This window comes from Balaenoptera musculus, chromosome 6, assembly GCF_009873245.2.
Source record: "Balaenoptera musculus isolate JJ_BM4_2016_0621 chromosome 6, mBalMus1.pri.v3, whole genome shotgun sequence".
NCBI classification, from domain to species: Eukaryota; Metazoa; Chordata; class Mammalia; order Artiodactyla; family Balaenopteridae; genus Balaenoptera; species Balaenoptera musculus.
The window spans coordinates 115,247,993-115,315,884 of record NC_045790.1 but is presented as its reverse complement, the minus strand read 5'-3'; the positions used below and the strand labels follow the sequence as shown (position 1 = coordinate 115,315,884).

Genomic DNA, 67,892 nt, shown 5'->3' with positions numbered 1-67,892 from the left:
ATGCATTCCCATTGGGAACGCGAGTGCAGAGGGAAGGGTTGGCAACAGCAGGGGAGGAGGAGCGAAGGAGGGGCCGGGGTCCTGTCAAAGCCCCCTGTTCCAGGCCTGGGTCAGGACTCTGGGTGTGTGGGAGTAGGTGTGGAAGGCTGACTAGGTTGCCCATTCATTCATCAAACGTGGCTGCTGGCCCCAGAACTCAGTCCCGACCAAGTAGGCCCTTTGCTCTCCAACTCAGACCTCAGCCGGGGTGACGGAGCACCATTGCAGGTGGGCAATGACAATCCCCTGTGGCATGGGCCGCGCTGTGGAGGGCCAGATCCCGAGGAGGGGCGCCCACCAGGCTGGGGTCCCAGACAGAAGGAAGAGAATGTGTAAGGCCAAGGCGGGAGGCCGATGAGCCGCCCTCTCCACCCAAGGAATTTCCAGTGGAGGGGCTGGAAGTTGAGCCCACAGATGGGGCAGGGGCGGGGTGGGTGAGCCCTTCCCTTGGGCTGGGGTGGGGCAGCTCCCAGGACTCAACTGCTGGGGAATCCTGGCCCAGGTTCATCAGCATCTCATTTGCATGGCCATTCATCCTCCCCTGCATTCCCAGCCACCCCAGAAGCCCCTTCCTGCCTTGGAGAAAGGGACCGGGCCTGGGTCCCCCTCCCAGTGCTCCCCACACTGCCCCTCTCCAGAGGGAAGGACAATGGTGTAGGGAGGAGGTAGAGGAGGGGGTCTGGCTGGCCAGCCAGGCTGGCGGGAACCATTGTGTGTGGGGCCCTGAGTGTTTGCATAGCAAGTGCCTTGGCTGCTGAATGGGGCACAAGCATCCCAGGAATGCTGCCTGAGCCACCAAGAGGCCACGGTCCCAGCACTTGGCCAGCCAGGCACATCCTTGTCAAGCTTCTGAGTCTTCCTGTCACTCACACCTGTCAGGCAGAGGGTGGACAGGGAGAGACTGGCCAGGTTTAGGCACCAAGTGGGAGTGACCACGGGCTGCCAAGCACAGTGGTTCAGGTTGTGCACTGCACGACACCAGGGTACGCCATTCACCTGGGCAGCCACAACTACCAGCAACCCTGCAGCCTCCCTGTTGACCTTAGTGATCTCAGCAGTAAAATGGTCTCAGCCCAAGGTGGGAAGGGGAGATGGGGCAGAAGGGAAGGGAAGAGGGAAGGAAATCTGCTGAGTCTGTGAGAAGGGAGAGGGCCCTTGTCTGACAGGCTGTGGGCCATGCAGGAGCATGAGGGGCTGCTGTGGGCTGTGTGGGGCCCCGGACGCTGTGGTGAAGTGCCCCCTGCAGATCTGGGGTGATGGTCAGCAGCTCAGAAGTTACCCCTGCCCGCTGTCTGTGAAATGGGGGAGGCAGTAGGGATGGTGTCTCCCAGGGAGCGGGAGGTAAGGGGGTTGGTAAGTATCAGAGAGGCTGCCCAGTATCAGCTCCCCAGAAATCACAGCCGGTCTGATTGGCATCGTTCCCAGAGACAGAGGTCCTGTGCTGTGCTCTCTGGAGAAGGGGGGGGGGGGACGGGGGAGGGTGCACCTGGCAAAGGGAGCCAAGGGCAAAGGCCAGGAGGTGGGAACAGGCCTGGGGTGTGACCAGGTGCAGGGAGGGATGTCGGTGACATCGGTGATCAGGTGGGTCACGGGGGGCGGGGGAGCTGAGGAGGACGAGGGAAGGGGGGCTGCCTTGAGGGGAAATGAGACCAGAGGGGCAGCCGGGAGGCCCAGGGTGCGGCGGTCTGTCCCCTCTCTGCCCCAGCCGAGGGACATGCCATCCCGGAAACAGGTGGTCAGTGGATGCCATAGAGAGCCTGGGGTGTGGCAGGGCCCCGACCAGCCCTGTCCTGGCATCCACGGCCCTGGCAAGGGACGCCGACAGGCAGCAGGCCAGCTGGGGCCAGGAGACGGATCAGGCTGGGCTCCTGGGAGGCCAAAGCTTGGGGAAGGGCAGCCCCTCCGTCCCTTTTCAGTGGGAGGCACTGCCGTCCTATGGTTCCCCTGGGGATTAGACAGGGAGGGAAGGACATTCTCACCTGTTCCAAGGGGACGTGGCCCCGCTCAGCCACACATCTGACCACACATCTGTGTGGTCTTTGGCCAGCGGCTCCCTGCTCCCAGCCGCAGTTTCCCGTCTGTCAAATGGGGATGGCCACTGACCTCACCGGCCAGGGCTCACTGAGGCTCTGACTGGCTCCATGGAGTTGGCCGAGGGGGTTCCTGTTGGCATTGGAACAAGCCAGGAGGGCTCCCTGGTGGAGGCAGCACTGGGAGTGGGAACATGGCCAAAGGCAGGTGGGCCAGGGTCCCCAATGCTGGGAGGGCCAAGTTCTCACCGTGAGGCTGAGGAAAAGGCTCTGGGAGTGGCAGGGGCTTGCCAGGGACGCGGATGGAGGGAGGGAGCGATGGACAGGGCGGGCTCAGGAACCTCTGGGGGAGGACAGAGGACAGAGGAGGGACAACGAGGCCAGGAATGGAAACGGGGGCCTGAAGGTCTGGGCAGTCTAGGGGCATCTGGGGGGCTCACGGCGCGGGCCAAACCTGGGGCAGGCATCAGCGAGCTGGGGCTGGAGGGGCTGGGCTGACGGCCGGCAGCAAGGAGCCTTTCCACCTGCAGACCCGAGAAGCCGCCCCATCGGAAGAGCTTCTCCAGGCCATATAGGGGGCCTGACCCCGGCCAGGGGCCCAGCTGAGCCTGTGTGCCCGCTGCCAACACTCAGGAAGCCGGGCCTCGCCACGGGAGAAAGGCCTCTCCTCCTTCCCGGCCCGGGGATCTCCCCAGCAGCAGACGTCAGCGGCCCAGCGAGGCCGAGAGCGCGTAGCGTGCCCCACCCCGACACGTGTGCGCACACACGCATACACACCCGTGCACGCATGCGCACACTCGTGTGCAAACACACACACGTAGAGCTTGGGACAGTCACGGAGACCTAGCTGGGTGCCCAGAGAGTGCAAGTCAACTCCTCCCTGCCCTAGGAGCCCCCGCCCGTGAAGTGGGAGCCCAGAGGACGCAGTGGCGTGGGGCTGCCCTGACCGGTGGGAGGAGGCAGATGCGCCTTGCAGGGAGGAAGGGCCGTGGGTTGGGTGGGGGTCCCTTGAAGAGGTGGCCCGGAGCTTGAGCGGGAGCCTTGAGGACAGTCTGTGAGAGGCAGAGTTGGGGTGGGGGTGCACGGGGAGGAGGGAAGGGCCCCCCGGCCTGCATCTCAGGGGTTGTAAGCAACTGGGCTGGCTCCCAGCCTCAGATCCACCAGGCCTCCAGTGAGTGGCCGGGACACCGGGTCAGGGCAGGGAGAGGGCACCGCACCCTCGCAGGGGCTAAGGTTGGCCCCACCCTGGGCAGCGGTGCTGGGGGCCTGTCACCTCGTTTCAGGTAGGGTCCGAGTGCCAGGCGGGCCTGCCAGGCAGCGATCCCGGCTCTGGGCCCTGGCATGGGGCCCTGGTTCAGCCCCTGGGCTCTGGCTGAAGGGGAGGCCTGGCTTGGGGTGAGGGGCCGAAGGGACAGGAAGGGCAGGGGCGGGAGCTGTTTACACACAGGGTCAGGCCCAGACTCCGGCCATCGGCGGCCCCGGATGTGGGCGGGAGGGCGGACCAGACAGAGTCGAGAGCGTGGCCCACAAAAGGGCCGCCCCCCGTCCCCCCCCGCCCACCTGCCCCCCAGGCCTGGTCCAGCCTTTTCCTGCCTCCAAGGATGCCCTCGGGGAATACAGACTCTCAGCCCCCAGAACGGACCTCACCTTGCCCCACGCCCGAGGCCTGGGCTTAAGAGGGGGAAACCGGGTCGGAGGGCCTCCTGTGTGTCCACTCTGCAGCTAGGGACCTGGGTTCAACCCCACCCACCACGTGTGCCCTTGACCAAGTCACCTCCCTCCTTGGGCTGAGCTTCCTCACCTGGGAGGGGACAGTGCCAGCGCTCACCTCTGGGGCCAGAGTCGTGCCGGGGGGTAGGCGGCTACCTGGGGGGGGCACCTCCACCCGTTCATGCTTTGGTTTTTTCACTTGAGATGAAATTCACATAACGTAGACGTAGCCACTTTAAGATGCCCCGTTCAGTGGCATCTCATACATCCTCTGTGGTGGGCCACCATCACCACTGTCCAGTTCCAGAACCTCCTTGTCACCCCCAGAGGAGAGCCCTCCCCGTCAGCAGTCACTCCCATGCCGGCCTGCAGCCCTGGCGGCCACTGCTCTACCTGCTGGGTTTACCTCTCGTGAGCACTTCGTATCAACGGTGGCCTGTAGCACGTGCCCTTCCTGTCTTGTTTTCCTCACTGAGCACATCGTGTGTAGACGTGTCAGGACTGCATTCCCCTCCTTCCTTCCTTCCTTCATTCATGCCGAGGGCAAAGCTCAGCCTGTCCCCACGAGGTCCCCAGAAATCTCACGTAGCTGCCCCTGTCACCTCACGGCCCATGAGGCAGGTAGCGCTGCTCCTATTTCCAGGTGAGAAGACTGAGCCCGGGGAGGTTAGCGGGGCTGGCGTTGCTCCCAGAGACTAGGCCCTGGGCTGCGCTTTTAGGAACAGGGAGGGGGTGGTGGGGTGCGCCTGGCAGAGGGAGCTGGGGGCAAAGGCCAGGAGGCGAGAGCAGGACGGTCTGAAGTCAGACCGGGGCTTCCCTGCACGCCCTTGGGGCTGGCTCCCCATTGGTGGGGTGGAGGGAATGAGGGAGCCCCAGGTGCCCACGGGAGTCCAGCCTGGGCCCAACCCAGCCCCGCGCTCCCAGCAGCGGCAGCGAGAGAAGATCAACACCCTCACTCAGCCTGGTAATTACTTGCGTCTTGTGTGAGCATCGAGATGATTAACGGTGAGAAAGCTGCCGTGCCACGCAGGGGTGCATCGGTCACCATGGGTGCGTGGCCTTTCCCAGCCTGCTGGCCTCCCCGTTTTGCTCCTGGGTCACCCCTGAAATTAGGTCTTAAGTAGAAAGAACGGAAAGTATTCTGGGGAGATGTGTGCGGCCCAGCGCCAGCCAGATGGCCGTGGGAGGCTCCTCCCTGGCCAGCCCGGGCCAGCTCCCTGGCTTTTCCCCTCTGCATGGCATGGGGGGCTTGGGGAGCCTGGAGAAGGCTCAGACCCCCTCCCCCAGGAAAACCAGAAGCTCAAAGTCATGCATGAGACTCCAGGGTGTCCTGGGAACTGTGGAGAAACGCTGCGGCCACTGCTAGGTTGATCGGACCCAATCCTGCCTGCCTTCCCCCCCCCCCAACCATGTGACTCAGTTTCCCCACTTTTACATAGGCCTTCCTCAAAGGACGGTCGGATAACACATTAGAGAGAGTAAAAGTGGTGCCCGCTGGGATGAACGTGAGCTACTGCTGTCCGTGGTCTCCCAAGCAAGAGCCCCCAGCCTAACCCCGGCCAGCCGCAGAGCCCAGCGCCTGGGCCCGTGCCTGCCGCCTGTGGAGGTTAGAGGAGACTGGTGCTCACCGTACCAAGGCCAGAGCTGCCGAGGGCCGCCTCCTGACCCTGGCAGGCCCAGCCGCGGGGTCCTGTGCTCCCTGGGACCCACTAACCCTCAAGGGCTCACGTCCTTGTCGCCCCACCCCCCATAAGGAGGCCACGTGCACCCTCCCTCCCAACTCCCCTCTGGAGACCTCCCTGCACCTGCTGAGCTGAAGGCAGACCCTGGGATTCCAGCCCCTGGGGGCCCAGGTGGAAGGTCTCCGAGCCCAGGGTTTTGTAAGAAGGTCCCCACCGTGGACCACGGACCAGAGCAGAACATTTAGGCAGGAACCTAAACCACTGTTTCCCACCACCCGGAACCAGGGCGGATAGGGAGGACACATGAAATTCAAGGCTTTGTTCCGCGTGGCCCGGAGATGCTGTCTGCCACCTCTTCCACCCCCCATCACATAGGAACCATTTCCCACGTTGTTGGAACTTTCCACAGGCATGCCTTCTAACAACTGCACATTATTCAATTAGACAGACACGGATGGTTTTCTTAGCCAGCCTCCCCGTACATCTGGGTTGCTTCCAGGTTCTGGCTGCAGCCAGAGAAGTCTCCAAGCGGCTGGTTTTCTGGGTTTCACATTATTTCCTCAGGTTAAATTCCCAGAAGTAGAATTACTGGGTCAAAAATATGAACGTTTTACGCCTGTCGCTACACACTGACGTCAGAATAAATCTGGGACTCCGTCTGGCACTGAGACAGGACCCTGTGCTGAGCCACCCTCTGGGGCCGGGTTGCCCCCGGAACCGTCCGCTTGGCTGCACATCCCGGAGGGCTGGGAGAGGAGCCTGGGCTTCATCATGGGCGCCGGGCGGGCACCAACCTCAGCCCACGCTGTGGGCTCCCTGAAATTCCGACTTGGGACCCTGGTGGCCTCAGAGCTGGCGCAGCAGCGGGCGGCGGGAGTGAGGGGTGTAGACATTAAGAAGTCATCACTTCCTGCCTATTTCAAATATTTTGTGAAGCCCTATGACCCAGCCCTTCCCTTTCTCGCCGGGCTTCCAGCCCCCCTGGATATTGCTGTTTCCTGCACCCCAGAGGCTGTCCTTGACCCGGCCCCTCTCCTCTGGGGCTGGTTCCCGAAAGGACTGCTCAATTCCATTTTCGGCCTCAGGCCCCCAGGTCCTGGGCAGCCGGGCTGGTCTGGGGGTTGGCACCCTGCAGCCAGGCTGACACCAGGCCACACTGTCTCACACAGCAGAGGAGGGCCCTGCTGCGGGCTCAGGGCCCCAGAGCTGTGACGGGCTGTCCGGCTGCCCATGGCCTGCGAGGCTGTGACCCCTGAAGGCCCAAACGCAGCGCCGGGGCCGTGGGGGGCTTACTGAAGTAGGTTCTCCAAGTGTGACCCCAACCCGGAGCCTCAGAGCCTCAGGCCCACCCCATCCCAACAAACACATTTCCAAATGGTCGGTTTGGTTGGGAGCAGGGTGGTGACCCCCATCTTCCAAACTCCAGGAAGAGCCCAGCCTGGGGAATAGTGTTGGGGGGAGGGGGTCCTAGTGTCGGAGAGACCAGAGTGCCACGGGGAAGGGTCCCATGCAATAGTGTAGACAAACTGTGAAGTGTCAGCCTTGCTTTGTGGATGGTCAAACGCCCAACACACTTTCGGGCTGATGCCTCCCAAGGTGGCATGTGGTCCAGGGCCAGGCAGGTGGCCTGGCTGGAGGAGTCCAAACTCTTCCTAATTCTTCCAGCATTTTCGCCCGCCCCCCAACTCCGTTTTACCTTTTCCAATCTTTGGCCAATCCTATGGGGTGAATAGGGTAGGAAGAAGTATTCGCATTTTCCAGAGGAGAAAAGTAAGGCTCAGAAAAGTGAGGTGACTTGTCCGTGGTCACAAAGCTGGCCTGCTACCATCAGGTGAGGGAGGGGACAGTCCCCAGGGGAACATTTCCTGTCCCCGGTGGTCTGGCCTTCCTGGGGCAGGCCAGGACGCTGGGGTCAGGGGCCCAAAAGACGCCCTGTGGACAGCTGGCTGAAGACCCGAGTGCCAGGTGGGGCCGGGGCCCAGGAGCAGGGCACCCCTCCCAGGTGAGGCCCAGAAGATGCCCCACCTCCTTGGTCTGGCATCAACCTCGGCACCTCCCACTGTAACACGAGTCTGCTCCTCTTTGGCACTGCGTCTGAGCCTCTGGCCACCCCTCTACACCCCCCTCCCCGTGTCTCACTGTGGCTGTCTCTGGGGGGGGGTTGTTGGCCCCATTTTACAGATGGGAAAGTTGATGCAGGAGAGCTGGACCTGCCTGAGGAAGAGTGAGGACCCATGAGCCAGGGGAGAACCCAGCCCCACGGCTCCCACCCGGACACGGGCCCCTCGTGATCCTAGGACAGAAATGAGACTCGCCCAGAGAGGGCCAGGCTGGGCTGGCTGGTTGCTGGGGGACCAGCTCCTGCCGAGGTGGATGGGAACTTCTCCTAAGAGTCAACAGAAACCGTGGCCAAGCTGTGGGGCCTCTGGGGGCCTCTGATTCCCGCTGTGAGGCTCGGAGGTTCTCTGGGCGCCTGGGTGCGGAAACACCTGCTCGCCCCTGGGATGAAGGCGGCAGAGGGCACAGCTCAGCATGAGGGAAAACATCAGGGTCAGGACGCTTCCTGAGCGGAGCCAACACCCTCCCCTCAACAAGCTGCCTGGCCAGGGTTGAAGAAGGAAGTGGGCACAGGGGCGGATGAAGGGCCCGAGGCTGAAGGGAGGGTGCCCATTGCTGGGCCCGGGTGGGAAGGGGCCCTGGCACCCAGGTGGCTAGCGGTGCAGCCCCCGGCCAGGCCGGGCGACCTGGGAAGGAAGTGGGTGGATTCAGTGTCTGCTGTGACAGGCGTTGAGCCAAGGGGTCTGCTCCAAGCCCTGAGGTCGCTGACCACAGGGGCCTCTCAGGCTGACTTGGCAGTGGTACAGAGACCAGAGAGGGCGGGCGGTGGGGGGGGGGGGCGCTGGGTGGGCCTTGGGAGGGTTTCTGGCTGCCGTTGGACAGCCAGGCCTCCCAGCTCTGGCCGGGTACCAGGTCCGCTCAGGAAGCCCTGAGTGGTCATTCTCACACCAGCCCAACAGGCAGGCAGAGCTTGCCCAGCCAGGGGGCTTCTGGAGGGGTCTGAGGAGGGAGACAGGCCTGGACTCTCATCCTGGTTCTGCTTCCAAAGGCTTGTGCCATCCTGAATGCTGTCCTTTTCTCTCGGACCTCAGTGTCCCAACGGTCTTGCAGGCAGGATAGCCTTGCCCAGCCTCCAGCAGGGTCGCTGAAGGTAAAAGGCGAAGATGAATATTTAGTTGCTTTGTAGACAGTAAAGCCCTGGAAGGGTAAATGGGGTTATTAAGAACAGCTTCAGGTAGGGAATTCCCTCATGGTCCAGTGGTTAGGACTCTGCCCTTTCACTGCCATGGGCCCAGGTTCAATCCCTGGTCAGGGAAGTAAGATCCCACAAGCCGCGCAGCACGGCCAGAAAACACAAACAAAAAACCCCAACAGCTTCAGATATGGCTGGATCCCGGGGCTCCAGCAATGCCATCTAGACTTTCTGTCTGTCTCTGGGCTCCTGGGGTCCCACTCCCCACAGAGTGGCAGAGATGGCTCAGGTGCCCCCTGCTCAGCAACTCCTGTGGAAGAGGGACTCTGCATGTGCCCACCCGTGGACCCAGAAGTCCAAACACACAGGCAGATGGTTAGGGGAACAGTAGGTTTCCAAACCACAGCTGTCCACCGAAAGTGCTGACCATGAGCCAGACCCAGAAGCACTGAGCGTCCACTAAGCCCATTTCGTGCCCTCACAAGGCCAGAAGTGAGTCCATCCTACAGATGAGGAGCCAGAGGCTCACAGCAGGAAAGCCACCTGCGTAAGCCTAACCCAGCTTCCAGACTGTGGCCAAGAGATGCGGATCAGGGGGTCCTGGCCCCAAAGTCTAGGATGCAACCCCCAAGCTCTCCCGCGGGCTTTGGGAGCGATCCCGGAAACCTCGGTAGTACAGAAGTCAGTCATCACCCTAGTGCCAGGGCCTGCCCGCCCGGTGCTCCTCCTATTTGGGGTTAACGTTTGAGGTGAAGATCCTCGAACTGGGGCACTTGTGGGGCATAAGAAGAGCCAAGACCCATGGGACAAAGCACAGCCTTTTTATTCTGAGCAGGGTCTTACTTAGGGGCAACTGGAAGATATTGGGGATGCTGTGGGTTCAGTTCCAGACCCTGCAATAAAGCGAGTATCACAATAAAACAAGTACCGCAGTAAAGCCAGTCACACGAATTTTTTGGTCCCGGTGCAACTAAAAGTCATGTTTACGCTATAATGTAGTCTATTAAGTTCGTAATAGCATTATGCCTAAAAATAAACAATGTACAGAACTTAATTAAAAAATACTTTATTGCTAAAAAATGCAGAAGTTGTAGTAGTAACATCAGAGATCACTGACCACAGTCACTATAACAAATGTAATACTGATGAAAAAGTTTGAGGGCTTCCCTGGTGGTACAGTGGTTAAGAATCCGCCTGCCAATGCAGGGGACATGGGTTCGAGCCCTGGTCCGGGAAGATCCCACATGCCGCGGAGCAACTAAGCCCGTGCACCGCAACTACTGAGCTTGCGCTCTAGAGCCACAACTACGGAGCACGCGCGCCTAGAGCCCGTGCTCCGCAACAAGAGAAGCCACCGCAATGAGAAACCTGCGCACCTCAACCAAGAGTTGCTGCAACTAGAGAAAGTCTGCACACAGCAACAAAGACCAAACGCAGCCAAAATAAATAAAGAAAACTTTTTTAAAAATTAAAAAAAAGAAAAAGTTTGAAATATTTCGAGAATTACCAAAATGTGACACAGACACAGGAAGTGAGCAAATGCTGTCGGAAAAATGGCTCAGATAGACCCGCTCAACGCAGGGTGGCCACAAACATTCAACTTGTAAAAAACGTAATATCTGAGAAGTGCAATAAAACGAGGTGTGCCTGAATTCTAAAACAAATGTAAACTCAATTATTATTATTATTTTAAAAATTTATTTATTAATTTTGGCTGCGTTGGGTCTTTGTTGTCGCACATGGGCTTTCTCTAGTTGCAGCGAGCGGGAGCTACTCTTCATTGCGGTGCGTGGGCTTCTCATTGCGGTGGCTTCTCTTGCTGTGGAGCAGGGCTCTAGGCACGCGGGCTTCAGTAGTTGTGGCTCGCGGGCTCTAGAGCGCAGGCTCAGTAGTTGCGGCGCACGGGCTTAGTTGCACTGCGCCACCAGGGAAGCCCCTAAACTCAGTTTTTAAATATGAACACACACACTTGTGCAACAGGACAGCTACAGTGGGCTTTGGCCTGGAGAATGCCCCACTGCCTCTGCTCCCGGCACCCCACGGCACCTCGGGTGAGGCTCTCAGGAGTCTTCCCTCAGCTCCTGGGATGCCAAGTTGCCCGGGAGATGCTGGAAGAGAACACCCAAGGTCCAGGGAAGGGCATGGGGAACATGGGCCTCGGGGTCCCCTCCAGCCCACGACAGCCTCCACTGAGGAAGCAATGTGTCTTGGGCCAGCCCCCAAGGGCATGGCATCCCAGATGAGCTCCACCGTCCAAGGAAAATAGCACCGCTCCCCAACGTGTGCCCTCACTCACCCTGGCCATGGAGACTCTGACCGTGGCCACAGCCAGGCCACAGGGCCCTCCCCCACAGCTGGGTCACAGGATGTCCCCAAGAGACTCAAGGACTTTGGGACACAGGTCATCGTGGTTTTTAGTTCCCTGTTCCATCCAGCCCGCCCAGAACCCAGAGTTTTCCTGACCTCGAGATGCAGAGGACCTGGGCTACAGGGGTGTGACCACAGGTAAGGTGCCGGAGAGCGGACCACGGGGTGGGAGGTGGGGGTCGCCGTGCGCTGGCTCAGAAAGTCCCCAGTTTATACTCGCTCATAGGACTGGCGCTCCGGGATTGAGCATCTACACTGCGTCAGGCCCTGTAGACCCCAGGCAAACGGTCCCACCCAGGCCCTGTCCTCAGGAGCGAGTCCTGATCCAGTGGGTGAAGACTCACAAAAATAACTACGACGTCTAACCATAAAGGTGGGCCCAGAGGTCGGGGTGCGGGGTTGCGGAGGTTCCCAGGAGGGGAACCCCGAGAGTGGAGGGGCCTCCACCCCAAAACAGTCCACGCTGTGGATTCTAACAGAGGCGGAAAGAAGCCCCCAGGTGCATTTAAAACTTGGCTTCCAACATCATAGACCAACTATACTTCAGTAAAAATTAAACAAACAAAACAAAACAAAAACAAAAAAACCCGCGGCCTCTGCTGGGGTTGCCCGCAATGTAATTTCCTTCGCTACGTTTGTTGGTTTTGTCTGAATTTTTGTGACGGGGTGGGGGATGAGGCATTTTCACTTGTGTGAAAAGATGTAACCAGTAAACACAAACATTTTGTTTTTCCTCCATTGGCCTCGAAGTGAAAAAAAAAATGTTGCTTTGCCACGGAGGGAGAGAGGCCCTGGCCACCCGCGACCCGCCTACAAAAGTGGCCCCAGCCTCCGGCTTCTCTGCCTTGGTTTCCCCTCTTGGGAAGCTCAGAGGCCGCCGGCTCAGCTGTGACCAAGAGGAGGATGCCGGGTCAGAAGACCTGGCCGCCCCTGGGCCTCTCCCCGGCTGTGCCCCTCCAGGTCCCTGGGCCCCCGGCCCCGGCCTGTGTGGCTCTCAGGATCACTGCCCTCCCGCCCCTGCCGTGTCTGGACGAGGGTCCCCAGGGGGCTGGGTCGGACCCGGAAGGGGTCCGTGGAGCGAAGCCATTTCCTGGCTCTGGGCTCCAAGGAAATGGGGCCTCCCGCTGGGCGTGGGGTGGGAAGGTTGCCCCCGCCCCCCCCGGGTGCAGCTCCAGCAGAGACTGGCCTCCACGAATCTCACAGCACCTCCCTTCTTGGGGGGCCTCTCGGGACACAGGCCAGGGGTGTCTGTCACCCCAAGGCCCAGTTCAGGACTGAGCAGCACGTGAGGGGGTGGAGGGCAGAAATCAGTGGTGTGGGGTGTTGACAAGGGCCTCGGGGAGACGGGCGCTGGTCCCTACCACCTCCCAGTGGGAAGCTGGTCCAAATCTCAGGCCTGTCCCTCTGTCTCCCAGGGTCCCGCACATGTCCTTGGAGCTGGTGCCTTTCTGGGCCGTGCATGGCAGGCGAGGAGGGCCCCTTCTTCCAGAACCTCCCAGACAGGCCACCCCTGCCCCCCTGCGGGGTCTGCGAGCAGGGGCTGGGCCACTCCACGGGGGTCGCCACCCTGTGGTCCAGAGTCTCCTTTGGAACCCAAATCGCCCACCTTTGCACGAGAAGATGAACTGACTGAGAAAAGGCCAAGATGTGGTCTCAGTCCCCGCTCGTTGGGCTGGGACACTGGGTCTCAGAAGAGCAGGCTGTGTGCCACGCGCACCCAGCTCCCTTACCGCACGTTCAGTTAATTGGAGGAGTCGCACGCAAGGACCGATGTCAGCCGCCTGGGGACCCGAGCAAGGCCCAGAAGATTCGAGAAGCAACCGTTTTCCTCCTTCTGCAGAAACAGGAAGCGTGGCTCCTTTGAGGACCCCTCAGCCGTCTCCCTTGGGAAGAAACACCCAGAAGATAGGACTCAGAGGAGCCTGGAATGCTCCGTCCTCACTTTTCACCTGAGTCACAGGGAACTTGAACCCACCCTGATTTAGTTTCCACTTTAAAGCCAACTTGGGATGTTTGTAACCCACACTAATCCCTCCGGGTTGTTTTGTCCTTTCCTTGGAAACGCTGAGCCCACGGGCTTGGACATACGCAGTGGTGCAAACACAGCACAGTTTGCCAGTCGGAGTCTGCGTCTGGGGACAGAGCAAGTTCAAGTTTCAGCGTCGTTGTCGCATTTTAGCAGAGTGTTCGCACCCTGTGGAGGCGGCGGGTCACCTCCCGGCCTGAGGAGGGATCGGCCCCGCGCCGTGGACCAGCGGACACAGGGCAGAGTCCTTTAGCCACCAGAGAGCCGGGGGGGACCAGAGCAGTGCTCTCCCCGCCAGCTGTGACGAGCCGAGTCCCAGCCCACAGTCTAACAGACAGCAAGGCCTCTCATCATGTTGTTTCATCTAAGGAGGGACCTGCTGTAGCCACGTGCCCGCCAGTGGGCGCGGAGGCAGGTGCGGCACACCTCGCTTTCTCCTTCCCGAGGGAGCGGGACCCCGAGACGCCCCCACTCACCTCGCCGCCATCCCCCCTTTTGCCAACTTCACACAGCCTTGCGCAAAGCTTGAGAAGTTCAAAAACCATTTTTCTCTGCGTTAAAACCCCTTGTGTTAGTCTCCTGGCCAGAAGTCCGAGATCGAGGTGTCGGAGGCTCTAGAAGAGGGTCCTTCCTGCCTCTCCCAGCTCCTGCCGGTGGCTGGCAGTCCTCGGTGTTCCTGGGCTTGTGGCTGCATCACCCTGATCTCTGCATCTGTCTTCACGGGGCCTGCTCCCAGGTCCAAAATTCCCTCTTTTCGGGACACCAGTCACTGGATGGGAGCCCACCATACTCCAGTCTGACCTCATTTTAACTTGATCACATTTGCAAAAACCCTATTTCCAAGTAAGGTCACATCCATGGGTTCCAGGAGGAAACTACCTGATGCATCTTTGGGGGACACAATTCAGCTCATAACACTCACGAGTGGCAAGTGACAAACGAGGAGCTTTTCCCGGCAGGCAGAGCCGAGCACAGTGAGGGAGACGGGGTCGGTGGACGATGCCGGACTTATCCGATCTTATTCCAAAGGCCCACCGTGGGCCGCCAGGCTAAAGGCACAAGCGAGCCCTTGGCACCCGTGGCCGGTCCCCGTGGGAGCAGAGCAGGGTGTGCTGGGGCCACTCTGCCTAGATGTCCCTCACTTCCTGGGGTCTCTACCCAACCCCCCCCTCCCCCCGTCGCCACCTCAGAGAGGCCTCCTGAGCTGACCTCGCCCAGCGGCACCCAGCGCTCGCCTCCCGCCAGCCCCGTCACACAACCGGGAAGGAGTGATGTCCTCTGAGCCCACGAAAGGCCCTCTCACCTCCCCGGCCAGGGCACCCGTCCTGCTCCACACAGAGCCCGAGATCTTCTCAAACCCCAGCTTAACCCCCTGCCATGGCATTCCTATGCTCCGGTCCATTTCTCAGCTGGGGGTCAGCTGGGCCACGGGCCAGGCTCAGCCAGTGGAAGAGGTCGGGGCTCAGGTGGCCTCCTAGCACTGACACCTGGTGCGTAACTGCTGCCTGGGGGTCGCAGCCCCGGCCCGGTGAGGGGTCCAGGCCCAGGGACAGACAGATGGACGGATGGATGGACGGCAGGCCGCTGGGGCCGGTGGCTCGGCACACCGCCTCAGGTCCTCTGGGACCCGCCGGCCCCCTGCAGCCGCCGGGGTCGGGCGTCGGAGTGATAAGGCCTCTCCCTGCCCCCAGCTTTGCCGAGCTCCCAGACTGCGGGGGCAGAGCACGGGGGTCTCCGCGCAGGTGGCGTCTGCTTTGCGTCACGTTTCTCCCGTTGAATTAACCCCCAGCCTTGCTGTTCTAAGTGAGGAGCAGACGTTAGTCCAAGCATACTCAGGACCCCCAGCTCTGGGGAAGGGAGGACGGACACGCCCGCGAGTCAGGGCCCCCAGGGAGGGGGTAAGGCGCCCCCCTCCCCCAGCGCCCTGCACAGCGGGTGGGTGGCCGAGGGAGAACTTCCCCCACACTCCCCCCGGGCACTAGCAGAGCCCTGGGCCCCTGTCGCCCCTTCTCGGCCCTGCCCGCAGGCATGGGAACCAGCTTTCCTTCCACGAGACGCGATGCGTGGGAACCAAAGAGGGAAAAAACCCATGAGGCCCTTCACCCCAGCCTCACGGGTGCCCACGCAGATGCTCAGCACACAGTAGACACCCCGGCAGGTCCCGCACGGAGGTGAGGAGGCGCGGCGGCCCCCCCCAAAGGCCGCGCGCCCCTGGGAACCTGCAGGCTAATCCCATCGCGGCCTGCTGGTTCCCACAATGCTGAAACATGTTTATCCTCTCTGTGCCTGAGTGATAGTCGGTCTGATTTATGCCGTGCAGAGACCCTCCAGCGGCTGCAGGCCCCCGGGGCGGGCTCCGACGGCTGAGCGGTCCTCTCTCCGGCTGGGGCCACGTGAAAGACGGCTTTCCTTGCTGATTTTTGAGAATTATTGCAACGAATGTTTACCCACGAGATGCTGATTCTGACGATAAGGAGGCTGGAGCAAAAGGGACGTGAGAGGGAGATTGCAAAACCCCCCCTGGATCGCAGAAGCTCCCGTCGCAGGCTCGGCCCACTGGCATTTGCCACCAAAGTGCCTGTTTTTATTTAAATGGCCCAGAGCAAGTCTCTGACTAAACTAACATTCCCACGCCAACACTCAGCAGCGCCTCTGGTTTTTGGCAAATTTTTTCCTTAGCTGTCAAGGCAGAAATATAGAAGAATTCTGGTCTTACTTAAGGATTGTTGGGGGTTTTTCCCTTCCCCCTAGAGACACGAAAATAACTCACAGATGTGCCGTACCTGCTAATGCCTGCGCTCCATTTACCTCGGGAACGCGATTCCCTGTGTTCCCTGTAACCCAAACCCTGATTTCCAGGCCCATTTTCTCTGTAACAGGGGGCCGTTGGGGGGGAGTTTGGGGGAGGGGGAAGCCCTAGACATGTTTAAATGTGTCTGGAGCAAATGGGAAGAAGCCCAGGCGGCCCTGAGAAACTTGCTGAGGGGCTGAGGTTCCCCGCGAAGGCCCGCCTGGGGGACAGGGCAGCCGGTGGGTGGGGATGCGGGCGTGGTGTGGAGAGTGCGGGGGACAGACGGTCTGCGGGGACTCCTGGCTTCCCTCCAGCAATTCCCGCTGGGGCAGAAAGAGTTTGCTGTGAGAAGCCTATACCTTCCCTGTAAAAATAAAAATGGACTTTTTTTAGAAGGTAATTTCCAGCTATTTTTAACCCCGGAAAGGAAGAAAGGGAAGGAGGGAAGGAGGGAGGGAGGGAGGACAGAAGGAAGGAAGGAAGGAAAGAAGGAAGGGGAGAGGGAGGAGACGGGGGAGGAGGGAGCCTGGCTGGCTCTTCCCTGGGTGAGTGACTCAGGTCTGCAGAGGCTCCTACTGAAGCCTGAGGGATGGGGCCAAGCAGTTCCCGCCCCCCCCCCCCACCTCCTCGGGGCCCTTTCTCTTTGGAGAAAGTTCTGAGCTGCAGCCAGCAGGGCCAGGCCGGGTGGAAGCTCCCCAGAGCCAGCCCCTCTCCCAGCCGCCTCTGCAGGGGTCCCAGGATCCCCGGGGGTGGGAGGGGGAGACCTAGACCCGGGCTGGGCCCCACAGCCCTCTCGGAGCATCAGTGTGCGTAAAGCGGGCACGGTGACGGCGTCCCTGCTGCAGCCCCTCTGCCAGCCCCTGCCAGGAGAGGTCAGCTCGGAGCCCAGCCCCGCCCCGCCGGTGTCCCTCCGTGATTTCAGCAGGCCCAGCCCGCTCCACACAATGCCCCGGAGTCTGGGCAGGCTCCTCCGAGGCCGGCTGCCCCCCAGGGGCACCCAGAGGTGGGCCACCGAACCCTGAGTGATCCAACCCCAGGCCCAGTTCCGCCCAGGCTCTGTGGGCAGCTGAGGGGGTCGCGGGGCCTGGAGAGGTGGAGGCAGGGCCCCTCCTTCTCAGAGCTGGGACACCAGGCCCAGGGCCCCCTGCCGCTGGGGTCAGCGCCCTGAGCAGTTAGTCCAGGGGCTCCTGGGGAGGAGCAGGTGGTCTCCGCCAGGGCCTGTGCTCCTCTGGCTGCCCCGCAGCCCATCCCTCAAACGACAAGGACCAGGGCCAGTCCTGCGGCCCTCGGAGCCCACACCAGCCGGCCGCATCGGCTCACCTGCTCAGGGCGGCAGCTACCTGTCGGGGACTTGCCCGGGCAACACGCTCCCCAGGCTCTGTGCCCGCCTCTGGGATGCTGACCTTCCTTCCTGGGCTTCGTGGGCAGCAGGGGGGCTCACAGCCAACCTGCGTCCTGGCCCTGAGCTGCCAAGAGGCCTGGGGGCTTGCAAGGAGTGACCACTGTGGGTGACGGGTGGGCAGGACCCTCAGCAGGGCAGGGCCTGGTGCAGGGTCCCGCATTATGGAGCCGTCTGTTAGCCGTGGGTCAGTCTGCGTCCGTTGGAGGGGGCAGGACACACAGTGACAGGTCCCTACATCCGGGACCGTGCACCCCCCAAGGAATACTGTATGATGGTGCAGGAGTTGGGAAGCCCAGGGGCTCTGTGACAGCTTCCCGGAGGAGGTGAAGGCCGATGAGGGTGGGGTCATTTCAGCAGAGGACACGACACGCAGACAGCAGAGCGGGGAACTGACCCACTGCAGGTGGCCTGGGATGCAGGGCACGAGGGGGCCTCCCCCATCAGGCCTGGCAAAGCTGGCCCAGGGGAAATGCCGGCACCTGCAGGTGGCCCCAACCAGCCCACTCCCAGCACATTCGGGCCTGGGCGACAGTGGATCCCTGCTTGGGGGCGAGGGCGGGCAGGAAAGCAAACTCTAGACCCCAGCCTGCCCCTTCCCTTCTCAGGATGAGGGGAAGCCCTCCAACGTCGGCCTGAATCCAACCTTGGGAAAGAACATCGAGGAACTAGCGGAGCTTCCGTGCGCAAGCGCACAGGGACGCCCAGCCCGGGGTCCAGCACAGGGGGCTGGGGAGCCAGCTCTGGCCCGTCCCCCTGAAGCCACGCCACACAGCCACTGAAACCACGTCCGGGAAAAACGCTCAAACCTCTGGAAATGTTCTGGCTTGGTTTCAAGTAGAAAAAGGTAGACAGGACTTTGGAAATCTCTTGATAGTGGAGAAGACTGAGCCCAGGGGACAGTGATGGTCCCTCAGTGGGCCTGCTGGTCAGGGTCTGGCGCCGGGCCTGGGCCTGGCTGTGGTGCGGTAGGAGGCTGGACACGTCTCAGGCCCCTGGGCTCTCTCTGCAAGCAGTTCAGATACGTTTGACAATTAACTTCCAAAGGTGGACGAGCCCTACCCGTGGTGTTCTGGAATCGCCCCACAGCTGCCCTGGCTGGTATGCCCCCAACCCGGTCAGGCTGGTGTGCCCATCACAGGGCCCCCACTCTCAGGCCCGCCCCCGAGCCCTCACCCCTCCTCCCGACACCCCGTCTCCTCTGCCTCAGGGCCACCATCACCCACACCAACCTGCGAGCAGCCCACGAGGGCAGGGCGGGAACAGCCCTTTCGTGGTCACAGACAGCCTGCCACGGGCTCCCGGAGCCCATCTGCCTGCTGAAGAGCCAGGCGGGGACCTGGGTGACCCAGAACCAGTCTTGTCACAGCGTCTTGGAAAAGTCATGCGCAGCACGCTACCCCGCCCCCCCCGGGCTGCGGGGGTCACGGGGGCGCGTCTGAAGTGCCAAGAACAACCGTTGCAGGAAAGAGAGGAGCTGGGGGCCCAGGACCAGGAGTCTCAGCCTGGCTGCACCTTAGAATCGGGGGGAGCTTTAAACATGCTCCCCCACCCACCAAGCAGGCCAAGTCATGCTGGACCCCCTGCAGGAGGGGGCTCGGGTGGGTTTTCTTTGCGGGGCAGGAATGGGCCAATGTCAGCTCAGCCCATCCTGACGTTGGCATCCCTGTATCTCTGGAGGCAAGAGACAGGGGAACTGACCCAGCTCAGCCTGGGGTGTGGAGCGTGAGGGCCTTCTCCCCCTCGGGGCCCGGCAAGCTGGACCCTGGAGAAGAAAGTGGCCGCTGGACACTCACCTCTGGGAGCCGGGCCTGCGGCCTCACCCTCCCTGGTCCCAGGTTCTTCAGACAGCTTGGGGGCTCTTCATTCAGCGGCCTGTGCAGGGGACTTCCCTGCGAACCTGGCCCCAGCGCCCAACGTAAGCCAGGCAGGAAGCCCAAAGTGGTGTCCCATTGCTGTACCCTGATTCCACTTCTGGCCATCCCAGGCCCCACCCTCCCATTGGGCTTTGGAAGCGGCCAGCACCCCAAATTTCCCTCCCCTCCCTGTTTCTCCTTATCTTCCCCAACATCCCCCAACCAGGGCTGCCCCTAGGCTGCCCATCCTGTAAGAGAAGGTCTCCAGGATCTAGGCCATGGGGACCCCCAGTCCTCTCCTCCCTCAAACCCCCTGGCCTGGGAAACTTGATAAAGAGAGGAGAAGGGGAGGCCAGAAATCCCCGGCCTAATTTGTGAACAAAAAAGCTCCGTGCCCACTTGCCAGGGCCTGGAGGGGAGGGAGGCCCAGCCCAGGCCCTGTCCTTGGCCTCACACAAGCCCCTCCCCAGCCCCAGGCACTTCTGGCTTTCCCAGGGTCTCCTCGGGGGCCCCAGTTGCCCATGAGATATCTAAGGAAGCAGGTGGCACAGGGCTTAGAAGCTTGGGAGGCCTAGCTGCGCTGTCTGTACCACGGGCTAAAGAGAGCGCCCAGCTCCTGGGTACTGGGCACAGCCGGGCAGACCCAGGTAAGACTCCCTTCCCCCCGAGCGCCCTCCGCCAGGGCTGTCCCTTGATGGAAGGGTGAGAACTTGCCCCCAAGCCAGGGCTGAGTGGGCCTTCACTTTCGGCCTGGGGCCTATTGGCAGAGATGCTAGCTCTGATGGAGGGCACACAGGCAACGGCCCGGAGGAGCGCCTGGCCTGAGGTCCTCAGTCCATCCCCGGGAGACGAGGGGCCTGTGGTGTGCACAGCCCTGAGACTGTGAGCTGGAGGGAGGCATGGGAGGGACTTCGCAACCCCCCTCTTCCTTCTACGGAAAATCTGCTCCTCCAGGCTGCCGTTCTGTAAACATCTCTGCTGTCTCCAGACGCCTTCTCTCCTGGGCACCGACCCCAAGAGAAGTTACCCCGGGCTCTGAGAAGCGCCGCCAGCTTCTGGGAGGCTGCAGGCCGGGGTGGCTCCAGCGGCAGCTGCCCAGGGGCCTGGACCGCTGTCTCTCCTGTGCTCCCAGCAGCAGCCCAGCTGCCACCAGTGCCCCGCAGCAGGTGTGCCAAGAAGGGCGGGCTGGGGTCAGGTGTGCGATCTGCCCACGACCAGGCAACCCCACTCTGCCCACCTCTCTGGGCCTCCCTGGCAAGCGCTGCTTCTCAGCCAGCCTCTGGGATTTCTGTATTCCTGAGGGTTCTCCTGCCCCGGACCCCTTACCCTGCTAGGTCCCTCTCAGCCTTTAAGGCTCCCCTCTGGTATCACCTACTCCAGGAAGCCCCCACCCCCAACGCAGGGCCGAGTCTGTACCCAGTGCGAGGCTGTAAACTTTGGTTTAGTAGGGTCTATGGCAGGCATTTTGGACGCCCAGCACTTAACCCGGGCTGGCACAGGATGTCCAAATCTGGCATCGTGGTGGAGAAATAAATCATCCGGCAGGAGCACGTGGGAGGGGCCCAGGGCTGCGTGAGTGCTAGCACTAGGTCTGCTCGGCCCACGGGTGCTTTGCCGGGCTCCTTAGGCTGGAGGCGCCCGAGAAGGGGTAGAACAGTGACCAAGGGGCGTCTAGAGGCGGGTCCCTCCCGGGGGAGCTGGTGCGCAGTCCGCCTGGCCAGGCATTGGCCCCAGGATGCTTCCTTGGGGCACCCAGAGCCCCCTTTGCAGAGGCTGCGGCCCTGGTGCCACCATCCCTCAGGGTCAAGTGCCCCGAACTTCACAGCCACGGGTGTCTGGGCTCGATCTCTCAGAGGCTTAAAGTTGCGACCACGGGCTCCTGAGATTGGAGCCCCGGGCCAGGGGTGCACCCAGAACTGCCGAGGGCGCGACTTCGCCCAGGGCGCGACTTCGCCCAGAGCCCGCCTCCCAGGGTCCCCCAAACGGGGCTTCGGCAGCTCCTCCCCACCTGCCGGGGCCCAGCTCCTCGCGGGGCACGGCCTCCCGCAGGTTCCCCTTTCCCCACTCGCCCCGCGCCTCCTCCGCTATTGAGATGCAAATCGTTGTCAATTGTCGCCAAGCGCGGCTGAGGACAGAGCCGGATCCTTCCGCAGTCACGGACCAAACTTTTGGCTTCCGAAAACTTTCGAACGAGAAGTAGTCCCTAGGGCCGGGCCCCGACCCCGCTCCGCACCGCCGCGGCCCCCATCCCCGGAGGACCCGGGTTCGGGACGCGCGCCCCACACCAAGGAGGCGCAGGGCTGGTCCAGGCGCGCGGAGGGGCGCGGCCAGCGAGGGGGCGACGGCTGCGGAGGGATCAGCGGGGGCGGGACCCGGGGGCGGGGCCGGCGGGGCGGGGGCGGAGCGCACGGCGGCCCAGCGCCTCACTAGTGCCTCGGCCGTGGGAGGGAGCGCAGGGGTGCGGGGTGCGGGGCGCGGGGCGCGGGCGCGGGCGCAGCGGAGGAACGATCGTGGGCGCGGAGACGGGCCGGCGAGGTCGCGAGAGCGCAGCGTCGCCCTCCAGCCAGGAAGGAGAGGGCAGTAGCGGGCCGCCACCGCCCGTGGGACAGTCCGGCGCGCGCGTGTGCGCCCGAGCCCCGCCGGCCGGGCGCAGGAGGCCGCCACCGGACGCGGCGGGCAGCCGGCGGGCAGGCATGCCGCGTCTCCTGGCGCCCCTGCTCTGCCTGGCGCTGCTGCCCGCGCTCGCCGCACGAGGTAGGCGACCGCCCGCCGCGAGCCCGCAACTTTCCGCGCCTTCGGAAACTTTTGGCGGCGCCCTAGGTGCGCGCCCCGGGTGGCTGGGAGCGGGCGGCCAGGGTGTGGAGGGGGACCGGGCGACCTGGGACAGGGTAGGGGCCGGAGTCCCGGGCTCGGGAAGAAGGACTGACCCTCCCCCGCTCCGCCTGCCCCATCGGGGCGGACTCAGGCGGCTCGCGCCTGGAACCGAGTTTGGGGCCGGGTTTGAAGTCGGGTTTGAAGCCGGGCGTGGGCCTCTGGGGGCCCGGGAGACCCTGTCCTGGGCTCGCCCTTCGCCAGCCGCGCGTGGGGCTCGCCGCCGGGGCGGACGGACGAGCTGCCTACTACTTTTCGATTTGAATCGAGTCGGTTTTGGTTTCCTGTTGCTTTGGGGCCATTTATCTTTTTTCTTCGCCTCTTGCCCGCGCTGGGGGCGGATGTTGGGGCGTGGAGCGTGGAGCGTGGGGTCCGGGGCGCCGCGCTGGTCTTTACGGAGCCGCACTGCCGGATCCGGCCGCCGGGCGTGGTGGGCAGAGGGGAGTTGGGCGGGCCCGGCGGGCCCGACCTCCTTCCCGAGTAAGAGAGTTTGCGCAGGGCCGGGGCGAGGGGCGCGGACCCAGGCGTCCCCGGGCTCCTGGCCGCCCCGCCCGCGGTGTCCCCTCCCCACGCCGGGTCGCTGCCCCCATCCCGGCTCACAATTTGGGGGGGGGTGTGTGTGTGTGCGGAAGACAGCTGCTACTTGTGGGACTTTCACTTTGTGGAGTTCAAGTTTGGAAACCTTGCGGGGGGCGGCGGGGGGGGGGGGTGTCGGTCATTCCTCTCTCCACTTCACATCAAGAGGATCTCCGAGGAATCGGATGGTGATTAATTTTTCTCTTCTCCTAAAAGTTGGAGGGAGTATTAGCTCCTAGGTTCCTGAAGATAGGGTTCCGTGTCACACCCCGCCCCGGCCCCCATGGGGGGCTTAATTTACATAGCCCTGGTAAGAGGGAGAGGGAGGGGCTTGATTAGTTGACCCCTTCCAGGGAATGGGGTCGAATTCCTTCCAAATGAAGCGTCTTCATCCCCCTCCCCTGGGTGTGTGTGTGGGGGGGGGGCTGCCACTGAAGATGCCCGCCCTGGGGAGCTGGTATTGGGTGTCGGTGGGGGCGTGGAGGCGCGGCCCGGTCCCCGGGGTGCAGTCCCGGTGCCCCAGGAGGCGGCCCTGGCGCGACAATGGGCCGCTCTGATTCCTCCGGCCGGCGCTTTGTTGGCGGGAGGGGCAGCGGGCCTTGCAGCTGTCGCATTTTCCCACGAGCGGAGGAGCTGAGTGTGGCCAGGGCTGCCCACCCCCCCACTCAGCGCCGCCCCCTCGAAGAACTTGTTTGAACAGCAAGACAGTCCTGGTGGTTGGATAGGGGCCCCAGCCCAGCCAGGGTCCGCAGTGAAGACGGGGCGGGGAGTGAGAACTTTGGGAGCGTGGCCCGGGGTCATCCCAGCTTTCCTCCACTGCTGTCCCCGAGGCGTCTCAGGCCACCCCGCCTCCACTTTGAGCGTGACCTAGCACCCGCCACCCACCACACCACCTCCCTCCATTGCTGACCCCAGAACTCTGGGCGGAATGTTGAATCCCCTTGGGGTTCATGCCAAGCTTCCTGGGGCCCCCGGCCCCCCAGCAACCCTATGACAGGAGGTGAGGGGTGGGCAGTGCCCCTTGGGGTGCTGGCCAGGCTGACGTCTCCCTTTGCCTCTCCCCAGGCCTGCGATGTTCCCAGCCCAGCGAGAGCTGCTTGAATGGCGGGAAGTGTGAAGTGTTCCCCAACGGCACTGAGGCCTGTGTGTGAGTATGCGCCCCTGCAGGGACCTGTTGCTTTGTCGGGAGCAGAGCCCCTGCCTTCTGCAGCGGGCCAGCAGGGACAGAACACTAGGCCATTGTCTTCTGGAGATGGCCCAGAAGGCTGGGCGCGGTCACGTGCTAGTTTTATTGGACAAAGTCTGGCAATTACTTAATCACCAGCAATTATGCTGCGTGTGGAGCTGGCCTGGCCCATGGAGGTTGGAGCGCTCCTTTGTGGGCCACCTCAGGCTCCCGGGGAGCTAGGTGGGAATCGCTGGTACCCCATTTCTTTCCGAAGTCCCTGAGAAAAAAGTTGACCTGCCAGGGAGGCCCTGGAGCATCTGTAGAGACGCCCGGCCCTCACCGCCCTGCCAACCGGGGAGTACCTCTTCGGGGCAGGTGAGCGCCTCCTGCGCAGGTGATGCCTCACAGCAAGAAACTGACTATTTCAAAGCCAAACCCACCCTTCCCAGCCCTCTGCCCCCCCCCCGCCTACTTCTCTCTGGCCTCAGGTGAGGTTGGGGAAGGGAAGTTGGAACTCGTCTTGTTGGCTGTGCCCACCTCCGTTGGGTGTGGGGCTGGGAGTGCCTGCTAGAAACTTGGTTTCTGTCCTGGCATCTGCAGCTCTGGCCTCCTAACCGGCTGGCCCTTCACCTTCCCAGCCTTGGGTCCTCAGCTGTGAACTGAGGTCTGTGGTCGGGTAATCTGGTTAGAATCTACTGTCTGGCCGCCTGCCTCTGAGTACCAGTCAGCCTGAGGGAAGTTTTTCTGCTGTGGCTGACGCCCTTCAACTTGAGTTCGTCCCTGATGGGAATAATGAGGAGGTGCTTGGTGGCTGGAGAAACGCCCCCCTCCCCAGGCTGCCCAAGTGGCTGCCGAGTTGGCGCGCCCTCATTCCAACTGCTGAGGACCCATTCCCTTGACAACCCCCAGCCCGGGCTCACTGCCTGCCCAGCCAGTGGGCAAGCAGCCCCCTCCTTCCACTGCCTCCCACCCTCCCCAGACTGAAGCCAATTAAGCAGGTCTGTGAGCAGTTTAATGGACAAAGCGCATTGTGTCTTTGTCAGACACTAATGAATGCGCACTACTTTTTTTTTTTTTGCTTTTTGGGGGCCTTTTTCTCCTGCAGAAGCCTCACCGACGCTTGATGCCCTAAATCTTGTTTCCTTTCATTCAGAGACCGACAGCTGGGATTCAGTGGAAGTGCAGTGGCTATTGTTGGGGAGGTGGATTAATGCTGGGTGATTAATTATGCGTGGCTTCCCAGAATGCAGACTCCTTCCCTGCCGCCCCTCGAGCTCCTGCTACAGCTTGGCCGCTCAGCTCACTGGGGTGTGTGTGTGTCTACGTGTAGGGGCGGGGGGCAGCCTCCGCGTTTCTGCAGAGGGCTTTGGGAGGGTGGGGGGGAGTGCTGTGCTGGGGAAAGTGGGAGCAGTCTCTTCTTGTGTGACCGGGGAGCCGGGACAGCCCGGGGCCTCCCGGGGCCAAAGCTCCAGCCGAGTGTTGCCTGGGCGGGGAAGGGGGTGCCTTGGGGTACAGGCTGCTGCAGCGTACTCACTGGCCTCAGGTGAGGCACTTCAGGGGGACGGGGGCGTGCTCTCCCGCTCTCCAAGCCTGGGCACTTTGGGAGTCCTGCCCCCCAAGACGGCCAGGGATCAGGGCTGTGGTGCCAGCCTTTCTCCTCCCTTGGGCCCGGCGCCCCGCCCCCGCCTTGGCGGGAAGCCCGCCTGTCTGGCCTGGCACCCGGCCGGGCTCGGCACACAGAGACCCCATTGTGCACACCCCACAGAGCCACTTGGAAGATGAACGGAAGCGCCGTCCTCAGAGGCCGCACCACTGGGCACCCCGGGTGGGAGGCAAGGGTATCAGAGCCGCGACCGGCAGGCCGGTCCCGGCTCTGGAGAGGCAGGGGTCCAGGCTCACCGGGCAGTTCGGGGGGCGCTGCGGCCACCCCGGGGCCTGTGCCTTCCCGCTCTCGCCCATCACCCAGCGTGGCGCGGAGGCCCCGGGCGGTCTGCTCGTGGGCGAGGCCCTGCTCTCCCAGCTGACGGGGAGCCACTTTCTTGCCTCAAAGGTGTCAGGGTGCGGGCTTCCGGAGCCCTGCTGACCTGGCTGTGCGTCCCAGCTCGGCAGCATCCAGCCAGGACCCTCAGAAAGTTCCTTGACTTTCTTGTTGATGTGCTGGCTCCCGCATGGCCAGGGCGTGGGAAACGGTGGTGTCGTTGTGCCAGGCGCGTTAATAGCAGGTGACTCATCTGTTTCCACCCGAAAGAGAAGGAGCCTTCCCCAGAAGCTGCCAGTCAGGTGTCTACAGGGCTCAGGATGGGAAAAAGAGGTTCATGTTGGTGCGAAGGCCCCCCCGGGAAGTCACAGAGAGCCAGTGCCCGGCTGGCCAGTGGCCGCGGCGGGAAGGCTGCGTGTCCCCAGGGGCGGAGTGCTGTCTCTGGACAGTGGCTGCGTGTGGTGGCCCGGGGGCGCAGGCTAAGGCGGGTCTTCGCGACCCTCTGCGCGTCTCCAGCCTCCATGCCGCCCCATCAGTGCTGAGGAGATACCGAAGTGGGCGCCCCCTCTTTCCTTTTGATTGGGGTGGCAGTGTGGGAAGGCCTCTGGGGGCTGCCATCTGTGGGGTGAGCGTGCGTTTTCCGTCGGAAAGGCTTGTTGGTGGGGGGGGTGCTGCCCGGTGCTGGGCTGGGAGCTGAGGCCCCAGGATGGCTCAGACGCTCCCCCTGCCTGCGAGAAAGTCAGAATTTTACCAGGGCGTCTTCCAGGTGATTGCAGAAGTGGGGTGCACCGTCGTCGCACCCAGAGTACCTGGGAGGGAAGTCCGGCCAGCCAGCGTGTGGTGGCCCTCAGCTTTGGACGATCCTGTATTTGAGGCCTGGCTCTGCCACCCAGTGGCTTCGTGACCTCAGGTCATTGGGTCACCTGAATCCAGACCCCTCCCTCCCCCAGTCTGTCCTTCGGGGCTGACCCACGGTTGATCTCTCGGTGATGTGTAAGGTTGCGTAAGAGGGGCGTGCAGCAGGCACAGGGCAAGGGCCCGTTTCCTCCCTGTCTTCTCCTTTTGACTTGATGCCACTGGTTTCAGGATCCTCATTTGAGAGTGTTTAGTTGGCTAACGAGTTAATTCAGAGAACCCGAAAGGTGCAGCCTGCTGGGTCTGAGCTGGCGTGCTGCCTGGGAGGGGCTGGCCAATTTGGAGGACTTCATCGCCCACGATGGCTCCCATCGGTGCCTTCCTTGTTTGCTTCTGCGGTTCTGCGCGCCTGTCGTGTGCTGGGCTCTGCTCTGGACTTGGGCACCGTGGGCTCAGGGCAGACACAGTCCCTGCCCTCATGGAGTCCACTTTCCGCTGTGGGGGCAGGAGAGGCAGCATGAACACGTGACGTGTCAGGTGGAGGTGAGCACGGTGGGTGGGGCTCGGAGCAACCCCGTAACCACGGGAATCAGGCATGTAACGGAGCACAGAGAAGTTGGCACTTGGCCCCAGCATCTCACAGCGCAGAGCAGAGCCCAGCCCTAACTCTTTCTCCAGAGCGTGTGTCCCTAACCACTGCCGCATCCTGCCTGCACTGCCCCGGGCCCTCGCTGGCCATTCTGTGAGGAAGCAGGGCGGGGACGACAACTTCCTTAAAAGAGGCGGTTCAGAGGGTCGGGTGGAAGTGACTCGGCTGCCCGGCTGCAGAGGGATGATGGAACGTTTTGCGTCTCTGTCACCTGGTCTGTCTGTTTCCAGTGAGTCACCTGAGAGCCTTGGGCGAGGCGTGGGGTGGGGGGGGGGAGGAACAGGTTAATTCTCATCCTCACTCCTAGGCTGAGAGCGAACAAGGTCTGTACAGGACTTCCTCTGTTTATGCAGCGCCCGGGCTCCAAGGACGTAGGGTTAGAAAAACACACGGTAAACGCACAGCGTCAGCTAGAAAGCTTCACCTCCTGCCTCTGACTGCAGAGGGACATCAAGGAACACGCGATCTCTGCAGGAAGGTGCCTTCTGGGGCCTGGCCCTGCCTCTGTACAGCAGCCAACGTTTTTTCCATTGAGAAAATAATAGTGACGTGTTTTAACAAAGAGAAAAAAAGAAAACTGTGCCCTTAGCTGGAAGAGAGTGGGGCAGGGCAAATAGCTGATGGAGGAGAAGCTCTTCATCAGGACAGCTGAGCGGGGTCTGGGCGGCGGGGGGCGTGGGCTGGGTGCTGGGACCCCAGGAAGCCGGAGTGGAGGGGTGGGGGGCAGGTCCAGAGGGCGTCACGGCTCCCCTCCCCGAGTGCTGGGTGGCAGTCTGAAGGTCCCATGAGAGCTGGGACTGTCTCTGTTCCTCATTGACTGTGACTCTGAGGGGTGGCCATGGCTGTTGCTGGCAGGTGGGGCCCACTGGGCAGTGCCGGGCTGGGCTGAGGGGTTGCGCCCTCCTGGGGTGGGGAGGGTACCTTTCCTGCTTCGTGTCTTGTCTATAAATAGTGAAAGCTGTGGCTTTGCAGAGTTGATTGAGTATCCTGATTGCTTTCCTCAATAATGTAACGATAATGCTTCCACACACAGACAGCTGCTTTTATCCGGCCTCATAAAACCCCTGGCAGACTTTTCTTCACCAGGCTCATACCCCCTTGGGGTGGTGGCCAGCTCTGCTTTTTTCTAAACCCCCAGTTTCCTCAGGTGGGGAAAACTGAGGCTGAGAGATGAAGAGGCTGGGAAAGGGGGTGGGGATCTGAGGCCAGCTTGCATCAGCTTTTGCCTTCATGTATGGGCATATCCAGAACTTTTCAGACTCTTTCCAGAGGCTTTAATGAGTGGCTGGCTTCGGGGCATCACGACTGTGGGTCAGGATGTGTTTGACGGTCCTGAAGCTCCCAGCGGGGCTGTCTCTGGTGGGCCCCACCTCATGCCCCGCCGCAGGCAATCTAGCAGATACAGAGCCAGCTGGCTCTGGTTTGCTGTGCCCCCTGAGACTCGCGTCTCCTTTCTGGGCCCCAGGTTCCTCCTCTGTATGTGAGGGTGTGGGGTTAGGTGGCCCCTGGAGCTCCCTTCCAACTGCATCCCAGCAGGACCCTGGGATGGGCCTGTAGATGCCCGGATGGTGGCAGTGGGCAGCAGCGTGGTGGGAGAGAGGTGGAGAGGTGGAGTGGAGAGGTGCCCAGGAGTCAGACCTGGCTGTGCAGCAGGGCAGCTTCTGCCGGTCTGGGGCCAGCTCTGGGCTCTGGTGTTCTTAACCGCCTGGCCCGCTGGGCTGGGGACACACCCACTAGAGAGGGAGCAGTGATTGACAGGTACTGCAGAGGAGGGGCTGGCGGGCAGAGGAAGGCCCTTTGCCAGAGTGGCTTCTGTTGGCTTCTCCCCTGGCATCTCCTTTCTCGAGGCCTTGCCACCCTCCCCGACTCTGCTCGTTGAGAACCCAGGAAGCTGACGACTAGATTGGGGGGAGATCGATATTTGCTTTTTGGTGGTCAGTTTGCACATATCCTAAGTTTTATGATTTTAGCCGTTTAAAGTGTACATTTCAGTGGCATTTAGTACATTCACAAGGTTGTGGAACCATCGCCTCTACCTAGTTCCAGAGCTTTTTCATCACCCGGAACAAAATCCCATACCCATTAAACAGGCACTCCCCTTTCTCCTCCCCGCCAGCCCCTGGCGAGCACTCATCTACTGTCTGTCTCTGGCGTTCCCTGTCCTGGACGTTTCACACGCGTGGAATCATGCCTCTCCTCTCTCTTACCCGGCTTCTTTCACTCAGTGCGCATGTCTGTGCCTCGCTCCTCTGGGCGCTGGACTTGACCTGCCTGAGACTGTCAGGGATTGGCTGGCGGTGGCACCAGCTTCCTAGTCCTTATGCGGTCTTGGACAGAAGTCCAGAGGAGGTGGGTGTTGGGGGTGGTAGATGTGTGGAAGGCTTCCTGGAGGAGTTGGTGCTCATTTCTGTGCCTGTGTGGCCGTCCGCCTGGCAGCCACGGAGCCCCCTCGAGTGGGGCCTGGCACATATTGGGTGTATTCGTTAGGATGGCCCAGCATGCCCGCGGTCCCAGCCTGCTCAGGGCTCCACGTCAGCTTGCGGCCTCGGCTCCTGCCCCTGGGCCTTGGCTGGCACCGGCCGAGCGCCAACAGGCCCAGAGGAGGGGCACACGGGGCTCCAGGGCCAGCGCCCCACCTGCCCGGCGTCAGGAATGCGAGGGGAAAGCGGACTTTTATTGAGCACGTACTAGGTGCCGGGGCTGGGTCTGGGCGGGCAAGGCAGACACAGGCCCGGCCTGTGCAGGAGAAGGGGGCTCGTTGTTTCAGAGCCAGACTTCAGGGCAGACGCCTTCACCGCCTGCGGTGCGAGGCCGGTGCTGTGGGCACCCCTCGCCCGGGTGCCCCAGGCCTGCCGCGACCTTGGAGTGAGTCCACCGTGGAGGCAGCGGGCAGAGGGGCTGGGACAGGTCAGCAGGCAGTGCAGCTGCAGGCAGGAGGAGCAGCTAGGGGCAGCGGTGGGCGGTAAGGCTTTGGACGTGTTGGGGAGCGAGGCTGAGACCCTCGGCCCCTGCCCACGCCATCTGCCCGCTTCCCGGCCTTTCCCTGGCGTGGGAGCACATCCTTTCCTGGACCCTCAGGGTCAGCTCAGAGTTACTGGGTGTACCCCTGGCAGGAGGCACTCAGCCTTGTGTGACAGGAGAGAGGGCCAGGGGCCTGGGCCTTCGCTCTGAGCCACAGATGGGTCCCCTCCAAGTGGCCCTCGGGGCTCAGGGAGGCTCCGTGTTTCCTACAGGGCACCAGAGGGGCCCGCGGGCCCTTGAGAAAGTGGCCCGCCTACGGCGTTAGCATCTGGATACCTGCTCGGCCCCAGTGGGGAGGGTCGAGCTGGTCCCCGCATCACAGGTGGGGGTAGCTCTCTGTGCAACTCTGGGACGCATGGAACTACGGGAACAGAACCCCTTCCCAGGGTTTCACCACTGAGTGGTCCCTTCTTGCTGAGGGTCTCCTCCCCACCCGCACCCTCTGCCCCTGCGATGGAAGCATTCTGGGAAAGGGGGCCCTCGACCTCACCGTCCACTCCCCCAGGCTTGGGGGCAGGGGTCATCATCCTGTCGTCCACACTTTGGAGTGTATTAGGTTAAGCATTGCCTGCTCCCCGCTCCCTTCCTGCCACCAAGCTGCTGCCTTGAGTGGGCACCCATCAGGTGGGGTGTGGACACCTCCAGAGGGTCCGGCCTCTCCTGCGGCTCAGGCCTCCCGGGGCCCCCTGCCACGTGCTGCACTGTGGCGCCTTGGGCTCTCCCGGGCTGGGGCTGGGGGCCGTCTTTGGAGGTCTGACCTGGAGCCTCTCTCCGCCTGAGCGATGGCGGCAGCCCTCTGGGGCCCTCACGGTTTCCTGGAAGGAGTGCCCGGGGTCCTGGCTCCCAGCGGGCCTTGATGGGGGCGGGGGATGCCCTGGAGAGGCCTCACCTCCAACGCCTACACGGCGGTTCCCAAACCTGCGAGTCGCTCGGGCAGGCCCCCAGCCCCCGCCAGCCTCGATCTGGGAGTCCTCGTGGGGCAGGTGCCAGGCCTAAATGCTGCTCGAGAACCTGCACTCACAGAGCTCACCCCCACCCCCACGGCTGCCCGGAGACAGGTGGGCGCCGGGTGGGAGCCGCTCTCACCGGCAGTAGGCCAGGCCCAGGGCCAGCTCTGTTGTCGGGATTTTCGCCAAAGAAACGGCCGCGTTGTGACCCTGCCGCACGCAGTCTGGCCTGGCTCCGTGAGTGTGGGAGCCTCGTCCCCGCCTGTCCCTCCTGCTCCGTCTGTCACCGGGCTGGGTGTCAGTCGTGTGTCTCTGAAGGGCTTGAATTGGTTGCTCTTCTCAGCTGGGTAAACGGTCCCTTGTCCCTCTGTTGACACTGTGATTTGCTGAACAAACTCTCGCCGCACAGGTGGCACGAAAGGCCAGCCTCACCCAGCCCAGCAGAGGCCTCGTGCAGGCAGGTCCCGCGTCGTCACATGGGCCTTAGTGTGAGGGCGGTGGGCCTGGGAGAGGGGCTGAGGGTCTGAGACACGCTGGATGGGGGACAGGCAGCTGGAGGCTGGGAAGAGCCCCGGCTCTGGGCCTGGTGCCAAGGTGCCGCTTGGGCCCAGGGCCGTCCCCTTCTCCGGGGATCCCTCCCGGCCTCCCGCCTCCTTCACCCCACGATCGTGGGCCAGCACGCGTCACAGCTGAGCGGCGGCCCCTCTGCCGGGCCCCGGGGAGGCCCCCTGCCCCGTTTCAGCATCGGCCAGCCGATGCTGGGCCCCAGAAGCTGCTGGGAGGTTGTGGCGCTGCCCTGGACCCTGGCCGCCCCGGCAGATCGTCGAGGGCCCGCGGGGGGACGCGTGTGCGAGGAGGTGGGCGGCAGCCTCTGGGAAGATCTGTCAGCACCCCAGCAGCAGGGCCTGGGGCACGGGGACCTGCCTCCCACCATTTCCTCTCTGTTTCGGTTGTTGATAAGCGGAAACTGCACAGTTACTGGAAATGAGAGGTTTGGGGGAGAAGCCAGAGTTTTGAGTGTGTGTGTTTTTCCCTGAGAGCTTTTCAGTAAGAGCGATGCTGAGCTAAAGGCCGGGCTAAGGCGGGGACAGGCGGGGGCCTGGCCACACTTCCGCCCCTTGGGGCCTCCGTCTCCCGTCCGTCCAGAGGGCTGGGGGAGGTGACTACCTCTGGGCCTTCTGGGTCAGCCGAGGGTCTCATTACCCCGCTCCCCAGGCCGGGACCGGCTCCTAGGGGGCGGCCCCACAGGGCGGGGCTCCCCTCACTTCCTCCTCCGGGGTCAGGATGAGGGTGGCCCCAGGCCTGTCTGGTTGAGAGCCAGACGGGGGAGGCCAGGCAGGGCTGTGTGTCCCGGCATCCACCATGGCAGGGGCCCAGACCATGGTGGCGTCCTCCCGGGTGGTCCAGGGTCCAGGGCCGGCACAGCATAGGCCCTCGGCAGGTATGTGGCGTGCGCGCCTGGTTGGGGGCTGGAGCCATGGGCACGGAGCAGGGAGTGGAGGCAGGTGGGCAGATGCAGGTTTCGGGAAGGCCCGGCTTGCAGGACGCAGGGAGGCTCGGTCCGAGCCGGTTGCCTGGCGCTGGGCTTCCCCCGTTCCAGCACGCTGCTCCCGCCCGGCCGCGCTGGGATGGTGCGGCCGTCCACAGCACGGCCTGGGCGGGGCTGTGTGACCTTGGGCTGCTCACTCACCTCTCTGAGCGCCCCTATGAGAAGTATCACAGATCGGTCCCATGTGGTGGTCCCGTGGATTGATCCCGATGGGACGTGTCGGCTTAGCTTTACTCCACACTGGAGCTTGTTCCTAATACTCCAAGGCCTCGTCCAGAAAGCTCTCCCAGAGACCAGCCGAGCTCAGGATTTGGGCGAGGTCACGCAAGGGCAGAAGGTCATGCCCCACCCAAGAACCTACTGCTTTCCCCACAGGGAAGAGCCCCCCAGATGGCCCTAGACCCACACCAACTGGCCCAGGATGCCCGGGTGGCCCCAGGGTGTGACAGTGCAGGCCTGTCCCACGCAGGCCTGGGTGCAGCTGGCAGGATTCTGTCTTCTGGTGTTTGCTGTGCCCCCCGGTGCCTTGGGGACTGTGCTGGGCCTGGGGTGAGAGCAAGGGCTATAAGTGGATGGCCAGGGCTACCATGGGCCCGTGTGCAAGCCTGGGGGTCACGGGATCCTGGGGGGGCACGGGAGCCTGGTGGTCTGCCTTGGGTGGGGTGGGTGGCGGTGTGCAGGTGGCCTGCCTGAGCTGGGAGAAGGGTCCAGAGAGAGGGTCGCTGGTGGTGGGCCCTGGGATCCCCCGGAAGCCTGCGCCCTGTGCTGCGGCTTAGTCAGGGGCCGGCTCTCCTTTGGCCTGGCCTGGGGATGGCTGGCTGTGGCCTCCGTTCCCTCCGTCCCCAAAGCCAGACAAGACAAGAAGGAAGGCCACACAGGCACTGTGGGTGAGGGTGGTGACAGGTGTCCGGCACTGGTGGGACCCTCCTGCTGCCCGGAAGGGGTGCGGGGAAGCCAGGGCCCAGAGCAGTCCCACCCACCGGCTGGGAGCTCCCCAATTCCCAGGCATCTCACCCAGACACCACCCCCCCAATCTGGGGTTTTGAGTTTCAGCTGATTTGTGGGGTTGTAAGAATGCATTGTTTGCTCCGGCCCTCCCGGTCTGGGGAGAGCAGGCGGTCAGGCAAGAAATCCAGGCTGCTAGGGGCAGGGGGCGGGGGACAGCTGGGGTGCAGGGGACCCACACATTCCTCCTCTACCCAGGGAGCGCCTTCTGGCCCTTTAGCTGCCTCTAGGGGGACGGCCGTGCTCTGACTGCGCCCTGGTGGCCGGCGTCGGGCCACCATTGGGGGCAGGAGAGGTTAAGAGCTGCATTCAAATCCAGGTGGTGCCGTGGGCATAACCTGGCTGAGCCCTGGTTTTCTCATCTGTAAAATGGGCCCAGTGTGTCCTTGCAGGACCGTTTCAAGAGTAAGACGAGATACAGCTGGCAGAGTCCAAGGAGGTCCGGGAGTTGGGGAGGGGCGTCCACAGTTTCTTCATTCTGGGACCCATGTCACGGAGTCCTTGGTGTCCTCCCCCTGCATTCTTGACCAGACTCTGGACACAAGCGGGGCTGCCCCCAGCGTCTGCCCTGGTCAGCGGGAGAGGACAGGAGCGCCGCCGGGCCACCCTTCCTTCTTCCCGAACCCCCGGGATGGCATCTGCTCCTGAGAGCAGAGGCGGGGAGTTGCAGAATGGTTTCTGGCTTTGATGCGGAGCTCGGTCTGCAGTCGCGGACTTCATTAATCGAGTTTTGGATTAAGCCCTCCCCGTGGCGCCAGGCTGCGTGCGCATCCATCCCTTCACTGCATCCGAGCGTCTGGGGACGCAGGTCTGGCTCCGTCCTGCTTGGAAGCAGAGGCCCCGGCAGCTGTGGGGATCCCTGGCAGTAGGGGGCAGCAGGCTCGTCCACGTGGGTCTCGGGGGGCCGTTGGGGTGAGCCCAGGGAAGGACGCCCATTCCAGCCTTTCTCCAGCTTCAGGCTCCATCTTTTGGGGGTGGTTGGTAAATTCCCCCAGCAGAGTGGGGGCGTGGGGGCCAGCAGGCTCTTCTCACACGCCCAACAGCCCCCAGGGGCTCTCTCGGGACAGCCCGTTCCCAGGACACCCTGGCCCCGTTGGCTGTGCCTTTTGCAGTGTTGCAGTGTCCGGGGGATGGGGGGGGGGGCTGGCCAAGCAGCGGCCGTCCCTGCCCCATGGGTGGGTCTGGGTTGCCTCTGCCCGCTGCAGCTGGGCCATCTCCGGGAAGCCGCTTGACCTCTGCACCGGCCCTTCCGTCCCTTCAGACGGGCAAGCCACTTCCCACGTCAAGGGTGGGGCAGCTCTGAGCGCCGCGGGGGGCCGTGAGCCGCGGGTGGGCATTGTTTTCCCTGCAGTGGGAAAGGTGGCTTCCCGGGAGGACGGCTTCCGTCCCACACACAAAGGGTTTCCCCGTGCTCCGGCACTTCCTATTTCCAGCATATTTTAAACCATCCAAAGATGCAACTTGGGAGAAAGATTCAAGACAAAGAGCGGAGAGTGCTGGGAGCAGCTGCTGGGGCCGAGCGGCTCCACACCCCACCCCGCCGGGGACCAGGGTTCTTCCTCTGCCCGCTGCTGCCATTCTGGGCTGAGGGTCACTGTTGTTCGGGGTTGGGGTCTGTCTGCATCAGACCTGGCTGGTCCCTTTCCAGGGTCCCCCGTCCCTCTGCAGCCTTGACTGCCCTTTTCCTCCTTCCTGAGGCCCTGGGAGCCAGGGCAGGGACCCCCACCCCACGCGGCTCTGAGCTGCCCCAGCCCAGCGGCTGCACAGGCTGGAGGGAGACCACAGCTCAGCCAGGTGCTGGCCGGCCCCCCTGCAGTCACTTCCTGGGGCAGTGGGGCGGCAGGTCGGGCAAGGGGGCAGCAGTCCCACACTGTAGCCTCCAGACCCATGGAGGACCGACCACGCTCCGGGCTGACCCAGGCACACCCCCACCTGACCCATGCCCTGGGTGGGTGGGTACCCCCTGAAGCAGAAAGTGGCAGAGATGAGGGGAGTGCAGAGGCCCGTCTTCCAGGTGCCCCTCGGGCACAGCAGCGTCACAGCTGGGACCCAGCCTGTCCCTCAGACAGGTATCTGGACAAAGGATCCTGCAGGCTTGAAAGAAACCTGGGGACTTGGCCTGCCGTGGCTCTTCGTCCTGGGGGCTTTGGGGAGGTGAGGACAAGGGGCCGTCGGAGGCACCGGGCGCCCTCTCACCCTGGCGCTCATGTCTCCCCGGGGGGCTCTGTTCCCCAGAGCTGAGCTGTCCTGGCTGTTCCCAGTGAGGAAGGACCCCAGGACCCCGGGTGGGCGCAGTGGGGGGCGGCCAGCAGATGTCACCGAGCGCGCGCCCACACCTGCCGTGAGCACATCATCCATTAGCAGCTGGTGCCTCCTGGAAGGTGTGACCCCTCAACTGGGGTCTGGGGGGCCTTGGACTGGCCTCTGCCCAGAGGAGCCCAGGACCGCCCCCCCACGCCTTGGCCAAGAACACAGTTGGGTTCCTTGACCCCGCCCCCTCTGGGGGAGGAGCTGGGGACCCAGAGTCTGGCGCCCCCTGTCCTGCTCTCTCCTGGCCTCAGTCTCCCTGTTCAGTCTGCAGGTGGCCCCAGTCGCCTGGGCTGGGGCAGGGGTCTCAGAACCTCCTGGCCAAGCTGCCCAGGGGTGGGCGGGCCTGCCTGCCTGGCGGCGGGCCTCAGTGTTCTTTGTTCAGCACCACGGACCACCTCTGGGGAGGAGCACGGGTACCAAGGTGAGCCAGCCGTGCTCCCTGGCCCCCGTCATCAGGGGCCCTGGTGACACTGTGTGTTGGAGGGTCCTGGGCGGAAAGACTGTGAGAGGAGGCTGTGCTGGTGTGAGGAGAGGGCTTCTTGCCGGAACCCGCTGCAGGCGGAGCCGGGCCAGGCTATGGGGTGGGAGGGGTCTTTGGCTGTGGGACCCCCAGCTTGGGGGCGGGACCCCAGGCCCTGACTCGGCCTCCCTGGGAGCAGGCGGCTTGGTGGCCCCCAGCTTGGGGGCGGGTGTTTGGGAAGGGTAACCCCCCCACCCACCCGCTTTGTTGCTTGTGAGTAACCATGCTGCGCTCCGCGGCCAGAGGAGACTTTGGACTTCGGAGGTGGCGGGAAGATGGGCTGGAACGGACGCTGGTGGAGGGGCCGTCCCAGGGGCGGGCGGGGGGAGTCTGCCGTCCCTGCTACTCCGGGGCCAGGTGGAGCCAGGTGAGAACAGGACGGCTGCAGTCAGCCAGGGGCTGCTTACCCCTGGGGCTCGGGACGCAGGCTGCCTGGGGGGGGGGGCGGCCAGGGCCCAGGGACCTGCAGAGCTGCCCCTTTCTGGGTTGGGTGGCGCGGCCCCCGCCCACCTTTGGGGTGCAGGCTCCGGGCCCTGCAGATGTGGCCTCCGGCCCGGGTTACAAGCTTGTCCTGCACGTCCTGGCCCCCAGGCAGCGTGGGGTGGGGCGGGGCCCTCTGTGCCTGGGGAGCCCTTGTGTCCCTCACGGCTTTCCTTAAACAGGCGCACCTCCCCCGGTGCAGCAAACATGTTCCCAGGGACACGTCGGTGAATTGCGTGCAGATCAAATCCAGCAGCGCTGGCTAGAGCGAGAGTCTCCTCTGCCCACGTGGCCAGGTTGCCTCTGCGTGGGGCCTTCTATGAGCCCACGCAGTCCCCTCGACCCCCTCCCCGCACAGGAAACCGAGGCCCAGGCAGGCGGGGCACACCGCAGAGCCGGGGCTGGCAGAGCGGGAGGAGGCCCCTCTCGCCCCCCAAAGTCCCTTTGACCGAACTGTGTCTCACCCATCCATTGGGGGAGCCCCCAGGACGCCCCTCCCTGGGGCACCTCTGTCCCTCCTGCAGAAGGAAGGAGGGCAGCAGCACATCACGGATCCCCTGGCCCCCCCCTCCACCGCTCCCGGCCAGGGTGCAGGGCCCGTGCTCACCCCTGGCTCTGCCCCACTGGACCGTAAACTCCTTGAGGGCAGAACTGAGTAAATCCCTCCTCAGTACTGAGTCCCTCCCCCTTGGAACTGAGGGGAGGAGGGAGCTGTCATCTGTCCCCTGGGGGCAGCAGATGGCCTGCTTAACTTAGAAAGGAAAACAGCACAATTTAGAATTAGTCCCGGGTGAAAGGGTGAAAGGTCGAGGCAACAGCTGCCTCCGGATGCTGCTTTCTGGGGTTGCATTTCTATGGAGCAGCGCTGGGGGGGGTGTGGCAGGGAGGGCCCAGCGGGCACGGTGGAAACTTTGAGGCGGGCCGCAGCCATTAGGTGCTCCTCCTGGCGGGGGGTGGGGGGGAGCCGGCCCCTCTGCGGCCCTTCTCCTGGGGCCTTCAGCCCCACCTGTCACTCACCTGCCGCTGGCCAGGGTGGACCAGGACGGGTCACCCCGCCCAGGCGGCCAGGCCGTGTGTGGCTGGGAGAGAAGGCCAGTGGAGGAGCAGGTGCTGGGGTGACCTCTCTCAGGAGGGGAGCAAGGAACGGGGAGCCATCATGGGCCCCGGGGTGCCAGGGGCTGGGCCGCGTGGTGAGTGGGGTGGTTCTCATCCAGCCTGCATGAGGCTCTTGCCTCCCATCTCGGGTTCTCCACACGGCCCCCGACGGCCCCTGGTCTGGAATCGCACAGCAGGTATTGGGTGTGACTTCCCTCTCCAAGCCCGGGCACGTGTCCCCGCCGGGCACTTACACTGACCTGCCAGGACAGGTGTCGAGGACAGAATGGCCGTGAGGGGCTCGCTCACGGGTGCTGGTGGCCCTGGCCATGTCTGAGCAGCCTCACGGGCCCTCCGCCTTCTTAGGGAAGGGCGGGTGCCGTGGGTGCCTCTCCAGGAAGCCCAGCACTACAGCCAGGGTAGGAGAGAGGTGCAGACAGGTCCAGGGGACAGAGGGGGCATGGCTGGAGGCTGGCCAGAGCAGGGACAGAACTCGGGGGTGGGAGGTGCTGGGGAGTGGCCTCCGGGACTGGCCGAAAGCTGCTCCGCCGCCCCCCACCCGCCCAGGCCCAGACCCTGCCCGCCTGGCTCAGGGCTTCCTCCCTCCCAGCTGAGGCTCCTGGCCAGACCCTGGTCGTACCTCACACCCCACGAAGCACCTGCCTCGGCAGTCCCACCCTCCGGCCCTGCCCATCCCCTGGCTGGGGTGCTGGTGGACGGCGGCCAGGCCCAGGCCCAGCCCCGGAGCCGGCCCGGATGGGCAGCGTGCCTTCACGGCAGGGTCCACCAGGCCTGGGCGGGAGTGGGGAGGACAATGGACCCCCTCAGCTGCCGCCTTCCCCCACAGAGGGGCCTCCCTGGCTCCTGCCCCGCCCACTGGGGTTGGCGGCCGCCGCGCCCGGGCCGGCGGCAGCTGCTGCCCGCGTACCCAGCCACAGGCACACCTGCTCCCCAGCCGCCCTTTGTCCGCGCTGCCGACGCCTGATTTACTGGGTGCGTTTTCCCTCTTGCCGGCCCAGCGTGATACAGCCTCGTTGGCCGGGACGCTCCCGGTCCAGACGGATTCTCCCACAGTCGTCCACGTGAGGCTCCCATTCAGGATGGGACGGAGGGGGGTTGGTTCAGGGGCACACCGCCCCATGGCTGGAGGGTCTAGGGTTGTGCATCCGAGTGGGCCCTTCTGGTCCACTTGGGAGCACGGCTGAGCAGGGGGCTGCTCTAGTGGTGGCAGGCCCCCCACCCCGCCACCCCCGGGACCAATGATGGAGGCCTAGCCTACAAGAAGGACGGTGCTGGGCAGCCTTGTGTGGATTCCCCTCAAAGCCGTGGGGCGGGCCCGCCTCATCTTGCCCATGCGGGTGGGCTTCCCTCCCCTTGGAGCTGGCGGGATGGGGGCAGGGCCCAGAGGCGAGAGGGAGGCGTGGACAGGACTGGCTCCCATCCCGCTTTGATGACCAAGCACCCTCTGTCCAGCACCCACCGCCTGCCTGCTCCGTCAGTAGCTGGGGAAGAAAAAAGAGCCTTTTCTCCAAGTGGGAGCCGCGGCCAGCTCCTGCCTGACAATGGAGGGCATTGAGAGGTGGCGGAGGTGCTGCCTCTTGGGTCTCCCCCCTCCCACCCCCAGGGCTCTGGGCTCCCAGTGCCACTCGGGCCGGGACCAGGCGGCCTGTAACTGGATCCACGCACAGTGGGGGTCACACCGCCTTCCCCAGGCTCCGGAGTGTGGCCTTGCAGGAGCCAAGGTGCCAGGGCGCCAGCGGCACAGGGGCCGCGTGCTGGGGTCTGTGCCCCTCGCGAGGAGCCAGCCAGCCCCCACTCCCTGAGCGGGCTGGCTCAGGCCTGAGTTACCTCCCCTGGACCCCTCCCAGAGGGCAGCTGGTTTTCTTTAAGCCAGTTGGTTTGGGACTTTTGGCTTCTGGCAACAGATGGTGGGCCGGAGTGGCCATTTTGCGTCCTCCGCGCCTGCCCTACCCAAGCCCCAGCCCCAGATAAAAGGCTTCAGGGAGATAGATGCCTCCCAGGCCACGGGGCCGGGGGGCAGCCCAGCTGCTGAGAAACGCAGACCCCGGCCCCCCCACACTGCCACCGCCAACCCTGGGGAAGGGCCTCGCCAGGGGCCGCCCCTCCCCTTCTTCCCGGTGCAGCTTTGATTTTAGCCCCCAGGGCAGGCAGGAGGGGAGGGGGTGGGGGGCTGGCATTTGTTGGGGGCAGGGGTTCTGGTGGGCTCTGGGAGGTGGGATGGTCCGGGCTCAGGAGGGCCCTCTCTTCATCCAGGGGACCCCAGGCTCCCGGCAGCGCCCCCTGCTGCCCCGCCAGGTGGGAGGAGGCCCCGCCCACAGGTGCCCAGAGCTGTGGGCCCAGCGTTGGGGCCGCCTTCTCAGGCTGCTGCAGGCTGGGGGCCAGGCCAGGGGCGTTCCACCTCAGAGACTTGGCCGCTGGGAAGAGTGATGCCTGGCTGGTCCCAGAGCCTTTCCTGAGATTTTTCCTCGAGTGCAAGGCCGCGAGGTGACCTTGCGGGGGCAGTTTATGGCCCAGCCCCCAGAAGCCGAGGCGACAGGTGGCTAAGGGGGGCCCTGGGGTGGGGATGGCAGGCGCTGAGCCCTTCCCTGCAGGGAATGCGTGGCACCAGGCCTGGGGGCAGGGGAGGCAGGTCGCCGCCCTCCTGGCTCACCTGCTCCAGTCGCAGCCTGGGCAGTGAGTACCTGGGTGAGCGTGCCGGCCTGCCAGAGCGGCGGTCCTCCTGGACCCTGGCTTCTCCAGCTGGGCAGCGGGTGTTTCTGCTCCTGGCTGACGTCGTGTGGACATCTGTCGTGAAGCCTTGACCGCACAACGGAAAAGCCGTGTCTGGGTGCCACGTGTGGGTGGGGATGGGTGCCGACCAGCACGGTCCCCAGCGCATCAGACCCCTGACAAAGAACTCCACGTCGCGAAGAAAATGGGAAGCCAGGCCACGTCGTGTTGGCAGTCCTTTCCACGTTTGCTATCCTATCGATGTTGAAAGAAAAAAAGCTGTGAGCTCTTTTATTAACCAAATAACGCACATTCATTACCGAAAAGCTAAAGAGGAGAAAAAGCAGGCAGGCCCCCGAAACTAAAGATTTTACGGAGCACCGTTCCCCTCGGCAGGGAACGGCCGTGTCTGCCCGCGTGGTCGGTCCCCTTCTCGGTGGCTTGCCAGGGCGCAGACAGATGCCTCGTGAGTTCTGAAACCTACTCCGGGGCCCACCGAACACTCTGGTCTCTAGTTTCTCCAATTAACGTAATCGCTTTTCTTTACGGAGGTGAAATTCGCTTAATATAAAATTAACCACTTAAAAGCGTACAGTTCAGTGGCGTTTGGCACACTAGTGATATTGGGCAACCACCACCCCCTCTGGTCCCAGAACTTCCCCTCACTCCTCGAGGGGCCGCTCCCGGCCGTGCCCGCTGCCTGGGGTGGGGCCCCACCGACGCCGGGGTTGGTGGCGGGTGGCTGGCTGGGGGGCGGGCACTCACCGCCCCGGTCTGTCTCCCGCAGCTGCAGCGGGGCCTTTGCGGGCCAGCGATGCCAGGCGCCCAACCCCTGCCTCAGCGCCCCCTGCAAGAACGGCGGGACGTGCCACACGGTGGAGCGCGACGGCCTGGTGGACTACGCCTGCCGCTGCCGCCTGGGCTTCTCGGGGCCGCTGTGCCTGACGCCCCGCGACCACGCCTGCCTCGCCAGCCCCTGCCTCAACGGTGGCACCTGTGACCTGCTCACTCTCACCGAGTACAAGTGCCTCTGCCCCCCGGGCTGGTCAGGTGAGGACGCCGGCGGGGGACGGGGCTGTGGCGCTCGAGAGGGGTGGGCAGGCCCCGGCCTTCCCCCAGCTGCCCGCACAGCAGATGCCGGCCCCGTCTGTGTGGCCGGGGAGGGCTTTGCTCGGCTGTTGGGGTCCGTGATCCAGAAGTGGCGCAGAGCACCCCCCCGGAGGGTCCCCACGCCCCTCTCCAGCCCTGGAGGGCCCCACCCCTGCCCGCCTCTGTGAGCAAAGGGGAGACTCCCACCTCCCTCCTGCCAGGAGCGCAGGCCCCCCTGCAGGAGCCGTGGTGTCACTGCGGGCACCAGAGTTTAAGAACACGGGCTCTGGAGGGGCGCCTGCCGCCGTGCATCCTGCCACGGTCACTCAGCCCCTAAGCTGTCGGGGTCCTGAGGTGTCAGGAGCCGACACCGTGGGGTCCATCCCCGGCTGGCACCTCCTCCGTGGTGCCTGGAGGCTGCCCCCGGCTCTTGGGGCGGCCCGGCGTGGGGAGCAGGGAGGCCGGCTGACCCCCTTCGCTCCTGCCCCCCCAGGGAAGACATGCCAGCAGGCCGACCCCTGCGCCTCCAACCCCTGTGCCAACGGTGGCCAGTGCCTGCCCTTCGAGGCCTCGTACATCTGCGGCTGCCCACCCGGCTTCCACGGCCCCACCTGCAGGCAGGACGTCAACGAGTGCAGCCAGAACCCCGGGCTCTGCCACCACGGTGGCACCTGCCACAACGAGGTCGGCTCCTACCGCTGCGCCTGCCGCGCCAGCCACACCGGCCCCCACTGCGAGCTGCCCTACGTGCCCTGCAGCCCTTCCCCCTGCCAGAACGGGGGCACCTGCCGCCCCACGGGGGACACCGCCCACGAGTGCGCCTGCCTGCCAGGTACCGCTCGTTGGCCCCTGCTGGGGGTGCCCAGGGCAGAGGGAGCACAGGGCTGGAGCAGGGCATGCTGGGCCTGGGGGTGGCCGTCCACTGAGCGCGGGCGATTGGAAGGCAGCCTTGGGTGTGGTGTAGGGGCGGGTCTGGAATGGGGGCCACCCATTAGGCACCTGCCCACCCACTTCTGCCCGAGGACGGGTCCGTTGTGACCAGACAGCTGGGCCCGTGACCCCTGATGCTCCTCCCCTGCCGCCAGCCTTCTCCAGGCCACTCAGGAACCCCCGAATCTTGAGCTCCCTGGGCCCACGTGCACGTTACAGAGCTCTCCACGGCAGCAGGGAGTATCCTCGCTCGTGCGGCCCCCGGGCTTCCCCTGTTTCCCCAAGGTGGGGACAGTGAGGCTGGGGCTTATGCGTCACTTGCCCCAGTGGTGGCCCTTCCTCCTGGCCCCGCTGGTCTCCCACCGGTGGGGCGACAGTGACGGGCACAGCCCCCCCCAGCAGCTCCACTCTCCCTGTTGTGTGTCCCAGACTTGCCACTGTAGTTTTCATTTGAGTCAGTGTTGCTGCTGGTGATCTAAAAATACTAGTAACGACAAAGAGGTCTGAAGATCTCGCGTCTGTCAGCTGCGCACTGGCGGTTAGGCGGTTAGGCAGGAACGAGGAAGGGAAGGGTGTTTCAGGAGGGGGGCGGGATGAGGAGGTGGGGCTGGGGTTTGGGTGCTGGAGGGGAGCCCAGGGTCTGGCTGACCCAGGGGTGAGCCGAGGGTCGTCCCAGCCCCCGTGCTGCCGCGGCCCAGCTCGGCCCCTGCAAAGAGGAAGTGCTCTGCCCGCCCACTGTCCATGAGCCCCGGGCCTTGTCACTGCAGCGGCCGTCTCTGCGTGCAGACGCCGGGCGCATGCATTTCCTGCATGTCACTGGCGCTCCCCTCGCCGCCTGCCCGCTGCGGCGCTGCTGGCCGCCCAGCTGGGCTGCTCAGCTGTCTACAGGGGGCTGGGCCAGGCGTGCCCCCCGGTTCTGGGTTCAAGTGCCTTCTTGGTGGTTGTGGGACCCCAGGCCTGGGACCTTGTGTCTGGCCGCGTGGGTCAAGTGGGGCCGTGGAGGTGGGCGGAGTGGGGGGCCAGCCAGAGGATGCTGCATGCCTGGGGTGGGTGAGGTGAGACCCTTCCTGCTTTACAGCTCACCCTCCGAAGCCAGGGAGAAGCAGCACTTGGGGCCCACCGCATACAAGTGGGTCTGGAGTGAGGGCGCCAGCCTCCCGTGCGGGGGCCTCAGAGGGAGGGGCAGGAGGGAGTCCAAAGGCACCCCGGGAGGAGCATTAATCAGTAACTGGCTGCAGGTTTGGCTATCGCCAGACGCACCTTTCTGGGTTGATTATTGAACCAGCGGGAGTTGAATGGATTAATAGCTAACTGGCTGGCCGCGGAGTTGGTGCTTCGGAGGTGGGCCCGGCCTGCGGGAGGAGGTGGGCCCTGCCCGCGCCTCTGTTGCTGGGAAGCCAAGGGCCACACCTGCAATCCCCCCAGGACTGCCCACCTGGGTCCCACTGTCGCCCCGCTCCGGTTCCCCGCTTGGGGGGCCCCCGGGCCCAGTGCAGCCCCTGCAAGGCGGGGTATCTGTGGCCGCACACAGGGGTGTTGCAGAGAACCCCCAGCGTGGGGCGAGCCGGCAGGCAGTGTCCAGTCACTGGAGCCACTGCACAGAAGGTCTTCTGCAGCAGAACCTCTAGAACCTGTAATCCTGAGTTCCTGTCTGATCAGCTGGCTCTTTACAAAATGATTCCTTAGAGGGGACTGTGCCGCCCGTCCTGGTCACAGGAGTGGGAGGGGTGGGGCGTGGACCCTGAGGGCTGTGAGGCTGCGGGCATCACGGGGTAGGCCATGGAGGGACAGCTCTCTGCCCAGAGTAGGGTGTCGTGGGCGCAGCCAGGAAGATACCAGAGCCCAGACTGAGCGTGGCAGGGACGGTGAGGGCAGCGACGCGCGCTGCCCAGCCCTGTAGGGAGGCTTGACCGGGCCCCTGGCTCCCCCCTGCCACACAGGCTTCACCGGCCAGAACTGCGAGGCAAACATTGACGACTGTCCAGGAAACAACTGCAAGAACGGAGGCGCCTGCGTGGACGGCGTGAACACTTACAACTGCCGCTGCCCCCCGGAGTGGACAGGTGCGTGCACGGAGAGGCCTGGGTGGGCACCGCCGCTGCTGGAGCACGTGCACGGGGCGGGCCAGGGGGGGCGAGAACCTGGTCCAGGCCGGGAGGGATTCCGGAGTGACCTGGGGCTGCCCCGCCGCCGGGCTCTGAGGCCTCCGCCCCAGCAGTCAGCACAGATGTGGCATCAGCTGGTCTGTGCGGGCCATTTGCAGCCTGGCCCTGGGCAGCCCTGAGCCAGAATCAGGTTCCCAGTTTGAGCCCGGCTGCTGGGCAGGACCCGGGGACGCTGGCCGGTAGGACGCCGGCCCCACCCACAGACGAGCGTGGACCCCAGTGCACCTGTGCCTGCACAGCAGCCAGATGAGAGCCCCCTGTGGCGCCAGGGGTGCAGGGGAAGGAGTGATTCAGGCTGGTGGCAGGCGGAGGAGTCATGAGGGAAGGCTTCCCGGTGGAGGGGGCCCTGCGCCCCGAGGGGGAGGGTCTCGGCTGTGGTTGAGGGTCTGGAGGCGCCGCCCGGCCCGACGGTCCCGGCCCCCGCAGGTCAGCACTGCACCGAGGACGTGGACGAGTGCCAGCTCATGCCTAACGCCTGCCAGAACGGCGGGACCTGCCACAATGCCCACGGCGGCTACAGCTGCGTGTGCGTCAACGGCTGGACGGGCGAGGACTGCAGCGAGAACATCGACGACTGCGCCAGTGCCTCCTGCTTCCACGGCGCCACCTGCCACGACCGCGTGGCCTCCTTCTACTGCGAGTGTCCCCACGGCCGCACGGGTGAGCGCCGACGAGGCGGGTTCTCACTGCCCTCGCCCGGCGGTGGGCCCCCTCGGGTCAGGGCTCGCGTGCGCGCCCTTGCGCAGACACACGGGCTGCAGCTTTGCGGGGCCTGTGAGGGTGACCCCAAAAGGGGCCTTTCTGGGGTGAAGGGGCTGGCGGGGCTGGGGCGTTGCCTGCCGTCAGGGCCGCTGGCAGTGAACCTCCCGGAGTGACTCGGGCGTCGTGGGACGCTCCACGGGGTCACTAGCAGTGGCACAGTGGGTGGGGGGGGGGTTGTCCCTCCCTGGGTAGCCGGGCGGGGGTGGACCCCGGCTGCGGGCAGCCCGCGTTCCCAGGCCAGGGGGCAGTGCCTCGGCTGACCACCACCATGCCATCCAGGTCTGCTGTGCCACCTCAATGACGCCTGTATCAGCAACCCCTGCAATGAGGGCTCCAACTGCGACACCAACCCCGTCAACGGCAAGGCCATCTGCACCTGCCCCTCGGGCTACACGGGGCCGGCCTGCAGCCAGGATGTGGACGAGTGCTCGCTGGGTACGGGCAGCCAGGGCGCTGGGAACCTGGTGGAAATAGTCTGATGGGGGAGGCGGGCACACCCCAGAGGGTTCTGGAGGCCAGGGTTCCCGGAGCCGCCCCTCACCGTGCCGTGCCCGCCCACCCGCAGGCGCCAACCCCTGTGAGCACGCGGGCAAGTGCATCAACACGCTGGGCTCCTTCGAGTGCCGGTGTCTGCAGGGCTACACCGGCCCGCGCTGCGAGATCGACGTCAACGAGTGTGTGTCGAACCCGTGTCAGAACGACGCCACCTGCCTGGACCAGATTGGGGAGTTCCAGTGCATCTGCATGCCCGGTACGTGGCCGGCCTCCCGCCCGACCGTCAGGGGCACCGCCGGGCAAGCGGGGGTAGGGAAGCCGCGTCAAGGCCGACAGACCCCGGGGAGCACCCCGGCCGCACCTCCTCTGCCCCCGGCCTCTGTGCCCACCCAGGCCGCGGCCCCAGCGGGTATCTGGGGAGACCGAGCCAGGCCCGTGGGGCACAGCAGAGAGCAGGCCAGAGCTGGGCAGCTGGGTCACCCCGGGGAGCAGGTGTGGAGGGGGCAGCCCTCGGCTGTGGTGAGGGCCGCCGAGGTGGGTCACGGGGTCCTGCCCCCCCTTGACCGCCCCCTCCCCGTAGGCTACGAGGGCGTGCACTGCGAGGTGAACACGGACGAGTGTGCCAGCAGCCCGTGCCTCCAGAATGGCCGCTGCCTGGACAAGATCAACGAGTTCGTGTGCGAGTGTCCCACAGGTGAGGCCTGGCCCCAGCTGCGCCCCCCGCGGGAGCGCCCCGCTGTCCCTGCGGGCTGCCGGGTTGGGTCCCCCAGGGGCTGGGTGGGAGACTGCCGACTTTCACCTCGGGAGTGGGCGGGGTGTTTTCAGGCTTCCCCCAGTGGGCAAGGCTGGGTTGGGCAGGGGGTCCTGGCCCCCAACCTTGCTGGGGAGCCCGGGACCCAGAGACCCTCCTCCTGCTGGCGGGTCCCTGGGAGCAGCGGTGTGTTCGCCAAGCCCGGAGGGACCTCGACGGGAGGAGGTCTAGCCTGCCCTGGCCTCCCGTCTCCGCCAGCCTGCAGTGCACACGATGCCCGGGAGGGCCTAAGGAGCCTTTGGGCGCCTGAGTCTGTCCCAGGGGAGGGCTGGGGTCTGGGGGACGCCGGGCCCGGGGAGGTGTTGTGGGTCAGAGCCTTGGCTCTCCCGAGATGCAAATCAGCTGTTCCAGACACCGAGCCGGGAACCCGATTCTCAGCCCGACGAGGCTGTAGCCATAGCAACCGGAGTCAGTCTGGGGCAGAGGCCCCTGTGTGAGGGAGCGGGAGGCGTGTGACCCGAAAGGCGGGAGCTGAAAGGGGACGAGAAGAGAATGGGGGGTTTGCCCAGCCCCGGCCAAAGCACTCTCAAGGGGCCCCCCCAGGCTCTCCCTGCCCTTGGCTGGCTGTGGGGCCACTGCGCCCATTGTGTCTGACCGCCGTCCCTCTCCCCGGCTACAGGCTTCACTGGGCACCTGTGCCAGTACGACGTGGACGAGTGTGCAAGCACGCCCTGCAGGAATGGCGCCAAGTGCCTGGACGGGCCCAACACCTACACCTGCGTGTGCACGGAAGGTGCGGGGCCGCCCAACTGCCAGGCTGAGCGGGGGGGAGGAAAAGCAGGCGTGTAGGGTCCAGGGAAGGGGAACAGCCGGGAGCTGAGGCTGGGAAGGCGACCCCTCATTCTGGGGCCTCTGGTCCAGGGGCCAAGAGCAAGGTGAGGCTTTGACCCGGGCAGTGGGGGACGTCCCCAGACATCCCTCCCCAGTCTCCCCCGGCGGGAGCGCAAGTGACCCTGGGTTGGTTGGTGGCGTCCTGGGATGGGACGGCCGCGTGCCCGGGGAGCAGCCCCACTGAGCCTCTCAGCCCCCGCCCTGCAGGCTACACAGGGCCCCACTGTGAGGTGGACGTTGACGAGTGCGACCCCGACCCCTGCCACTACGGGTCCTGCAAGGACGGCGTTGCCACCTTCACCTGCCTGTGCCGGCCGGGCTACACGGGCCACCACTGCGAGACCAACATCAACGAATGCCACAGCCAGCCCTGCCGCCATGGGGGCACCTGCCAGGACCGCGACAATGCCTACCTCTGCTTCTGCCTCAAGGGGACCACAGGTGCCTGGCCGGGGCTGTGACTGGGGGGCTGGGGGCGGGAGCGGGAACCGACCGCCTCTGGTCTCCCACCGCCAGGACCCAACTGTGAGATCAACCTGGACGACTGTGCCAGCAACCCCTGTGACTCGGGCACGTGTCTGGACAAGATTGACGGCTACGAGTGTGTGTGTGCGCCGGGCTACACAGGTGAGCCGCCCAGGGCTCGGGGACCCGCAGGGCTCTGTCCCCCCGCCCTCGTCACGGCCTTGCCTCGGGGGCCCGGGCTGTGCTCACACGTCAGGGTCTCCGGGATGGGCCAGGTCTGAGGACCGTGGGGGCAGGATGGTGCAGGCCGCCCACCGCCCAGGGCCCAGCTGTCAGACCACCAGCTTTGGCAACGGTGGCAGAGACCACGGAAGGATCGGGGCTCCGGCCGGCACCGGACGGGCATCCCTGAGGCTCTCGTTCCTGGTCAAAGCCGGCCCAGCAGGCCCAGAGCAGAGCCAGGCTCCCGGCACACGTGCTGCCCTGCACGGCCCTCCGCCCTGAGCGTGTCCGGGGCCTCCTGAGCCTCAGCCCTCACCGGCCAGCTCGGCCCCTGGGCCGCAGGAGGGGAGTTTGTGTCGGTGGGAGTCTGCGCCTCGGAAGGACCTGGGGAGGGGGTTCCACGGAGGGGGAGACTGAGGCCCCGAGGGCTGGGACCCCTCCCACTCTCCCTCCTGGGGGGGTGGGCGTGGGTGTCTGAGCCGCCACCCCGTGCCACCGCCCGCAGGGAGCATGTGCCACATCAACATCGACGAGTGCGCGGACAACCCCTGTCACAACGGCGGCACCTGCGAGGACGGCGTCAACGGCTTCACCTGCCGCTGCCCCGAGGGCTACCACGACCCCACCTGCCTGTCCGAGGTCAACGAGTGCAGCAGCAACCCCTGCATCCATGGGGCCTGCCGGGACAGCCTCAACGGGTACGGGGCCGCCCCGCACCCTGCGTCCTCGGGAGCCCTGCCCCAGGGAGGCGGCCTGCTCGGGGGCTGGCGGCTGGCGGGCCGGGGCGGGGCAGTCGCGAAGCCCCGGACTGGCCAGCGGTGGGCCCCGGGCTGAGTGGGTGGGTGCCCCTCAAGGACGGATCTGCCGTTGGCGCCCTGAAACGTGCCGTCGGGCGCTCGCTCCGCTCCTGGTCTGTGCCCAGCGCTGCCCTGGGCTCTGTGTGCTCACGGGCCACAGTGTGCGCTCAGGACACACATTGGTGCCGTGGCCGCAGGCAGGGTTTCTGTGGCACCGCGGCGCGATGAGATGATTGTTCTGGTCTTTGTCCTGGTTCCTGCAATCACTCAGATCTGTAGAAGTGGAAGGAGTATCTTTTGTTATCTGTCGAAGCCCCTTTCAAGCACACCTGAGGATGAGGCTGGGTGCCGGGGAACCCGTGTGAGGAGGGGGTTGGGTCTCTGAGCCCCACCCTGACCTCCAAGGAGGGGAGGGGGGCCGCAGGGTGAGTTAATCACCAACAGCCGGTGATCGAAATTGGTCACGCCTGTGTGAGGAACCCTCCATAAAAATGCAAAGCGCAGGAGTTCAGAGAGCTTCCGTGTCGGCGAACAGGTGCTGGGGTGGCGGGAGCAGCTCTGAGCCCTTCCCCGTACCTGGCCCTGAGCATCTCTTCCATCGGGCTGTTCCTGAGTTTCACCTTTTATAATAGACCACTAACCTTGTAAGTAAACTGTTTTCCTGAGTTTGTGAGCCATTCTAGCAACAAGGAAGGCGTCTGATTCATAGCTGTTCGCTCAGAAGTACAGGTGACAACCTGGGACTTCAGGTTAGTGTCTGACTTGGGGCCGGTCTCGTGGGACCGAGCCCTGGGTGTGGGGTCTGCGCTGACTCCAGGTAGTTAGTGCCAGAAATGAATTGTGGGATACTCAGCTGGTGTCCCCGGAGCTGGAGGATTGCGTGGTGTGGGAAACCCCCTACACGTGTGACGTCAATATTAGAGTGTAGAGAAGCTTACTTTTAGTTTCTGACACCCATTACGTGCCCGGCACTGCTCTGTCTAGATGGGGCCGTTGACATGGGCAGGGACCCCATGCCCCTGTTTGGCACAGAGAGGGTAAGCACACTGTTCAGGGCCACACAGCGAGTGAATGGTGGAGGGCCTTCTGACCACTGCCCTGAACTGGGCACTATCCCCCATCTAGTTTAACAAACCCTCACCACCTTCTTGGGCAAGGTGGGCTATTTAAAGGTGTTTAAAGGACTCCGAGGGTCAGAGCGGACCGGCGCCTCCGTCCAATCAGATCATAGGAAGGTGGCAGAGCGGGGAGGGCCCCCAGCCTAGGCCCTCCCCTCTTGGGCCACACCTGAGATGCCTGTGTGGTCATATCTACAGGTACAAATGTGACTGTGACCCCGGGTGGAGTGGGGCAAACTGTGACATCAACAACAACGAGTGTGAGTCGAACCCCTGTGTCAACGGGGGCACCTGCAAGGACATGACCAGCGGCTACGTGTGCGCGTGCCGGGAAGGCTTCAGTGGTGAGTGGGGCGGGGCTCCTGGTGCAGAGCGGGCCCCCCAGGGCGGCAGCGCGGAGCCAGGACACAGGTCCAGCCACCGCGACCCGTGGCGGCTCCCTCCCTGGGGGGGTGCGGACCTGCTGGGGTCGACTCCAGGCCCCAGGCTCAGCGCAGGGCCCTTCCTCCACACCAGGTGGGACCTGGCCACGGCACCAAGGGTGACGGCCACACTGACTGCTGTCCCTCCCTCTCCAGGCCCCAACTGCCAGACCAACATCAACGAGTGTGCGTCCAACCCGTGTCTGAACCAGGGCACGTGTATCGATGATGTGGCTGGGTACAAGTGCAACTGCCTCCTGCCCTACACAGGTGAGGGCGGGGCCTGGAGGCGGGGGCGGGGCCTGGAGGCGGGGGGCAGGGCCTGGGCCGCCCATGGGAGTGGTGCCTGAGGGGTACGCGGCGGCTTTCCGGGGCTGGCCTTGTCTGCATTGCTCGGCGGGCATCCCGAAGGCTCTGCTCTGTACTCGGAGCCTTGGGCCTGGCCACATTAGGGCCTCGCCCTGCAGGTGTCATTGCCAGATGAGCCCACAAAATACCGGGTGCCTGGGAGGAAGTTTTAGTATAAGTAGGTCCCAAGTATTTTATCTGGTGAGGTGGCCCCCTTGGTGGCAGAGCTGGGAGCTGGGCCTGGGCTGTTGTTGGCCTCCACGGCCCAACGTCCATGCTGCCTTGGGCCCCCGGGGGCCAGGCCGCCCTCCCCATCCGCTGGCCGGGCCTGAGGGATTCCTTTGATGGCGGGCCCTCTTTGTGTGGGGAAACAAGGAGCCCTCTGTTCCCGCTGAGAGCGGCGGGAGACTTGTCCCCGGGCGTCTCAGCCTCTGCCACTGGCCTGGCCAAGGGGATCGCGAGATATGGTCCCCTCCTTGGAAGAGATTTGCCAAGCGTTAAAAAATAAAAGTCCACAACGACTAGGGCCACCAGCCCCACGGGGAGTGGGCAGAGGGTGCTGCCACTGGGGACAGTTGTGGCCCCCAGCGGTCCTGAGAGGGCCCCGGCGGGCGGGGTGGGGCCCATGACTGTGGTTCTCGTGACATCGGGCGGCCCATGGCCAGAGCAGTGTTTTCTTTGACCAAAGCTGGGGAGCTGGACTTTCTCTCTTGTACCGGTGAGGAAACTCTCCCCTGGTGGCCGCCCAGGGGCTTCCGCACCCAGGGCGCACCCGAGTCCCCTTCGGACACGTTGACGTCGGGGGCCGGAGGGCCGGCGGGGAGGAGGCGGCCTGTGCTGACCTGCTTCCCGTCTGCCCGCTTCCTGCTTCCCTCTGCACAATTGTCGGAAACTCTAGCGAATTTCCTGCCTGCCCGGGTCGCTGTGGAAACCGATAGAAAGAAAGGCCCTGGACAATCACACCCGAGGGCCGGGGAGATAATGGACCACAGGGAAGATAACGCTTCCTCGCGGCCTCAGGACTCAGTCCCGCGGGCTGTAAACAGGAAGCCCTGCATAGGGCTTTCAGGGAGGAAAAGTCCCCCAGTGTGCCCGGGGGTCTAGCCAGACTCCCGTCCCCGTCCTGGGGGTCCTGACACCTCACCCGCTGCTGCCCTGATAAGTAGCCCGTGCTCGGGGCTGAGGCTGGCACGTCTCCGGCAGCGAGGGCTCGTCCCGTGCTGTCGCAGCCTTTGTTCAGTGGTCTCCTGCGTTGGGCACTTGCTGCCCTTGACACAGAGCCCCTGGATTAGCTCCCAGGCCGCCGGCTCAGTGCAGGGCCCTCCGCTACCAGGAGGTGAGGAGGGGGCGTGAGGCTGGGAGCAGGTCCAAGGCCCCTGTGACGTTGTGGGGGGCGTCAGTCCCAGCCCAGCCCTTGCTGCTGGCGCTTTCGGTGGGGTGAGGCCCAGGCCGTGCCCCGCAGCCCGTTGGGGGGCAGGGGATCATCTGGTTTGTGTTCGGGTCCCGACTCAGCCAGGCGCTCACGGGGGTTCCAGTGCCACGCCGTATGCCCCCCTGCGGGGCAACCAAATGTGCTTTGGTGGTAGGACCAGCCGCAGGCGGTGGCCGCAGTGGTCTCTGTCAGGTGGTGCCACGGGGCGTTGACCCTCCGGGCCGGGGCTCCCCGCCTGTGCCTCTTCCCCTCAGGAGCCACGTGCGAGGTGGTGCTGGCCCCATGTGCCCCCGGCCCCTGCAGAAACGGCGGCGAGTGCAAGGAGTCCAAGGACTACGAGAGCTTCTCCTGCGCCTGCCCCGTGGGCTGGCAGGGTGAGCCAGCGGGCCCAGGAGGCGCGGGGCAGGGAGGCTGGGCGCGCCGGGGAGCTTGGGCGTCTGTAGAGCAAGAGGTCGTGAGCTCCCCGTCCTTGGAGATGAGCCAGCGGGCTGCAGAGCCCTCCCGGCCTTGGACGTCTGCATCCTGCTCGGCCCCACGTTGGGGGACAGCAAGTCGGAGAGCCCCTCCTTCCCGGGACGCCCCCAGAGGGCCATCCCGCGGCTGCGGAGGCCCCGCTCCTGGGGGGCAGGGGAGAGTCCTGTGGGGCGGGGGCTGAGCTGACAGATCCCTCTCCGCCTCCCCCAGGGCAGACCTGCGAGATTGACATCAACGAGTGCGTGAAGAGCCCGTGCCGCGCGGGAGCCTCCTGCCAGAACACCAACGGTGGCTACCTCTGCCACTGCCAGGCCGGCTACACGGGGCGTAACTGCGAGACGGACGTCGATGACTGCCGGCCCAGTGAGTGGCCGGCCAGCCCCGTCCACCTCTGAGATGCTCAGGGCAGGGAGCTCGTCGGGGTCGGATGGGAGAGTGGACGGGGCAGCACCCGGGTGCAGGGTTGGCGCTGGCAGCCCCCTTGGTCCAGCTGGACCCGCCAGGAGGGCGCCCGATCGGGGGCCGGAGGAGTGCTGGGGGGGTGGCTGCTGTTGACGGAGCGCTGTTGACCAGCGAGGTGGTCCCACGTGGTCCTGGAGGCTCTGGCGCCAGGTTGCCAGGCTTCAAGCCCATCCTCGCATCTCCCCACCAGACTCCAGGGCTCCTCCCCCACGGCCTTGCCTGCCCCGGTCCGGCGTGGCTCTTATTCTTGTCGTGACCCCTGTCGTGAGGAGCGGGGCTGTCAGACCCCTGGTTCACATGACCTTGGCGTCCAGAGAAGCCGAGTATCTCATCTGGCCTCACTGGCGAGCAGGGAAGACTGACTGCAGCCTTGCTTGGTCTCACTGTTAAGCCCGGGCGTTCTCCCCGCCCTTGTGGCCTGGGGACCGGGAACACGTGGAGGGGTGTAGACCCCAAGCCCGTGATGCAGCCTGCTGGGCCGGGGCTCCTGGCCGGACACCGTGGGGGCAGTGCCGGGGTCGCCGCAGCTTCCGTTGCCCTGGCAGCGGGGGTGGTGCCCGCCCATCAGGCCTGCCCTCCCTTCCCCTCCCAGACCCATGCCACAACGGGGGCTCCTGCACAGACGGCATCAACACGGCCTTCTGCGACTGCCTGCCCGGCTTCCAGGGCGCCTTCTGCGAGGAGGACATCAACGAGTGCGCCAGCAACCCCTGCCGCAATGGCGCCAACTGCACCGACTGCGTGGACAGCTACACCTGCACCTGCCCCGCGGGCTTCAGTGGGATCCACTGTGAGAACAACACGCCTGACTGCACGGAGAGGTGCGTGGGGGCCACGGCCACCGGTATGGGCGCCGTGCAGGGCGGTCCCGGGCCTTAGGCTGACGTGGGGAGGCAGATGGGCCGCAGGGCCACGCAGTGTCTGGCAACCTGCGCACCGAGCAGGTGTCGGCCTGGTGGGCACACGGTGCCAGTCGGGTTGACTCAGATGCTGTTCCTCCTAAAAGAGCTGTTGTCCATTGACCCGTGTGACTTAGAAGCAGGAACCCTGGTGGTTTATTCTGTAGAACTGGTGTTCCTCCTTCTATCAGACCAAGGACCTTGTAACCCATCTTGTTTCCTTATTTGCCTTGGCTGCCAGGAAGCTCAGTGTTGAACGTTATTCTCATCCCTGGTTTCTGACATGACTATCTCCCGTGTTGTCTGTGCAGTTCTGGTTTCTGCCTATTTTTATCTTAACCGCTATATACCATGTGTGTAATGAAGCTCCTCTCAGCGTGAGTTATAAAGAAGGCAAAGGAAGGGAGTATGACATGGTGTGAGAATCTGAGGTCCCTGGTCCTGTGTTGGTGACCTCCTGGGACTCCTGTTGGCTGACCTCAGGGAGGCTGTTCCTGGCCTGTCCTGGCACTCAGCCCCTTTGGCCACACTGATTCGAGGGGGAGACGCCAGCGTGGAGGTACCTGCTTCGGCAGGGTCCTGCTGCCCCCACCCCCGCTCACCACCGCCCTCCCTGCTGCCCACCCACCTCCAGCTCCTGCTTCAACGGCGGTACCTGCGTGGATGGCATCAACTCCTTTACCTGCCTGTGTCCGCCAGGCTTCACGGGCAGCTACTGCCAGCACGACGTCAATGAGTGCGACTCTCGGCCCTGCCTGCACGGTGGCACCTGCCACGACAGCTATGGCACCTACAAGTGCACCTGCCCGCAGGGCTACACTGGCCTCAACTGCCAGGTGAGTCAGGGCCGCAGGGGTGCCCGCCACTCAGCGTCACAGCCACACCACTGGGTCCCCCTCGCCTCAGCTCCAGCTGGCTTCACCACCCTGGGGTACGGGTGAGAGGGCCAGGCTCAGAGGGCGGGGGTGGCTCCTGGAGATCTGGGCTGCCAGCCTGGGGCCCAGCCCTGGGCTGAGCTGCTAGATAAGGAGTCAGAGGTGAACTTGAACTCAGGTAGCAGAGGTTTATGGAGCGCGAATGAGGACCACCTGATCTGGGGGAAGACAGCTAAAAGCCAGTGTTTTCATAGGAAATATGTAAAGGTATTAAAGATTTATATTCATCGAAGATTTTCACATAAAACATCAGTTACAAGAGAGCTGTTTACTTCTTAAGAAAAATCTTCCTTCAAGGAAAGGCAGCTGGGAATTCCCTGGCTGTCCAGTGGTTAGGACTCCACGCTTTCACTGCCAGGGGCGCGAGTTCAATCCCCAGTCGGGGAACTAAGATCCCGTAAGGTGCGTGGTGTGCCCCCTCCCCCCTCCAAAAAAAAGGAAAGGCAGCTGGTGGTCCGGATTCACCGAGGGCCCAGAGCAAGAGAGAGACCCCCACCCCAGCCCCTGGCGGTTCCTGAGCAGGGGGGCCCATGGGCCTCGGGGTCCATTTCTGTAGGATGGGGTCACGAGCCACCTTGGGTGAGAGGTTCTCTGGCGCGTGTGTGTTCCCCTGCCGGGTGGGCTGGGCCCCTTGGGGGTGGCGGGTGGGGCGCTGTGAGCGAGGCCGCCCCCTGCCGCCCCCAGAGCCTCGTGCGCTGGTGTGACTCCTCGCCCTGCAAGAATGGCGGCAGGTGCTGGCAGACCAACGCCTTGTACCGCTGCGAGTGCCACAGTGGCTGGACTGGCCTCTACTGCGACGTGCCCAGCGTCTCCTGTGAGGTGGCCGCATGGCAGCAAGGTAACCGGCCGTGTCCCGGCCTGGCCCGGGCTTCCCCACAACCACCGGGCGTCTGTCCTCTGAGGTCAGGAGGTTTGCTGTCAGGAGGGGAGCCCAGGCCTCACGCTCCGTCCACCTTGTCCCCTGCAGGCATCAATGTTACCCACCTGTGCCGGAACGGAGGGCTCTGCATGAATGTGGGCAACACGCACCACTGCCACTGCCAAGCGGGCTACACGGGCAGCTACTGCGAGGACCAGGTAGACGAGTGCTCGCCCAGCCCCTGCCAGAACGGGGCCACTTGCACCGACTACCCTGGTGGCTACTCCTGCGAGGTGGGGACCCGTCCCTGGTGAGGGTGCGCGTGTCTGGTATGAGTGTCGTCGAGGGCTGGGCCCTGGGCTGGGAGCCGGTGCAGCAGGGAAGACCAAGCCCATAGACGTGTACAACTTTCAGTCTTATTAGGGGAGGGCTCAGTAATCAGGAAAGACTGCCTGGAGGAGTTGTCCTCTGGGGGAGGGCACCTGGAAGAGGAAATGGGACGGGGTGTCCCCTCCCCCAGATTTGCCCCAAGGCCCCCACCTCTATGCTAGGGAACCGGGTCTAACACTCACCTTGGGCAGTAAACTGCAGCTTACTGGGGCCCTTCCCGGGGTCTCCATCTGGGTCCGCCAAGTGGGAGGAACCCCCAGCTTCGCTGGGCAAGAGGGCAGCTCATGGGCCCCATCAGCCTGCACAGGGGGTGAGGGGGCCACGCCCCGGCTGCCCACAGAGCCTCAGGCCCGCCCCTCGCTGTCCCCCTGCAGTGCGTGGCTGGCTACCACGGGGTGAACTGCTCCGAGGAGGTCAACGAGTGTCTGTCCCAGCCGTGCCGGAACGGGGGCACCTGCATCGACCTCACCAACACCTACAAGTGCTCCTGCCCCCGGGGCACACAGGGTAGGCAAGCCCCAACCCGGGGAGGGAGCGTGCGGGCCCGTGGCCGGCGTCCATTTCCTGGGCGTCCGGGCTCCCGGGTCCTGACCGCTGGCCGAGGGGCGCACCCGGGGGAGGAGCGGGGCCAGCGAGTTGCCGCACGGGCTCTGACGGCGCCTGGGCCTGCAGGCGTGCACTGCGAGGTCAACGTGGACGACTGCAACCCCCCCGTCGACCCCGTGTCCCGGGGCCCCAAGTGCTTTAACAACGGCACCTGCGTGGACCAGGTGGGCGGCTACAGCTGCACCTGCCCGCCCGGCTTCGTGGGCGAGCGCTGTGAGGGTGATGTCAACGAGTGCCTGTCCAACCCGTGCGACGCCCGCGGCACCCAGAACTGCGTGCAGCGCGTCAACGCCTTCCACTGCGAGTGCCGCGCCGGCCACACCGGTGGGTGCCGCCGGCCGGGGGCAGGGAGCGGTGCCGGGGTCGGGGTCAGCCCCTCACACCTGCTCTCGTCCCCAGGGCGCCGCTGTGAGTCGGTCATCAACGGCTGCAAGGACAGGCCCTGCAAGAACGGGGGCAGCTGTGCCGTGGCTTCCAACACCGCCCGCGGGTTCATCTGCAAATGCCCAGCGGTAGGTACAGCCGGGCAGGCGGTGGGAAGGGCCCTGTGCGGCCAGGAGGGCTCGCTGGCCTGAAGGCGACAGGAGGACGCGCCCGCTTGGCGCACCTGGGGCACTGAGGTGGCCAGAGAACCCCGCCTCCCCCCAGCCCACACACGGGCCGGAGGACAAAGGGTGGCTTGAGTGTCTGGACTCCAGCCTCCTCGTTCCCCTCGAGACCGTGTGTTTTGTGTCAATAAACTTTATGTTTAGAGCACTTTTATAGAAAAATCGTGCAGAAGGAGGGTTCCCACGTACCCCCTCCCTCTACACACCTAGTTTCCCAGTTGTTAGCAACTTGCCCTCATGTGGAACATTGTTACCACTTACCACGGGCGTTAATACATTGTTAAATGATCAACACTGATACACTGTTAAGTCAAGTCTGCTCTCCTGTGGTGTTTGGGTCTGACACACGTGTAGTGTCACATGTGCACTGTTGCAGGATCACGTGGGTTTGTCGGTGCCCTAAAACCACCCCACACTCCCCTCTGTGCTCCCTCTTCCCTCACTCGCAGCCCCTGGGAACCCCCGAGCGTTTTATGTTGACTTTCTTTAAGGGGTCCGGCTGCCCGGGGAAAGGGGGATGGGGGATGCAGAGGCACGGCCAGGCCTGGGCGGGTCCCTGGGCGTCTGGGGAGCCGGCCCACCCCGACACCCCCTGTGTGGCCCCTTCCCGGCAGGGCTTCGAGGGTGCCACGTGTGAGAACGACGCACGCAGCTGCGGCAGCCTGCGATGCCTCAACGGCGGCACCTGCATCTCGGGCCCGCGCAGCCCCGCCTGCCTGTGCCTGGGCCCCTTCACCGGCCCCGAGTGCCAGTTCCCTGTCAGCAGCCCCTGCCTGGGTGGCAACCCCTGCTACAACCAGGGCAGCTGCGAGCCCACGTCCGAGAGCCCCTTCTACCGCTGCCTGTGCCCCGCCAAGTTCAACGGGCTCCTGTGCCATATCCTGGACTACAGCTTCGGCGGAGGCGTGGGCCTCGACATCCCCCCGCCGCAGATCGAGGAGGCCTGCGAGCTCCCCGGCTGCCGCGAGGAGGCCGGCAACAAGGTCTGCAGCCTTCAGTGCAACAACCACGCCTGCGGCTGGGACGGCGGCGACTGCTCCCTCAACTTCAACGACCCCTGGCAGAACTGCACGCAGGCCCTGCGGTGCTGGAAGTACTTCAGCAACGGCCGCTGCGACAGCCAGTGCAACTCGGCCGGCTGCCTCTTCGACGGCTTCGACTGCCAGCGCGCAGAAGGCCAGTGCAAGTAAGGCCCGCGGGGACGGCCGCTCTGCGCCGCGGTGGCCCCGGGGCTCGCGGGGCAGCACGAGGGAGCCGTCCGCTCACGCGCAGGGGGAGGGCAAGGGGCGCGGGCGGAGGAAGGGCCCCGAGCTCGCGGGCGGGGCGGCGGGGAGGGGGGGGCAGGTGCTGGCCGAGGGGGCCCGGCGTGGAGGGAGCCCTGAGCGCGCCCTGTGCCCACAGCCCCCTGTACGACCAGTACTGCAAGGACCACTTCAGGGACGGGCACTGCGACCAGGGCTGCAACAGCGCCGAGTGCGAGTGGGACGGGCTGGACTGCGCGGGGCACGTGCCCGAGCGGCTGGCGGCCGGCACGCTGGTGCTGGTGGTGCTGATGCCACCCGAGCAGCTGCGCAACCACTCCCTGCACTTCCTGCGCGAGCTCAGCCGCCTGCTGCACACGAACGTGGTCTTCAAGCGCGACGCCAGCGGCCAGCAGATGATCTTCCCCTACTACGGCCGCGAGGAGGAGCTGCACAAGCACCCCATCAGGCGCTCTGTGGCCGGCGGGGCCTCGCTGCTCCCGGGCGGCGGGGGCGGGCGCCGGCGCAGGGAGCTGGACCCCATGGACATCCGCGGGTGGGTGCGCTCCCGCGGGGCCCCTCCCACCCGCGCGGGCCAGGCCCTCCTTGGCCATCAGGGCCGCCCCCCCCCCCCCGAGCATCAGCGCTCTTCTCACTACGTGGTGAAGGAGACCCAGGACTTACGGGTCCTGGGAGGGGTGAGGGGCAGAGACGGCATTCCCCCGGGACTCTTCACCCCATGGCCCGCGCCCTGGAGCCTGGGGTTGGCGCTCGGGGGAGGGTCAGGCTCTCGACGTGGTTTTCCTTCCGAGACGAGGAACAGGGGCGCCCGTGGCCCTCGAGGGAGCCCCGGGGCCGGGGGTGGGGCGGGCGCACTCTGAGGGGTGTCTGGGATGGGCAGCCACGTGTGCCCTGCTGGGGCGCACGTGGTGTCCACCTCCAGGGTCGTTCCTGTCCTGACCCAGCTCCCCGCCGCCCCAGGCTGCCCCCTCGGGTTCTGGGAGTGCCTCTGCCCGCGCCCATCAGGGTGATGCCACAGGGCCCAGAGCTGGTCCCTGGGGGCAGCGGGCCGGGTGGGCACGGGGGAGGCTGGGACCCGAGCCCCCTGACCCCGGTGCGCCCCCAGGTCCATCGTCTACCTGGAGATCGACAACCGGCAGTGCGTGCAGTCGTCCTCCCAGTGCTTCCAGAGCGCCACGGACGTGGCCGCCTTCCTGGGCGCGCTCGCCTCGCTGGGCAGCCTCAACATCCCCTACAAGATCGAGGCCGTGCAGAGTGAGTGGCCCGCCCTGCTCGCCCAGCCGCGCTCCCTCGGGAGCTGTTGCGTGCACTGGGAGGGGTCCGCCTGGGAGGGGCTGTCTCCCAGCTCCCCTCCAAGACGCTCACGTTCTCCGTGCCATTCGCCACCCACGGGGGTGTCACGCCATCCAGAGTTTCGGGAGTGCTTTGCTGGCGTTTTCCGCCCCGCACTCTCTCCCTCCCACAGTGACAGCTGTCAGCGAGGCTGGCCCAGGGGAACCAGCACATCCACCAGAAAGTGGGAGCCTTTTTCTCGCCCCACCCCTTCCTCCTGATTTTTCTTTGTTGGGTATTATTTCAAAATCATTACGGCTTTTTTTAAAAAAAAAAAGGAGAGAGAGAAAAGAATTGATCGGTGTCATGTGAAGTGTTGAAGTTTGTATCTCGAAAATCCCCCTAAATCCTTTGTCTTAACAGCTCAATGCAAGTGCAGTGATTTGAAGTTGGCTAATCCTTCTCCCTTAAAGGAGAAAAAAGTAAAAGCCGTCTCCAGATAGCCGGCTGGTGCAGGAGAGAATTTAGCGATAGTTTGCAATTCTGATTAATCGCGTAGAAAATGACCTTATTTTGGGGGGCGGGATGGAGGAGAGTGGGCGAGGAGGCGCCCGGCCGTGGAGCCAGTGCGCTGCCCCCGGCCGCCAGCCTGCCTGGTAGCTCGGCCTGATGTCCGGGCGCCCGCCCGCGGCCCCTGTGCCCGCAGGTGAGACGGTGGAGCCGCCCCCGCCCCCGCCGCTGCACTTCATGTACGTGGCCGTGGTGGCCTTCGTGCTGCTCTTCTTCGTGGGCTGCGGGGTGCTGCTGTCGCGGAAGCGCCGGCGGCAGCATGGCCAGCTCTGGTTCCCCGAGGGCTTCAAGGTGTCGGAGGCCAGCAAGAAGAAGCGGCGGGAGCCCCTCGGCGAGGACTCCGTGGGCCTCAAGTTAGTGGACGTGGCCGCGGCATCTGGGGGACTTGCGGGAGGCGGGGCTGCCCCCTGTGGACCCACGGGCCCCACCTCAGGCGCCAGGCGCGGGCAGGGCCCCGGGGGTCTCCCGGGAGCCCCGCTCAGTCCCGCCTCCCCACCCCCTCACCCCCAGGCCCCTGAAGAACGCCTCGGACGGCGCCCTCATGGACGACAGCCAGAACGAGTGGGGCGACGAGGGCCTGGAAGCCAAGAAGTTCCGGGTGAGTTGGGGCTCCAGGGCCCCCGCCCCCGCCCCAGCCCCTCACCCCTCCCGGCCCCTTAGGACGTGGCCCTCTGCTCGACCCTCTTCCTTAGTTCGAGGAGCCCGTGGTCCTCCCCGACCTGGATGACCAGACAGACCACCGGCAGTGGACCCAGCAGCACCTGGACGCCGCTGACCTCCGCGTGTCCGCCATGGCCCCCACGCCGCCCCAGGGCGAGGCCGACACCGACTGCATGGACGTCAACGTCCGCGGGCCGGGTAGGTGCCGCCGGCCCCCCGCGCCACCCTCCGGCGCTCCACCCCGGGGCACCTAGCCGCTTCGGGCAGCCTGCTCTGCTCTTCCCTGACCTCGTGACCCGCCTGCCCCCCTCCCCTGAGCCCTCGGGCTCAGTACCTGGAAGCTCAGCTTCGGGGGGATGAGACCTTGGAGGGCGTGGGGACCCCGGGGAGTCGCTCAGCCTCCTCGCTGCCTCCCCCCTCGGGGTGACGGTCTCAAAACTCACTCTGCCCTCCGAGTTAATTTCTTGATCCGAAACGCTTCTTCTGAGACACCGGAGGTGTTGGTTTCCTAACCACCCATTTCTTACGTGGTCTCTCTCCTGGCTGGGCTGTTGGTGAAGGTCTCGGGCAGGTCAGGAAGCGGAGCGGCGGGCGTCTCTGCCGCCCACCAGCCCGTTGGAGCTGGACTTGGCTCTGCCCTTGGGGCGCTTGGATGGACCGCGTTGGCCCCAGGCAGGGTGGCCTCCGTGCGCCACGTGGCCGCAGGGCTGCCCGCCGCTGCGGACGGGTGTCACAGTCCCAGAGCAGCTGCTGGGGGCCGGCCTTCCTGACCAGGACCCGCCCCTGTCCCGCCCCTGCAGACGGCTACACGCCCCTCATGATAGCCTCCTGCAGTGGAGGGGGCCTGGAGACGGGCAACAGCGAGGAGGAGGAGGACGCACCCGCGGTCATCTCGGACTTCATCTACCAGGGCGCCAGCCTGCACAACCAGACGGACCGCACCGGCGAGACCGCCCTGCACCTGGCGGCCCGCTACTCGCGCTCCGACGCGGCCAAGCGGCTGCTGGAGGCCAGCGCTGACGCCAACATCCAGGACAACATGGGCCGCACCCCGCTGCACGCGGCCGTGGCTGCCGACGCGCAGGGTGTCTTTCAGGTGGGCGGCCCTGCACGCGCCCTTCTGCCAGCTCGCGCCCGCCTTCCCTCCTCGTGGGCGGGCCCCGGGGCCCTCATTGCAAGCGTGGCCAGGGCCGGGGCAGCTGGCGTCTCCCCCTCTTCCCCATCTCAAGCCTCTGCACCCTGAAGCGGACCCGAGGCCGGGGAGGGCGTCACAGCCCCGTGTCGTCCTCGTCCTCGAGGAGGAGCCAGGTTCCGCCCCTGCGTCCGCCCCTCCCGCCTTGCCCCTCCCTCCCTGCTTTGGCTGGAGGCGTCGCCTCTGGCGGTGGGGAGAAGGGCCGGAGGCTGCTGTTTGCTGCCTGCAAACCGGGGGCTCTGGCCTTGCTGGGGGTCTCAGGACCAGGGTGGATTAGGGGCTTGGATGCCCGGGCCTCTGGGGCAGGTCCCTGGCAGAGGTGCTTTGAAAGCCGCCGGCCGGTCCCCCTGCCTCAGACCAACCGGGCTCTGGGCAGTGCTGCTCTGGGGCACAGACGGGGGTTTTAATTTAGTGATTTTTGACGTGTTGTCTTTCTATGGAAGTAAGAGATCAAGGACGATTTAAATGAGCCCCTGGAGGCAGGCCCTGGCGAGTTTGCTCTGGCAGCCTCTCTGGCGCTTAGAGACAAATTCCCACGGGCGCTTGCTTCACAAGAGTTAGGCCCGTCCCGCACACGGCTTGGTCCCCAGCTCCTTTCACCCACCAGCAAGCAGTGACCGTCCTTCTCTCGGGTGCTCTGGCCCCGGCCCCTCTAGCGGCGGCCAGTGGTTCCCCGCCCACCCCCCGCCCCAACCCCATGGCCGTCCAGTCTCGCTGGGGCCACTTAGACCCCAGGAGGGGCTGCTTCCATGTCAGGGATCGGATCCCAAGCATTTGTCCCAGGTGGGGGCCTCGCGCTCCCACTGGCCGAACCTGAGACCTTCCCTGTCGCCTAGATCCTGATCCGGAACCGAGCCACGGACCTGGACGCCCGCATGCACGACGGCACAACTCCACTGATCCTGGCCGCCCGCCTGGCCGTCGAGGGCATGCTGGAGGACCTCATCAACTCCCACGCCGACGTCAACGCTGTGGACGACCTGGGTGAGCCAGGCTGCGCCCAGCCCAGCCCGCGGGGGTGCCTGCGGGCACCTGCTCCTCCCTAACCCGCCCTCTGCTTCCCCTCGCAGGCAAGTCCGCCCTGCACTGGGCCGCCGCGGTGAACAACGTGGAGGCCGCCGTCGTGCTCCTGAAGAACGGGGCCAACAAGGACATGCAGAACAACAAGGTGGGCCGGGCTGGCAAGTCACGTCCCCTAACGCCGCTCTTTTCCGACTGGGGGACCCCCAAGCCAGTGACTTCAGCTCCTGGGCCTCAGCTCCCTAACCTGTAAAGTCCCCGGAGGACCCCCCCGGCACACAGATGGGGACCCCTCAGCGAGTGCCTGGGTGTCGTTGGCTCTCCCTCCCTCCCTCCTGCCGTATTTACGGGTCCCCCCTCGAGCGCAGGGCGTGCATCCCAGCGTAGCGAGTGAGCGGCTGCAGCTGTCCGCTCTCTGTCACTGTGACCTGGACCTCACCCCTGTCCCTGGCTGTCCCTGGGTGGGGTGGAGTGACCCAGATGGTGCACGTTGAGTCAAGAGGCTGGTGGGCGTGGGGGGCCCTGTGCTGGGAGGCCCCCAGGTGTAAACGCGAGTGGCCACCTTCTGCGCCTGGACCGCCCCCCCCCCCGGTCTCCCTCAGCGTCGCCACAGTCTGTGCCCTGAGGCTAAGGAGGCGCTTTCCTTCCTCCCCAACCCGGTCTGACCCCACGTCTCCTGAACTTGTCGCTGGGCTCCTCTGTGTGTCCAGCCCCACCCCATACTTCACTGACTCCTGGTTGCGTTTCAGACTGTCCCGGGGGAGGGGCGCAGGGGGCAGTGTAGGGCCCAGCAGCTCCTGAGTCCGCGGTGGGGCAGAGACGTGATCCCACCTCCCGCTGGGGAGACTCGGCCTCGGAGACGGAGGGGCTGGCCGAAGGGACTGCCGTGGTGTGGCAGCAGCCGTGGCCGAGGCCTTGTGTGTACCAGGCAGGCACCATCAGGCCTCACCCCACACACACACACAGCAGCCTCGGGGGCATATGCGGCATGTCCACTGTACAGATGAGAAGACCAAGACCCAGGGACAGAGCTAAGATGTCAGGGTCCCTGGGGGACCGTGTGGTGCCCACGGATGCACCTTAGGCATCCCCAAGCCCCTGAAATTGTGGCAGGGTTTGCGTCTGTGCAGGTTTGGAGGGAGGGAAGAGGGGCCACAGTCTGTTAGATTTCCTGTGGGGCCTATGACCCCCGGAAAGGTGAAGCTTTACTGATTTACAATTTAGGATCCCACAGACCGCCTCTGGGTGGGTCTCAGAAGATGTATTTAAGGCCTTTTTTGTTAAGACTTAACAGGCCAGGTAAAGGTGGCATGCTGGGGAGGGTCGAGATGAGCTGCCCCCGCCCCGGCCGCGGCCAGGAGGAGGGGGGCAGACCGCCGGTCCCTCTGGTGACGGGTGACCTCCTCACCTGCCCTCGTCCATTCCCACAGGAGGAGACGCCCTTGTTCCTGGCCGCCCGGGAGGGCAGCTACGAGACGGCCAAGGTGCTGCTGGACCATTTCGCCAACCGGGACATCACGGACCACATGGACCGCCTGCCCCGCGACATCGCGCAGGAGCGCATGCACCACGACATCGTGCGGCTGCTGGACGAGTACAGCCTGGTGCGCAGCCCCCCGCTGCACGGCGCGCCCACCCTGTCGCCCCCGCTCTGCTCTCCCGGCGGCTACCTGGGCAACCTCAAGCCCGCCGTGCAGGGCAAGAAGGCCCGCAAGCCCAGCACCAAGGGCCTGGCCTGCGGCGGCAAGGAGCCCAAGGACCTCAAGGCGCGGAGGAAGAAGTCCCAGGACGGCAAGGGCTGCTTGCTGGACAGCTCGAGCGTGCTGTCGCCCGTGGACTCCCTGGAGTCCCCCCACGGCTACCTGTCGGATGTGGCCTCCCCGCCCCTCCTGCCCTCCCCTTTCCAGCAGTCTCCCTCTATGCCCCTCAACCACCTGCCCGGGATGCCCGATGCCCACCTGGGCGTCAGCCACCTGAGCGTGGCGGCCAAGCCCGAGATGGCAGCGCTGAGTGGGGGCGGCCGGCTGGCCTTCGAGGCGGGGCCGCCACGCCTCTCCCACCTGCCCGTGGCTTCCGGCACCAGCACGGTCCTGGGTGCTGGCGGCAGCGGGAGCTGCGGTGGGGCCGTGAATTTCACCGTGGGTGGGGCCGCAGGCTTGAACGGCCAGTGCGAGTGGCTGTCCCGGCTGCAGAATGGCCTGGTGCCGAACCAGTACAACCCGCTGCGAGGGAGCGTGGCGCCGGGCACCCTGAGCACGCAGGCCCCCGCCCTCCAGCACGGCATGGTGGGCCCGCTGCACGGCGGCCTGTCTGCCACCGCCCTGTCCCAGATGATGAGCTACCAGGCCCTGCCCAGCACGCGGCTGGCCGCCCAGCCTCACCTGGTGCAGCCGCAGCAGCAACAGCAGAACTTGCAGATGCAGCCACCGAACATGCAGCCGCAGGCGCCGCAGCCGCACCTCGGCGTGGGCTCGGCCACCAGCGGCCACATGGGCCGGAGCTTCCTGGCGGGGGAGCTGAGCCAGGCGGACGTGCAGCCCCTGGGTCCCGGCAGCCTGGCGGCGCACACCGTCCTGCCGCAGGACAGCCAGGTCCTGCCCACGTCGCTGCCGGCCGCGCTGGCCCCGCCCATGACCACCGCCCAGTTCCTGACGCCCCCCTCCCAGCACAGCTACTCCTCCCCCGTGGACAACACCCCCAGCCACCAGCTGCAGGTGCCCGAGCACCCCTTCCTCACCCCGTCCCCGGAGTCCCCCGACCAGTGGTCCAGCTCATCGCCACACTCCAACATCTCCGACTGGTCCGAGGGCATCTCCAGCCCGCCCACCAGCATGCCGTCCCAGATCGCCCACGTTCCTGAGGCCTTTAAGTAAACAGCCGGCTGCCCCCAAGGACCCTGCGCTTCCTTTCCCAAGCCCTGCTGGACGTTCGCGTGCGCTCCGTGGATGTCGGGGCCGACCAAAGGAGCTTTTTTCAAAAAATACGTCTTTATACAAAATAAGAGGACAAGGATTTTTAATTTTTTTTTTTTTTTTTTTTAGTATTTATTTATGTACTTTTATTTTACCTGGAAACACTGTCTTTTTATTTATATGTACTGTTTTGTATATCACCAGGTAGCAACTTTTATCTGCTCCAAGAAAATAAACTAGTTCTCAATCATGATTTCCCTGCTTAGGATAAAGATTCCTAGGTGTTTGTAAAATATAAACAAAGATTCATGATTTCCAAATGCCATTTATTTATTGATTTCCTTTTTTTTTTTTTTTTTTAATCCGAAAAGAAATGTCAGAGAAGGGAGGTTTTTGAGTCAGCATTGTTCAAAAAGCTCCCGGGGTGCCCGGGCCTGCTGCCGTTTCCCCAGACAGCCCCCTCACCCCTCCTCCAAAGCCGGAGCGCTCCCCCGACCCCCGCTCCCAGGAGCACCTGCGTTTTGCGAGAAGATGCAGCTAGAGATAGAAAAGCAGACCCTTTACTCCTTTGGCACATGGGTTAATTTGCATCTAAAATAGGAAAGTAACGTGAAATGATACGGTTTATGCGTTTTGGTGTTCTTTTAAATGACTTTTTTAAAACATGCTTTTAAAAATGTGTTCTTGGGGTATACCAAGGGTACATTTCATGGTACCAATCATGAATCTTTGTTTCGGGTTCAGTATTACGTAGTTGTTCATTGGTCTTGTGAGTTCTTGTTCTTTCTGGAGGCTCCCAGGTCCCCCCCCACCCCAGCCCCCGCTGATATTTAAGCATCGTGCGGAGTGAGAAGTCAGAGGCGTGGTACCCACCTTGGACCCCACGTCGGGGAGGCCTACCCCTTTCTGGGGAAAGACACTGCCTGGGCCACCCCGTTGGAGGCGTCTCGACTTGAACCGCGTCTCCCAGGTTCAGCGGA

The 67,892-nt window shown here is 64.5% G+C and overlaps 1 protein-coding gene across 1 annotated transcript; it reads left to right on the top strand.

Moving 5' to 3' along the window:
* The first annotated feature begins 21,610 nt into the window (after window positions 1-21,610).
* On the top strand, window positions 21,611-67,505 carry NOTCH1 (notch receptor 1). The gene is made up of 34 exons (XM_036854872.1): window positions 21,611-21,904; window positions 23,663-23,744; window positions 41,692-41,954; window positions 42,487-42,825; window positions 44,864-44,986; window positions 45,515-45,748; window positions 46,130-46,285; window positions 46,416-46,601; window positions 46,926-47,039; window positions 47,776-47,889; window positions 48,195-48,428; window positions 48,504-48,614; window positions 49,180-49,372; window positions 50,788-50,933; window positions 51,168-51,281; window positions 53,046-53,165; window positions 53,476-53,628; window positions 54,320-54,548; window positions 55,261-55,462; window positions 56,246-56,399; window positions 56,529-56,713; window positions 57,185-57,317; window positions 57,483-57,740; window positions 57,816-57,928; window positions 58,639-59,210; window positions 59,426-59,821; window positions 60,392-60,540; window positions 61,265-61,481; window positions 61,639-61,726; window positions 61,821-61,986; window positions 62,589-62,884; window positions 63,817-63,964; window positions 64,051-64,148; window positions 65,431-67,505. Exons 1-34 carry the CDS (start codon window positions 21,844-21,846, stop codon window positions 66,871-66,873), a joined length of 7,590 nt encoding a protein of 2,529 aa, XP_036710767.1. The 5' UTR covers window positions 21,611-21,843; the 3' UTR covers window positions 66,874-67,505.
* The last annotated feature ends 387 nt before the right edge of the window (window positions 67,506-67,892 follow it).

Bases quoted from the DNA above. Each gene is read 5' to 3' on its own strand.
- NOTCH1 (XM_036854872.1), top strand. From the start codon at position 21,844: ATGCCGCGTCTCCTGGCGCCCCTGCTCTGCCTGGCGCTGCTGCCCGCG. The intron at 48,615-49,179 runs GTGAGCCGCCCA...CACCGCCCGCAG, and splicing joins GTGTGCGCCGGGCTACACAG to GGAGCATGTGCCACATCAAC. The intron at 64,149-65,430 runs GTGGGCCGGGCT...CCATTCCCACAG, and splicing joins AGGACATGCAGAACAACAAG to GAGGAGACGCCCTTGTTCCT.